This window comes from Phodopus roborovskii, unplaced genomic scaffold (genome assembly GCF_943737965.1).
Source record: "Phodopus roborovskii unplaced genomic scaffold, PHOROB, whole genome shotgun sequence".
NCBI classification, from domain to species: domain Eukaryota; kingdom Metazoa; phylum Chordata; class Mammalia; order Rodentia; family Cricetidae; genus Phodopus; species Phodopus roborovskii.
The window spans coordinates 10993645-11045793 of record NW_026126480.1 but is presented as its reverse complement, the minus strand read 5'-3'; the positions used below and the strand labels follow the sequence as shown (position 1 = coordinate 11045793).

The 52149-nt window shown below is 46.6% G+C and overlaps 1 protein-coding gene across 1 annotated transcript; it reads left to right on the top strand.

The window, feature by feature from the left end:
- The first annotated feature begins 24217 nt into the window (after nucleotides 1–24217).
- Nucleotides 24218–51885, top strand: Dgat2 (diacylglycerol O-acyltransferase 2). The gene is made up of 8 exons (XM_051192315.1): nucleotides 24218–24563; nucleotides 38525–38653; nucleotides 41244–41351; nucleotides 41696–41766; nucleotides 46980–47184; nucleotides 47672–47846; nucleotides 48452–48654; nucleotides 50788–51885. Exons 1-8 carry the CDS (start codon nucleotides 24443–24445, stop codon nucleotides 50940–50942), a joined length of 1167 nt encoding a protein of 388 aa, XP_051048272.1. The 5' UTR covers nucleotides 24218–24442; the 3' UTR covers nucleotides 50943–51885.
- The last annotated feature ends 264 nt before the right edge of the window (nucleotides 51886–52149 follow it).

The window sequence follows — 52149 nt, the reverse complement described above, 5'->3', positions numbered from 1 at the left end:
CTGTCATGCCTGGAGCCTTAGCTTTGATCTCCAGCACACACAGCCTAGCATGGAGGTTCATGCGTTTGCTCCCAGAGTTTGGAAAACAGCAGGAGGGTCAGAAGATCAAGGTCATCAAGGTAGCTACACGTGCCCCTGTCTCAAACAAGAGACTCAAGCCTCACTTCCACAGCCCATGCCCAAGGCTCTTTGAAAAGCTGAACCAGTTACTTACCCATCCTGTGACTTAGTTTCCTCATCTGTCAATGAAGGCCATCACAGGGGGGACCTCACTGGCTCTGGTGGTGAGGATTAAGCAGGAGACAGCACACAAAACACTTGGCAGGCCTCTGGCACACCATGAGCTTTAAGATCTGGTGGCTATTTTTGCTCTTGTTATGTACCGAAGTTATATAACCGACTGTTCTGTGGCCTAACTGACTGGACACAGCTCCCAGGCTTTGTGACGGTCAAAGGACATTGCATAAAGGACACACTAGTAGAAACCACTAGTAGAAACTCTTCTTAAAGGTTCTTCCCTCCCTGGTACTTCTGCCTAGCCTCTAATGCCTTTCCAGTTGGGTGCACATTTCACTGGGATGTGGTGGGCATGTCTTGGTATCTGCAGGGTCCATTGACTGGCATAGCCTGTCAGTTTCCTTCTATTTGCTGAGATGAGCAGAAGGCATGCAGCCTTCACCTTTCCCCTATTTCCCTGACAGCCCTCTCCAGACAGGGTCATGTTTCATTTTGTGTCTTCAAGTTAGAAATATATTTATTTTGATAAGACTCCTCTTTTTAATTTTTTATTATAGTTATTTATAATGTGTGGTGGTGGTGGTGATGGTGTGTGTGTGTGTGTGTGTGTGTGTGTGTGTGTGTGTCTAGGGTAGGGCTGCATGCCAAAGTATGCATGTGGAGATCAGAACACATCAATTGATCCCTTCAACCAGTGAGTTCTGAGGTTAACTCAGGGGCAAACTCCTTTACCCACTGAGCCATCTCACTTTTCGATCTTTAATTATGGCAAAAGATAGGTAACATAAATTTTATCATTGCCCAAGTACATCAATCGATCCATTACCACCATCCATCTCCAGAATGTTTGCCCTCTACAAAGCCCAGACCCCGCTGGTTTTCTGTCACACTGAGCAAATCTTCAGTTCTCTCCATCACCTTCCTTCCTCCCTCCTTTCCTCCCTCCCCCCTCTCTCCCTCCCTTTCTTCCTTCCTTCCTTTCTTTTTCAATATTTAATTTTATGTTTTGGAATGTTTTGCTTGTGTATATATATGTGCACCATGTGAGAACTGAAGGGGCATTGACTGCCCTGGCACTGGAATTGAAGACAGTTGTGAGCTGACTTGTTGGGGGTTAGACTCAAACTCAGGTCTTCTGGAAGAGCAGCTGGTACTCTTAACCACAGAAACCATCCTTCCCTGGTTTCTGTTTTCCTCATCCATGAGAGAATTGTTGTTTGTTTTGTTCCTGGTTTTTGAGATAAGATCTTACTATGTAACTCCAGCTGTCCAGTAACTCGCTATGTAGACCAGACTGGTCTTGAACTCAGAGATCCATTGCCTCCCTCTGTCTCTTGAGTGATGGATTCAAAAGCATGCACCACTAAGCCTGATTATTTGTTTTTTTTTTATTTGTTTGTTTTTGCTTTTGTATGTATGATCTTTTTATAAATATTTATTGAAACCAAATGAGGTTAATTCTAGCAGATCTCTGAGTTCAAAGCCAGCCTGATCTACATGGTGAGTTCCAGGACAGCTAGGCTACATAGTAAGATACATCTAGGAAAAACAAAACAAAATAAAAAACTGAAACAACTAACCAACCAACCAAACAAACAAAAAATTAACAAACTAAAAACAAACAAAAAAAGAAGGAATGATATTTGTTGATCATTGCAGGGGAGACTCATGGGTTATCACCAGCTATAAAGATTTAAGGTTTAATGAGCTTAAAAAATATAAAAGATAAATTGTGTCATTTATTCACTCAACAAACCTCCTCTACCTCCCTCCCCCAACGGGCTCATGGAACCAGATGGATCTCTGTGAGTTCGAGTCCAGCTGGTCCACAGAGATAGTTCCAGGACAGGTTCCAAAACAATACAGAGAAACCCTGTCAAAAAAAAAACAAAAACAAAAACAAAACAACAACAACAACAACAACAACAACAAAAAACCCCAAAGAACAGTATAGGATCCCATCTCCTCCCCTTCTGAAGTTTTTCTGACTAGTGTCAGAGTAAGGAACCCCCATCCCTACACCTCTCTGCTGACCTCTCTGCTGAGCTAGCTAGTTCCTACCCAAGGAAGGCACAGCTGCTAGGGAGATCTGGATACCATGTTCCCTAGGTGTTTGGGAAGGAGAATGCCTTGGGAGCTCAGATACTGGGGCCAGCCCAACTCTACTGAAGTTTTGTTGGTTTTGGGGGGTTGTTTTTTGGGGGAAGGGTTTCTCTGTATTGCTTGTATTGCTTTGGAGTCTGTCTTTGAACTAGTGCTGTAGACCAGGCTGGCCTACTTCCGGAGTGCTGGGATTAAAGGTGTGTGCCAAGTCGGGCATTGGTTGTTGTTTTTTGTTGTTGTTGTTGTTGTTTTTGTTTTTTTGTTTTTGTTTTTGTTTTTTGAGACAGGGTTTCTCTGTGGCTTTGGAAGCTGTCCTGGAACTAGCTCTTGTAGACCAGGCTGGCCTGGTCTTGAACTCAGATCTGCCTGCCTCTGCCTCCCGAATGCTGAGACTAAAGGTGTGTGCCACCACCGCCCGGCTGAGACAGGGTTTCTCTGTGTAGCCCAGGCTGTCCTGGAACTAGCTCTGTAAACCAAGCTGCCTTTGAACTCACAGAGATCCACCTGCCTCTGCCTCCCGAGTGCTAGGATCAAAGGCAATTACCACTGCCTGGCTTCCTTGTCAAACAGGAATTAGTAACACATTATCACATCCTTCACACACCCCTGTTCCAGCTAAACTACTAGATCATGAGTATGTTTCAGCTCTGACAATCGAGGTGCTCAGTGAACACAGAGGCTCTGGTTGCCACATTCTGTGGATAATAATTTGTGGGAGTTGTCCTTTACATAGGCATACCACCACCATCTCTGTAGCTGACTGTTCCAAAGCAGTCCTTGATGCCCCTCCCCCAGTTCCTTGACACAGATTTAAACAGCCCGATTGCTTGCTGGTTCACCTCCACAGTACAGACAGACAGTATGGTCCAGAGGCAGCTAAGGACTGACTGGGACAGAGGTCACAAAGCAAATAGACCCGCCTTCCTCTTCACCAGTGAGTCACTTCATTACCTGGCCCTACCAGATCCTCTCACCAAAACAAAGCAAAAGCCACAAGTAGTTAGTGCTGCAGGCCCTCCATCAAGAGGGATGGGATGGGATGCCTTTGCTACCATGACCAAGACAACAGGAGCAGCAATGGTTACTTGCCAAGTTTTGAGTTTTATGTGGTCCAATTTAATCTTCACACTATCTCTAGGAGGTTGGGTGACCCTGGACAGAAGAAATCACCAAGGCAGGGAAGGTGAAATAACTTGTCCGGGCTAGCCCACACTATAGGATTCGGAGATTGGATTCACACTGGGCACCCAATTTCCCAGGCAGCCTAACTCTGGAACCTGTTCTGAGTGCCTATTGTGGAGCTGCTCCACCCAGCCCAGGAGGTTGAGGGGGCACCCTCCAGGTCATGCTAGTGGGGTGTCTGCGCTCAGCTCCCTATCTCACAGCTCTGTAGTTAGGAGAGTCCTATTGGGGCACATCTTTTCCTCCCCTTTCCCATCTCTTCCATTTCCCCTTCCCTGTTTCCTTTTCTTTCATTATAGCACTAGGAATAGGAACTAGAACCCTGTACATGCTGGGCAACTGTTCTACCACTGAGATGTCGTCTCAGTCTTTTGATTTTTAAATTTTGAAACAGGATCTCACTAAGCACTCCAGGCTGGCTTGAACTCACTCTGTAGTACAGGCTAGCCTTGAATTTCAAGGGACATTAATCTTTCTCTGCAAAGTTTAGAGTTCTGCTTGGATGGAGCTCATGTGATAAATCCTCTGGGGCTTCCCATGTGAACACCAAGTGTCCTTTCAGCAGGGGTATATAGCAGAAGACAGCCTCATGCAAACTCAGAAGCAATCTAAAAATATGTTAACTTAGTGGCAGAATTTAGTGTTGTGGGGGTGGAGAGCCAGAGTTTGGACCTACAAACTCTGCTCCTACAAACTCTGCTCCTACAAACTCTGCTCCAGGACTCTAATAACTGCCAAGAGCTCACATGAAGATGCAAGGGGTGTTATGTTGTTTTGCATAGTCAGGAAGTCTACACCTTGCTCTGACCCACCATTTTGCAAATCCAAAGTCTCCTAGAATCTCTTAAGGAAACAACAGAAGATCATCCTGTTTTCCAAGCCAAGACTCTGTCTACTGCCTCAGTAGAAGAGCCTATGCAGCTCCCAGAACACAATTCCTTGGTAGTCCTAAGAGGCTGCTGTAGGAGTGATAGACACAGAAAGCCCTGTGCCTGGGGAGGACTACGAAATCATCTCCAGCCTACGATCTTCCCTGATACCAAGCAGAGGTGGGCCACCACCAGAGGGGAGTGAGAACCCCGCCACCGAAGACTAACTGAATTTAAGGCATGGGGAACACAGAGAAAGCTTATGAAAAAATAACTAACGGGGATGTTAGATAGAGTATCAGGGGCATGAGTTCCCATTTAATGAAAAACAAAATCCAATTGCTACAAGTAAAGAAACTGCCAAGTAACACAAATAATATCTACCTGGGAACTTTCTGTGATCCACACCCACCCCCTCACCCAAAGGCAAATGCCTTACTGTAGCCAATCTTCTTACTTGTTGCTAGCATTATTATCTTTGTTCAGCCTATCAAAGCTTGCTGCTCTGCTGTTCCACTGGGTCTTTCTGGGCCTCTTCCAATCTTAAGTGCTGCCCAGTTGAATCCTTTAATGATCATAGACTATGTTAAATTTAGTCTTTAAGAAAGTTCTGCTTTCATCTTCAACAAATGGCACAATTGGATGAGGGTGTGTAGAAGATTGCAGATAGACCCATGTCTGTTGCCATGAACAAAACTCAAGTCCAAATGGATCAAAGACCTCAACATCAAGCCAGCCACATTGAACCTCTTAGAAGAGAAAGTAGGAGGTACCCTTGAACAAACTGGTATAGGAGACCGCTTCCTGAAAATAACTCCAGGGGCACAGACACTGAGAGAAACAATTAATAAATGGGACCTCTTCTTCAAACTTAGAAGCTTCTGTAAGGCAAAGGACACAGTGGACAAGACCAAACGGCAGCCCACAGACTGGAAAAAGATTTTCACCAATCCTATATCCGACAAAGGGCTGATCTCCAAAATATACAAAGAACTCAAGAAACTAGTCGACAAAACACCAAATAACCCTATTAAAAAATGGGGCACAGAACTGAAGAAAGAATTCTCAATAGAGGAAATCAAAAAGGCTGAAAGACACTTAAGAAAATGCTCCACATCCTTAGCTATCAGGGAAATGCAAATCAAAACAACTTTGAGATACCATCTTACTCCTGCCAGAATGGCTAAAATTAGAAACACCAATGATGACTCATGTTGAAGATGTGGAGAAAGGGGAACACTCCTCCACTGCTGGTGGGAGTGCAAACTCATACAGCCATTTTGGAGATCAGTATGGCAGTTCCTCAGGAAAATGGGTATTAGTTTACCACAGGACCCGGCAATCCCCCTCTTAGGCATATACCCAAAGGATTCACATCCATGCAACAAAGACATCTGTTCAACTATGTTCATAGCAGCACTATTTGTAATAGCAAGAACCTGGAAGCAACCTAGATGCCCCTCAATTGAAGAATGGTTAATGAAGATGTGGCACATCTACACAATGGAATACTACTCTGCAGAAAAAAATAATGGTATCTTGAAATTCACAGGCAAGTGGATGGCACTTGAAGAAACCATCCTGAATGAGGTAACTCAGTCAAAAAAAGAGGAACACAGTATGTACTCACTCATATATGGATTTTAGACCTAGATCAAAGGATCACCAGCCTATAATTCACACCACCAGAGGAACTAGGATACAAAGTGTATTCTAAGAGATTCATATAAAGTCCCTCACAGAACTTGGAAGGAACAAGTCCCCCCAGAGCTCAGGGGAAGTGGGGGAGCAGCAAATGGAGAGAGAAGTAGGAGAAAACGAGGGGGAGGAAAGGAAACATGTGCGACCAGGAAGATTGAGCCTGGTTAGGAATAGAAGACAGGAGAGAGAGAGGGAGAGAGAGAGAGAGAGAGAGAACATAAAAGAGGGAGCCAATATTGGTTTGAAGATAACATTGAACACAAAGAAAGGTCTAGAGAACTACAAGACTGCTCCCAACTAACAATTTGAGCTTCCGTGGAAAGGCTATCATAAATGCCCTACCCGGAGAGTGAGATCAACAACTAACTTATCCATGGAGCCCTCAACTAATGCCTGTTAGAAACAGGATCAAACACCCATACATAAACACTGAGTCGAAGTAGAACCCAGATGCAGATGGAGAGGACAAGACCATGCAGCAGAAACACATACAGACAGCTTACCTGAACAAGGAGGAGCTAAGGGCCACTAGACTGATAGCTGGGAATCCAGCATGGGGCTGACTCAGGCCCCCCTGAATATGGGTCTCAGCCAGAAGGACTGAGCAGTCTAAGGAACCTCAGACAGTGGAGCCAAGATGTATCCCTGGTGCACAAAAGGACCTTGAGAACACATCCCCCATGGAGGGATAACTGCCTTAATCTAGAGACAGGAGAGAAGCCCTAGTCCCTATTTCACATGACCTGTCAGATCTACATGACCCCAACTGGATGGCATTCCCCTACATATGGAATTGGGGTGGGGGGATCAGAGGGGAGGGTGGTTAGAGTGCATGTGAGAGGGCAGAGAGGGTAAAAGGGAGGGTAGGGAGGGAGGGAGGGGAGAAGGGAGGGAGGGAAGGAAGGCGGGAGGAAGGGAGGAAGGGAGAAGGAACTAGAATCGACATGTAAAATAATAAATTAAATTAAAAAAAATGCTTTGACTCCAAAATTTAAATTCAAGGACAAGTTACTGGGGAAAAGGATTTCTATTTTTGTTTCCACAGAAAATGAAAAGATGTGGATTCCTTCCAGACTAATGTAGTTTGATCAAGCCAGACTGCCTGAAACAGAGTACGAGGTGATCCTACATTCAAAACAGCTGGACAAAGCAGCCTTACAGACTACAGCCAGGATTTCTGAATCTTCTTTGAATCCCCCATGACAGCGTCCCTTACCAGCAGGAAGTAGTTTGGAAAGAACAACACCCGAATTCCCAAATATTGTCTATAAATGTTTGTTTTCATTTAAATGGACTTTGTTATATAAAATAAATTTTAAAAAATTAAAAAAAAAAAGAAAGAAAGTTCTGCTTTCAAGACCGAGGTAGGTGAAGCTAGACCTGCCCAAGCTCCAGCTCCACCCACTTAACAGAGAACCCCCTGTGTGTTTCATGACTCTCTGTCACCGATCAAGAAGGCCACAGCAGTTTATCACTGAATTTGGCAAGATGTTGTCACCTATGACATTGTAGTTATGGAAAACAGTAGAGTGTGAGTCCTGAGCAAGACTGCATCAAAACTGTCAGTTCTTGTGCATGAAAGAACACCACTGGCCAATTCAAAAGACTATTACAGTGATTCATTTTTGACTGACAGCCTCATTGAGTTAATTGTGCTTAGAAAACTGGCCAAGCAGAACTTTGAGGATGTTTCCATAGATAAGTTGATGTGAGAACTTTGAAATATATTTCATTGACAGATGAATGTTTTTTATTTTTGATCCAGGGTTTTATATAGCCAAAGATGGTTTCCACTGAGTTTGATGGTTATAGGTATTTGCCAACATGCTCAGTTTATGTGGTGCTGGGGATCAAACCCAGGGCCCTGTGAGTGCTAGGTAAGCATCTACCAACCTAGCTACCTCCACAGTCCCAGTAGATCCAAATCTTGAATGGACTGTTAATAAATAGTAGAATAGTGGAAGGGAGGGCCTGGTCTGAGGAAGGGATTAACCTTTGGAAGATGCATCTCAGCCCTTTCCTGTTTTGTTCTTCCTAGCCATCATGAACTAAGCAAGCTTCCATAGCACATTCTTTCCACCATGATGATCTACCTCAACACAGGTCCACAGCTGTGGAGGAAGCTTGTTCTGGGCTGAGACTGAGTGAAAACAAATCAATCTAATTTTTAATACCATACTAAAGGACTGGTATGAAAATTATGATGAACTCTTACAATTCAATAATCAAAGGATACTCAATGGAATTAATTAACTAATTAAAAATGGCATAGGCTGAGCATGGTGTAACCCCAGAATTTAGGAGACAGGCAGATCTCTGTGAGGTTAAGGCCAGCCTGGTCTAAATAGTGAACCTCAGGCCAGCTAGAACACATAGTGAGATCCTGTCTCAGACAAATAACCCCCCCCAAAAAAAAGAAATGAAGGTTTTGAATAGACTTTTTTTCTAAAGAAGATGAACAAATAGCTAATAACTACAAAAAAAGAAAGAGAAAAAAGAAAAAGAGAGAGAGAGAGAAAGAAAGGAAGGAAGGAAGGAAGGAAGGAAGGAAGGAAGGAAGGAAGAAAACACCATGAGTCACCAGGGAAATACAAATCAAAAGCACAATTGGACAGCTACATGCCTCCAGTCAGAAAGTCAGAGGGTAAGTAATGTCAGAGATGTGGAAACATGGGGCTGCAGAGATGGCTTAGTGGTTAAGAGTGCTGAAGTGTATTCCCAGCACCTGGTGCCTTACAGCCGTCCATAATTCAAGTTCTAAGAGATCTTCTGGTCTCCATGGGCACCAGGCATGCATGTAGTGTATAGATATACATGCAAGCAAAAACTCATACACATAAAATAAAAATCAATACATCTTTATTTTAAAACAGGATGTGAAAACATTGCAACACTCAGCCAGTCTAGGGCTACAGGCCTGTCATCCCAATTACTTAGGAGGTTAAACCAAGAGGACTGGGAGGTCAAGGCCAGGCTGGCCAACTTTGTGAGACCCTGTTTCAAATTTAAAAGTAAAATGAGGGCCTGGGGTGTAGTTTGGTGGCAGAGTGCTTGTCTAGCATGTATGAAGCCTTAGGGTCAATGCTGGATCTTTTGGTGCAATGTGCAGTTAGCTGGACAGATTGGTGAGCTCTTCCCTAGTAGTGTTTCCTGCTAATGTAAACCCAGGCAAGGAAGAAGCCTTGTGAGTCTGGAAAGTTTTAGGGCCTTCCTGAGCCTTGTAAGTTGTCTTCTTTCTGAGTCTTAAGGAGCCTCCTTCCAGGCTGGACTGTTTCAACTGGAAGGAAGTTGCTACAAGATATATATGTATGTATGTATGTATGTATGTATGTATGTATGTATGTATATGTGTATATATATATATATATATATATATATATCAAGAAAAGTGAACCCATATTCACTTAAAATTTCATGCACAAATGTTCATAGAAGAATTTTCATGGTAACCCAGAGGTTGATGGATAGCTAAACAGATGCAGTACCCACAAAAACCAAATAACATGATCATGAAAAGAAGTACAGTGCCATACATGATTCAACATGGATGGACCATGAAGCTACATGAGAGAGGCACAAAAGATTATGTGACTTGACTGCCATGAAAATGTCCAGAACAAGAAAATATTGAGAGTAGGGAGTATTGAGCTTCCCATTTATAGCTGAGAGGAATGAGTGAGAATGATGGATTCTCTCTCTCTCTCTCTCTCTCTCTCTCTCTCTCTCTCTCTCTCTCCCCCTTCTCTCCCACTCCACTTAGCTCAAGTGATCAAAACCATTTATTGTACAATGGATGGAAAAGCACATTTACCACTGTAAGCATCAGGAGCAATGTGAGTGGCACTTACCTTTGCACTAACAATGCCGGATCTAACTCCAGAATTTAAAAATCCTCAAACAGGAACTCTTCTGCAATTTTCCCTTACCTTCATTTTCTGGCAAGGTCAGGTTTGAGGTTTCCTCCCTGTGATGAAATGTTCTAAACAGACTGTGATGATTGCATGATTCTATGACATACTAAAAACCCATTGAACTGTGTGATTTTTAACAGTGAAATGCATGATGCTGTCACAAAATGGGGTGTGTGTGGGAGAAGACCAAGACACTCCTTGAGGTCATCCTCAGCATAAGATAACAGCTGCCAACCACTGGAAAGGGTTGCAATGAGTAGGCAGGGTCACATTGATAGACTCAGCCCAGAGCTGACTGGGTGATTCGGGCCCCTGTGTCCTGTAGCAATGCCCATTTTCAGGCATAAATTCTGCTCACCTCAGTTTTATTTCCTGTTCTGTATGTGATGTTTGGCATTCCATCAAGAAGGGGTAGAGGAACCATTTCCACTGTCAAGAAATGAAGCACACAGCAAAACCAGATGGTCAGATGAGTAGAAATGAAGAGTTGTCAGAGCTGTAAGACAGAAACTTAATTCCGGTTAAATGTGAATGGTTCCAGTAGAAAACATAAATGTTCTGTATGAGCTTATGGGGAATTTACAGAGACATGAAATCTATTTATAAAAATGATTAAATGAAATACTAGAAGTAAATAATATATCAAAGAAGTAGTGGGTTGACCAGATGGCTTAGTCGGTGAAGGAGCTTGCTACCATGGGTAACAACCTGTGTTCAATTCCTGGGACCCACATGGTGATGAGACAGAGCCTACTTCTGAAGGCTTTCCCTTGGCCTCCACACAAGTGCCCCCACATATGCACATATAAGTTAATAAATAAATGTAAGAAAATGAAAATGTAAGAAAATGAAAAGGAAGAAGCATTTATTAGCAGATTGGAAATAGTTGAAGAAAGAAACTGAACATTCACAATAGCAATAGTCACGCCCAAAGATAAAGAAAAACAGGACCATGTACAAGGGAGAGAAAATGCACCTAGAGCTGTGGGACAATAGAAAACAATCCAAATATACATGCGGTGGGATCCTCAGGAAGGAAGGAGATAATGGCTGAAAAATTTCCAAATTCAACAAAAGACAACAAATTACAGACCCAGGAATTCTGGCAAAACCTCCAAAAGGATAAATACAAAATATTTACATGCTTAGATATATAGTCAAACTGCCAAAGACACAAATAAAAGTAAAGGCTAAAGGTAACCACAGAGGAAAAGTTATATACAAAAGAACAAAGACAGACTGGGTGGTGGTGGCACATGCTTTTAATCCCAGCACTGGAGGCAGAGGCAGGAGGATCTCTGTGAGTCTGAGGCCAGCCTGGGCTACAGAGCTACACAGAGAAACCCTGTCTTGGGCGAAAAAAGAAGAACAAAAGCAACACTGACTTAAGGTTCTTGCCAGATATTTGCAAGCCAGAGCACAGCAGAGTGACGTCTCCAATACGAGGAAGCAGTTATCCTACAATCCCACCCCAGTGAAAAGATCATTCCAAAAGGGTAGCTAAAAGGAGTTTGAGTCATGCATGGTGGCACATGACTTTAATCCTAGCATTCAGGAGGCAAAGGCAGAGGCAGAGGCAGAAGCATCTCTTTATGTTTGAGATCAGCCTGGTCCACATATCAAATCCAGGAAGGACAGGGCTACATAGGTCCAATCTCTAGCACTGAAAAAAAAAATGGGGCAGGGTGATGGTGGTGGTGGTGGTAAACTACTAAACCAAAAGTAATAATGGCATATTGTGGTGTTTATAATATCTGTAGAAGTATACATACAAGAACATAGTACAAAGGAGAGGAAGGAGGAAATAGAGATAACTTAATCTAAAACAGTGCCTTATTACTCACAGTAGACTAATAAACTTGAGCTGCATGGTGGAAACCCTAGCTAGCTTAACTCAATTCTATTGTCAGATGCAAACTAGGCAAGCTCTCCACCACGAGTTATATTCCCACTCCTTTTTTGCCTTTTTTCTTTTTCTTTTAATTTTGAGACAGGGTCTCACTAAGATACCCAAGCTAACCAAAACTCTCTCCGTAATCCACACAGGCTTTGAACTTGTGACATTTCAGACTTCACCCCCTGAGCAGCTGTAGTGCCAGGCTGGTCTTAACCACTTTAAAGAGGTATAACTAATAACTCAGGAGTGGAACAGAATGGCATAAGAGCAAAACACTAATCCAAAAGAGGCATGAAAAGAGGGAAAAGATTTTAAAAATTTATATCAGGAAATGATCCAACAGTAAGTAAAGTGGTGGATTTAGATCTGTCTTCTGGAAGTGATGCCAGCAGCAGAAGGCCTAGTTTAACAGGTAGAATTTTTTTTTTAAAGATCCAACTGTGTAGGCATTCCACTTTTAGTAGGTTCAAAGCAAAATGGAAAAAAAAGCTGTGTCACAAAAATATTACTCAAACACATGGCCACAAGAAAATTATGTGGTTAGGTTAATATCAGACAAAAGAAGTTTCAGAATGATAGCACTGGAAAAAAAAAAAAGGTGTAATGTGTAATGACAAAGAGCCAAATTATCAAGAAATCAAAACAATCCTAAATATACAGAACTTAATAACCAATCTTTAGGGCTGGAGAGATGGCTTAGCATTTAAGAGCACTGGCTGCTCTTCCAAAGGACCCGGGTTCAGGTCCCAGTGCCCACACGGTAGCTCACAATTGTCTGTAACTCCAGTTCCAGGCAATCTGGCACCCTCACAGAGACATACATTCAAGCCAAACTCCAGTGCACATAAAAATAAATAAATCTTGGTCTGGAGGAATGGCTCATCTGTTAAAGTCTAGGCTCACAACCAAAAATAAATAAAGCTTTAAAAAAGTAACCAATCTTTAAAATAAAGCAAAACCTGACAGAATTGAAAGAAAAAATACACAAACCTATATTTGTAGCTAAAGGCTTCAAATTTTCTCTTTTTTCTTGTTGATAGAACAGTTGTTGTGCGGGTGGAGGGAGATTTGGCAGGACAGATATATCAAGATTCTGCCTAAAAAAATAATCCTCAGCAACCTATTAAAAATTGAAGTCATATAAATTAAGTCTTATAACCAAAATGGAATTAAGCAAGTAGATGCAAGGCTGAATTTCCCTTCCCAAATGTTTGTAAACAACACATTTCTTAATAAACAAACTCAAAGAAGAAATTATAGAGTAACAATTTGAATATCTTCTATTGACTGAAAAGGTAAACATAACATATTAAAATTCATGGGATACAGTTAGAGCAGTTTGTTTCATGGGATACAGTTACAGCAGTTTGTAGAGAGGATTAAATGCTTACATTAATCCCAGTACTTGGGAGGCAGAAGCAGATGGATCTCTGGGAGTTTAAGGCCAGCTTGGTCTACATAGTGAATTTCAGGACAAAAAGCAAATGGTAGTCAAGGCAAGCAGAAAGTAGGCATTAAGATAAAACAAGTGGTAACTGAAATTGAAAACAGATTGAAAAAATAAGGCTGGTCTATGGGGCTGGTCTATGAGGCTGGTCAAGGAAAAAAAACGAGTAAAGACACAGACTATCAGTGTGAGGATTAAAAAATAATTATTGCTTTCCAATAGAATTAATCCATAAATCAAATTAAGGCTGTCACATTATGATTTGAGCTTATATACGAGATTTTCCATGCCAAGAAAAAAGAAGCAATCTAGAGGCAATACTGTGTAGTTATTCAGTGTGTGTAGTTATTAGTATCTAATGACATTTAAATTACTTCAGTTACATTGACAAACTAATAATTTAAGACACAAGAAAAAAAGATATAGAATACTGAGTATATGTTTTATCTTTCTACACTCAGTGAGGATATTTTCACATTGCTTATGCTCCTGTCTTTGTTCCAGTTGTCAATAGTCCAAACTGAAATTAATACTGGCTTTAGAAATGACAGCTACCTTCATTTGTGATGGGGTTACTTTGCATATGGTGAGAGCCATATTCAAATGAAGACCGATGTTTTCTTCCTGCTACCCATTCACTTGAAAGTCTCTTTCTTACCCTCCCGGGCAGTGGTGGCACACACCTTTAATTCCAGCACTCGGGAAGCAGAGGCAGGCAGATCTCTGTGAGTTCAAGGCCAGCCTGGTCTACAAAGTGAGTTCCAGGATAACCAGCTACACAGAGAAACCCAGTCTCAAAAAAACTAAAACAACAAAAATAAGTTATCTCACTCTTAGGTTAGAACAGTGGGATAACAAAAACTGACTGTACATTTCCCCTTAAAATCCTCTCTAGACTGGTTCCAAAAAGCATGATAATGATAGCACAATTCCTTAGGGTTGTTTCCCAGGTTGTTTAAAAGAGCTACAGTGAGTGGAGGGGGTTATGTGTGCCCTGTTTCTCTCTGCTCTTGATGTGGATGTGGCTAGCTCCTTGACGTCCCTGCTTTGACTTCCCTGCAGTGACAAACTGTCATCTACAATGGTAGCCAAATAAGCCATTCCTCTAAAAACAAAAACAACACCACAAGCACACACACACACAAAGACAGAAAAAGTTACCATGACAGTTCCTGCAGAGAGTAGAGGAATAGCAAGTGACTGTTATGAACTGCTGTACAGCAGTGTATTTGATATTTTAGACTCAATGTACTAGTGGAGGGCCTCAGAAGTAGCCAGGCCATTTCTTCCACAACGGCTCCTTGTATAATCGTGAGTTTGAGGCCATTTAAGAGGGATACAAAATGTCCATTGCTGTGGACAAGAAACTTCTGGTCCCAAGTGGGGTGAGGTTGACCTGGCAGAGAACAAACTGGGCTAGCTAACTGAGTTCAAATTCCCCTGAGTTTATCTTGGGTCTGAACCTATTTCTCAATATCAGGTACACAAGGAGTGATAACTGTAGTGGCAGATTTAATTCTGGGGATTGCCCAATGGCAGTGTTGTAAAAAATCCCCAAATCCTTCTCTCCACCCTCCTTTTATTCTCTAACCCTTTCCCATCCAGTCCCAGGTGAATAGAAACAAGCAGAGGCCTTAGCATTGGACTAATTAGGACTAAGAACGTCCAGCACCTCCTCCAACTAGTGGAGTTAGCATTGGACTAATCAGGACTAAGCAAGTCCAGCTCCTCCTCTAACTAGTGGAGTTAGCATTGGACTAATCAGGACTAAACAGGTCCAGCACCTCCTCTAACTAGTGGAGTTAGCATTGGACTAACCAGGACTAAGCAAGTTCAGCTCCTCCTCTAACTAGTGGAGTTAGCATTGGACTAACTGGGACTAAGCAAGTCAGGCTCCTCCTCTAGTCTCCTTTCTAAGCCTCGGTCCTTGCCTCTGCTCTAAGGTTGTTGTGAATTCAAACCTTCAAGCTGTTGCCATGGTCACAGAACAGGATGTGCACTTGGTGTGCTCAGCACAAGGTTAGATCTGAATTTATATGTCTCTGGCCTCTTCCCTAAAGAATTCTTCTCAGACAACTCTGTGCAGATTATACACCTTGCTTTCTACTTGACCTTGAACTTTAGAAGCTCCAGGAGGGCAGAGATGAGGTCTTTTTTTCTGCCCAGTTCACAAATAGAAGTCAGCAAAGAACATGGTAGTGAATGAGCAACTTTATATATATCTATGATCAGGTATTGGTAGCACACGTCTTTAGTCTCAGCACCCTGGAGGCAGAGGCAGGCGGATCTCTGTGAGCTTGGTCTACAGAAAGAGTTCCAGGACAGCCTGGGATACATAGAGAAGCCTGTCTTGAAAAACCAAAACTGAAAAAGAAAAATCATTGAATATACATCTATGGATGAGTGAGTAGCATGAGATGTTCTAAGTCCTATGAGATTTAAAACTGCGTGGTTCAAGTCCATTGAGTATAACATGACTGCTGAAGTAGAAGTGAACAACGAGATGGATAAGATTCATCCTTCATCCTTAAGTAACTCAACAAATGTTTGCTGATGACTACCTTCTGTCAGATCTTGGGCAGATTATTACATCCTGGTTTCCAGTGCTTCTGCAGCTGAATGACATTCCCCCCAAAATCACAGACTTCTGGGGAAGGTCTCTGGCACACCAGCAGGACATGTTTGTTTGTTTATTTATTATTACTTATTTATTAGTGCTGGGAATGAATCTTAGGGCATGCTAAACATGAGGCCTGTCACCAGCTTGCTGGGACAATGTATCACAGAGCAAGCCTACACTCCACTATGGTCTCTTCACCAGCACAGTTCAGAGAGTTGCTCTCACAGGGCACACTGCAAATCAGCAGCAGCAATTCCTGGGAACTTGTTAGAAAGACAAATTAAGAGCTCCCAACCCAGAGCCACACAACCAGAAACTCTAGGAGTGGGCCTAGCCACCTGGTGGAGTGTGTGGTATATGAATGTTTATGGAGGTGTGTGCATATTTTATGTGTATATGTGGAGGTCAGAAGTTGCTATCTTCAACTGCTCTCCACCTTATTATTATTGCTGTTGCTGTTATTTGACAAGGTCCCTCACTGAAACCCAAAGCTCACTAATGCGGTTAGATTGCTTGGCATTCAGTGTTGGATCTGGCTGGCTGGCCAGAGAGCTCCAGCAGTCCTCTTGTGTCTGCCTCCCCGGAGCTGGGATTACAAGCACACACCCTCCTATACCTGGCTTTCAATTGAAGAATCTCCCCAGCCCAATTTAAGGATGATTGTGATGCACCTTAAAGGTTGTTAAACAATACAGTGCAGTAGTAATTATGGGCATACACAGACTGGCTCAGGTTGCCCCTCCTCCACAACGTATCGATTGTCCATGCCTACCTTTTACTGGCATCTCTAACTTCCTCCATCTGTTTACATCATCCATGTGCAGAGGTGTTTCCCGGGATTGCAGGTTGTGAGTTGCTTTGTGAGTGGGGCAAGTCTTGCCTATTTCTCTGCAACTCGGGGCAGCTTAGAACTTACTAGAGGAGGCTTTGTTTGTGAAACAAGTCCTGGGACTGTTGTGGAGTTGTTTCCTCCTGACTATGGTGGCTGTGATGACATTAGCTCCTTCCAGGTCCCCCTCAGTGTTTTCCTTTGTGAGTAGTGGTCCTCTCCTGGGCTGAGGGGAGTATTTCTATGTTTCTGGTCTCCTTCAGTTATACTGGCTTCTTCAGACATTTCCCCCATTTCTACTACTGTCATGTTTGAGTGAAACCCTTTGAACATATTGCTGCATCTGCAGGCAGGAAGCTCTGTCCTGCTCACTCATTCTTCAACTATGATCCTTCTATGGGTGGCATTGTCAAGAATTGTGCACCAGGCCCTATGCTAGGCACTGTGTTCATCACTTCACTCCTTATATCAGCCCAAGGTGGGTGGGGTCACTGTATTCACTTCCAGTGAATGGAACATTCACTGGACGTGAACAGCATCATGAACATATGGCAAGGTCAGAGATTTTTTTGGGGGGGTGAGGACAACCCCAGTGAAGGGCTGGGTGTGTATAGATTAAAAGTGTTTTGACTAGAGAATACCCATAAAAAATAATCTGATGGCCCCTGAGTTCCTACTTGGTACTATGGGTCTGAGAGGGGTCTAGCGCTTTAGAAGCAAACCTTCTACCTTGTGTAGGCACATAGGCCTCACCATCTGCCTTCAGCATGCTCCTGGACCATGTTTTCAAATGGTGCTTCGCAGCTCCCTTGGAGACTCAGACAAGAGGGTTAAACATGTATTGGGGGTGACTATATGGAACCCTTGGGTCACACTTGCTAAGCTAGACCATCCCTGTTACCCATGTCACTTCTTGGGCTTCTGAATAAAGCTGCACTGAATAAAGCAAGGGCTTCAGTGGTAAAGAGCTTGGGTAGCCAGGCCTAGAGTGATATCCCAGCACTTGAGAGGCTCAAGGAGGAATAGCAGTGTGGGCTTGAGACAGCCTAAGCTACATTGTGAGACCCTGTCTCAAAAAAACCAAAACAAGTCAGGTATGGTGGCTGATGCCTGTGATCCCAGAACATGGGAGGGTGAGGCAGAAGGATTACTGGGAATCAAGGGCAGTCTGAGTACAGACAAGCAACACCTGGGTCTCAACAGTAGCATGCTGTATCTGCTGCTTCCCTAGCTCTAAGCTCTGGAAGAGTTCACTAGAAGGTCTCAGAAAAGGTGGGCCAGCTAGAAGGGCAGATGAAAAATGCATCCACCATGACTTCTCTGTAGTTATATGTGAAAGTCTTCTACCCCCTCCACTGTGGGGAAAGGCCTTGGGTGAGTTGAGTAAGACCATTGCAGACAGAATGATGCAAGGGGGCTCTCTGTACACATTGCAACAGAAGATTCTAAAATGGGCCTGGGGCTACTTTGATGCTGTTTCCTGAGGGGATCAGCTCAACACTACTCTGCTGTCAGTCAGACCTGCCCCACACAAGACAGGACCACAGGCCATGACTGAACTCCCTAAGGAAGTGTGTGCTCTTGACTCCGGTTTGAAATCCAGAACCCAGGCTCCCTCACTTAGCCCTTCCCTTCCTCTTCCCTCTACCAATATCACCGAGTTTTGGAGATCTCCAGTCTTGGCATATCTCAAGCGGCCTTCTTGGTCCTTAAACTACCTCATTTTGTTCCAGTCATCATTACTCACTCCTGCAACCCCTCATTCCTACCACCGATATCACCCAAGTCTCTTTGGTGCACTGACCACTTCTGCCTCTGGCAGGATCTTCATGGGGTAAGATAAATATGTAGGTATTGGATGTTACAGGCCTGATGAAGGACAGAAGCTAGAATCTGATTGGGCACAGTAGGGACAGGGTCTCCCTAAGGCCATGTGCCGCCCACCTGCCATTCTTTCTCAGCCCTGGTCTCACCCTTTGTCTATTCTGCACTTTCCATGGTGCTCAGCATGGCTGACACCAAGGAGCTTGCATCACTCTCTGGGTGGAAAGAAACCCTGAAATTAGCCTTGGGGGGAGGAAGGGAAGGGCAGACAACAACCTTGCCAGGTTACCATGAGTCGTTTTTGCCCTTAGCACCTATTGGGCGGCCTTCTCCTCTCAGCACCCACTCTGTAAGGCTTTCTCCTTTTGGTTCTTCTGTCCATGGGCCTTAAATGTTAATAGTTTTGGAGAAAGTCTCCCATATTCATGCCCACATCTTTGAAAACAGTCTTTGTATTAAACTTTCCTCAAATTACCCAATTTGAGTAGGCCGTTCCCTGCAGGGAATCTAATTTAAGGCAGAGGTGATCAGGAAGGATGCCATAAAGGTGATGGTTAAAGGTGTTCTTGTTAGTGATCTTTCAGAGCACTCCTCACCTCTGCTAAAGCCCTCCACGGCTCCTCATTGCTCTGAGAACAAAGTCCACCTTCTATAGCCTGGGAATTGATACTTTGCCCTCTCCAGCCCTCAATGAACAAGTGACAAGTAAGAATGTCTACTAGAAGGACAGTGGGGGGCTTAGAAGGGAGGAAGGAAACTCAGGAGGGTGCAGCCCTGCCATATTGCAGCTCCAGTTGGCAAACTCCTGCGTAGAGGAGATGGGTGAGCTCAGAGCCAGTGAGCCATGCCAGGCTGCCTTCCCCTTGCCCAAACCTCTGCCCTCCTTCTCTCTGCAAGTGAGGTTAGGCTGTCCTGAGTTGAACCTCAATGGCCCCAGCCATGGGTATGAAACTGACTTAAATCCTACCCAATCTCTGACATCCATCATCTCCCCAAGATTTATTTAGTCTTTTCAACTACAAAATAGGAATAACCAACTGGGCAGAGGTGGTGCATGCCTTTAATCCCAGCACTTAGGAGGCAGAGACAGGCAGATCTCTGTGAGTTCAAGGCCAGCCTGGTCTACTGAGCAAGTCCAAGACAGTCTCCAAAGTTACAGAGAAACTCTTGTCTCAAAAAAAAAAAAAAAAAAAAAAAACCCAAAACAACCCCCACATACAAATAAAAAAAGTCAACCTCACAGGTTGTGGGGGATACTTCAAGGGGGTGGTAGATAATGAACCCTTTCACCCAATATTTCTGTGTTCAAGGTGGGTCCTCTTCCAGGTAGCTGGGCTAGGAGAGCAGGGAAGGCATTGGGTTGCAGGCTAGAGAGGCCAGAGTGTGAATTCTAGCTTTCTTACAGGCTGAGCATCCCTTGTCTGAAATGCTAGGAACCAGAAGCATTTCCGATTTTTAATTAGGGAGGTTCCACCTGTGTCCATTTATGGTGCAGTTCTGGTAGTTTCTCTTTACCTCTCTGCACCTCAATTACACAGCAGAGTGGTATCAGTCTGGCAGTGGTTGTGAGCATGGAAAGGATCCCATCAGCTGGGGCCTAGCACAGGACAGGGTGCTTGGCAAATGTTTTCTTTCTCTCTGTACCTGCCGGAGGGCTTGTGAACCCCCACTTATTCTCCTCTTGTATGTGATGGAGGGGGTAAGATCCCCATCCAGGCTGTACACAACACAAAGGCATGTACACAGTTCCTAATAGCAACCTGCGGGACAGTAATGGTGCTCACTTTTGATCCCAGCATATGGGAGGCAGAGACAGGCAAATCTCTGTGAGTTCAAGGCCAGCCTGATCTACAGATAGAGTTCCAGGGCTGCTACACAAAGAAACCAATCAACAAAACCAGACTCATCTCATATCCAGCAGCAACATGGCCGGCCTCCTTTTTTTATTTATCATCCCCTGACTACTGCACATCTATTGGTCAATCCACTATTCATTGAGCTGCTTGGCTAAGTCAGAGCCACAATGGGCACAGACCAAGGGCTTCTGAGTTTGAGTAGATTCCAAGCTCAGTGGAGACAGGCAGTGGTAGCCAGGAGGGAAGCTGACCTTGGCCTGGCCTTCATGCTTTCCTGCACCACAGCCTGGCCATTCTTTGACCAGTAGTCTCATCTCTTTGTTGAGTCTCCACAAAGGCAGGGACAAGGTCTGGTTCTGTATGTTCCAATCAGTACCTGGCCCAGGGAAGGTGCACAGAAAAATGCTGATGTCCATGAACTTAGGATCTGAATGTTTCCAATGGACCTTGTTTACCCAAAGCCTCACCATTCAGTATCATTAAGATAACAATATCTTACTCTCATTGCATAATGGTAACACCCTTTCCATATTATTTTAGTTGATCCATAAGTACTTAAGTACAGTCAATAAGATAGGAATTGACACCCCTTTCTTTCTGTCTTCTCCTCTCCTCTCCACCCTATTTCTTTTTTGAGACAGGGTCTCATGTAGCTCGGGCTAGCTTCCAACTCACTATGTAGTCAAGGATAACCTTGAACTTCTGAAGGAGGCTTCCTCCCTACCTGCAAAGTGCTTGGATTGTAACAGGTGTGCACACCATGCCTGGCTTCCTACTTCCACTTTGTGATGAACAGTTAACTAGTGACTTACCCAAGGATACTTGACAAACTGATAGAGGAGAGACTACATGATAGAGGAGAGACTACACCTCAGGTCTAGAGCCTTCCAGCTTAATCTCTGCCCATTAGACACTATTGGAAGTGAGTGAATGAGCCATGGTCCCAGCACAAGGCCTCCTCCGCCATACAGTGACTTGATGTCTTCATGCCAACATGAGATTGTGTGTGTGTGTGAAGGTTCTAAACCTAGAGCCTTATGTGTGCTAGACAACCATCAGGAAGGACGCTTGCCTCCAGTGATCCAAATATATTCCTGCTCTTTCCTCACAGTTGTCACCTATCATACATCTTTCTCCTGAGTCTCCCAAGGACATGGCAAGCCACTAGCCTCCCTCCATTCCCTAGAAGGACCCGGCTCTACCACTGAGGATCCTCACATGATGACCCCTCTGCCCTGGGATATTTTCCTTCTACTTCTAGTTACTCAGTTCTCAGGGTTTGGTAGCATTTTCTCAATGAGATTTGTGCCCCACCCACCATGTCTTTGAAGAAGTTAAACAATTGCAAGTGTTTCTAGGTTTCACTAATGGCATTTGTCACATGCCCTGGAACTGAGACTCCTATCCTGCTTCCCTCTTTGGTAGAATTCACCTTTCTTTTCCATTCTTCCGTAGGCTGATTTTTCCTGTCCCAGCAGCCATTTCCCAAATAACCAACACTGAGATTTTTAATACTACTTATAGTTGCTTGGCCAATAGGTTAGGCTTGTTACTAACTTACATTTTAAATTAACCTTTATTAGCATGGCTTAAAACCTTCCTTCTTTAATTAGACAAAAGGAGGGAAATGCTATGGAATAATTATTTTGTACACTGTGAAGATTTGTCACTGTGATTGGTTTAATAAACAAGCTGACTGGCCAATAGCTGAATAGGATAAAGCTAGGTGGTAAAGCTAAACAGAATTCTGGGAGGAGCCCGGCGTTGGTGGCACACACTTTTAGTCCCAGTACTCAGGAGGCAGAGATAGGCAGATCTCTGTGAGTCTGAGACCAGCCTGGTCTACAGAGTTAGTTCCAGGACAGGCTTGAAAGCCACAGAGAAATTCTGTCTTGAACCCCCTCCCCCAAAGTAAGAGGGGGGGGGTTGCTGGGAGGAACAAGAGCAGAGTCAGGATTCTCCAGCCAAACACAGAGAGCAGATGAATGTCCCATGCTAATAAAGGTACTGCCATGTGGCCAAGTGTAAATGAGGAATATATGTTCATTTAAAACTCAGGAGCTAGTTAGTAATAAGCCTGAGCTATTGACCAAGCATTTATAATTAATATAAGCCTCAAAATGGTTATTTGGAAGCAATTGTCTGGACAGGAAAACTCTGTCAACATTCTTCCCCAACACCCTGTGCCCCAGGCCTTATGTATGCAAACCCAAGATTGAGCCCCACTTCACCTGGCCCTCCTATGCTTTTTTTTTCTGTAGGGTATTCTTTTACCACTGCCTTTCTTTGAGGTTCATCCTCTCCCTCCCAGCTCCCTCCTGTCTGTTTCTTATACTGTCTCAAGGGTTCCTAGATTCACCTTACTGCTATCTTTTCCTTTATTAAGGTTCTCCCAAGAACCCATTCCCATCCCAGTGTCTCAAGAGATGACACTCAGGGATCTTTTAAGACCAAGCTGTAGCCTATGCTACCATGTCACAGTAGCCTCATCTCCTACAGTTGCCTGGACTACAATGCTTACTCCAAACATGCTGACTGTTGAGATGTTATGCCTGTTCTTCTGCTTGCTTTCACACCCTCATCCTGCAAAACTCTACTCAGACATGGGCAATGGAAAGAGTTCCCAGCCTTAAGTGCCAGTATTGAGCTAAGTGCCTTTCATACCTCACCTCATTAGTTCTCAAAGCATCTCGTTTGCTCCTATTTTGCAGACTTGAAAATTGAAGTTGAAAACCGAGCATGGTAATGTTTGCCTTTAATCCCAGCACTCCAGAGGCAGAGACAGGTGGATCTTTGAGTTCAATGCTAGCCTGGTCTCCAGGACTGCCAGGGCTACATAGAGAAACCCTGTCTCAAAAAACAAAACAAAACAAACAAACAAAAAAACACCCCAAACCAAAATAACAAAAACAAAACAAAACAACAATAACAAATGAACAACCCCTGCCCTAAATTGAGGAAAAGAAGGCTGGTATTGGATTTGAAGTAAAGTGCATGTTCCATAGTATTGCCTCTGTCCCTGGTGTTTTGAGGCAGGGTCTAGGCTGGCTTCAAACTCTTGATCCTCCTGCCTCAACACATATATCAAGTAGTAGACTCCATGTCTTCAGGTACACACACACACACACACACACACACACACACACACACACCATTACACACACACACACACACCATTACACACACACACACACACACACACACACACACCATTAACTGCTATGATTTCAAGTGGTAGACTTCATCGTTCCGGGTTCTTCCTGATAAAAGGAAATGCAGGGGTATTTGGGGTGATTGTGAAGCCCAGCTGTAACCTAACTAATCCCAACACTAATGACCCCAGGCTAAGCCTGCCCATCTGCAGCCAAAGGAAAGCGTAGCCAAGGAAGAACACAAGCATCCGCACGCTCCATATCGTCCCACACGTGCCTTAATTTCCCGGCCCACGTTCCAGCTGATCGACTGTACTAATGTCTGCAAGGAATGGACAGAAGGAAGACAAGGAGGCCGCTGGAACAACCAGGGTTTTTTTCGTGCACTAGGACTCTACCTTCCTTTCTCACACTTGCTTCACTCTGTTCCACACCGGTCAGGCTTTGGCGCTGTTCTTTCTGGGCTTGGCACATAGCTTAGCCGGGAATCTCACCCCCGCGAGGATATGGTACGCCCCAGGGCGGAGCCTTCCGCCCCGCCCTAACGTCACGGCCCGCCCCCGTTGTGAGGTTATAAAGTGCGCGCGCGGCGGCGCTCGGCGCCGTGGCCGCGCTTCCCTGGCTTTTCGGCTCACCTGGGTTGGCGGCGGCTGCCTGCCTCCGGCTCGTGCGGTTTCCGCCACGGCCAGGGCGCTGTTCCCCGGCTCCCTGAGCTCAGCGCGAAGCCCTGGCCCCGGCGGCCGGGGCATGGGCCAGGGTCGCGGCGTGAGGCGGCTTTCTGCACGGCCGTGACGTGCACCGCGCCGGCTTCAGCATGAAGACCCTCATCGCCGCCTACTCCGGAGTCCTGCGGGGTGAGCGTCGGGCCGAAGCTGCCCGCAGCGAGAACAAGAATGGAGGATCTGCCCTGTCACGCGAGGGGTCTGGGCGATGGGGTGAGTGTCAGTCACCCCGGGGTCTTTCATACTGGGGGTATCCACAGCAAAGACGACTTTCAGGATAGGAGTCTGCCTAAGACATGTCGCGCTGTACTGGATGACTAGCCACTTCAGGTTGGCGTCCCAGACAACTACTTCCAGTTTTTAAAAAGGTCTCACCTTGTAGCCCAGGATGGCTTCCAACAAGAAATCCTTCTGCCTCAGCATCCCAAAATGCTGGGATTGCAGGTGTGTGCCACCACGACTGGCTTCTCTTTGGCGGAATCCGACTCTGCATCCTGCCATTTCTGTCTGGGATGAGTTTGAGCCAGGGAGCCTGGTATTCTAGTAAAGCCTAGGTTCATTCTCCATCCTGGTACTCAACCAATGTTGCAACATGTGTTACATCACTTCCCATCCCCCAGCTGATGAGGGCGACACCACCCACTCTCCCCAGTTATTAGTGATATTTCACTCTTCAGCCCCCCAGTACTGTTCTTTCTCACAAGGTGGAGCAGGACTTGGCTGGGAGAAACTGGATGGGGCAGGGTGCAAGGGTTTTGCAATCCCCTGAAACAGCCACTGGATGGAGAACATGCCTGCCTGGAACAGGTGTGTCCCAACTGTCCTCTGCCCCAGCTTATGTGTGCCAAGCCAGGCTGGGAAGCCCACTCAAAAGCAACCCTGAGTCTGACATACTTAGAAGTGTCAGGCTTTTAAATTTTTTTTTTTTTTTTTTTTTTTTTTTTTTTTGAGACAGCTTCTCAGTGTGTAGCTCCGGCTATCCTGGAACTCACTTTGTGAACAAGGCTGGAATTCCACTGGGTCCCCCTTCAAGGGAGAACTGAGGCTGTCAGTGAACCAGGGGCAGAATTAAAACCACACCACAGCTTTTCCCATACAAAACAAAGTATCCCACACTGCTTAGCTGTAGTTGGAGAAAATGAGGAAGAGCATGCTAACTCAAGGTGTCTTTAGCAGGGCAATGGTGGGGAACTCTGGAGGTAAAGGCAGTTGGATCTATTGAGCTGGAGACCAGCCTGGGAGTTCCAGTTCATAGGAACTTGGAATTATGGGAATCTTGAAAAGTAGAGGTAATCAGAAAGAAAATAAGATAAATCAGCTATTTGATGGTTACTCTTCCCCCCTCCCCCAGGCAGGGTTTCTCTGTGTAACGACCCTAGCTGTCCTGGGACTTGCTCTGTAGACCAGGCTGGCCTTGAACTCACAGAGATCCACCTGCCTCTTTGTGTGCCACCACTGCCCAGGTTATTTCTATTAGTACATATTATATAAAGTCAAGAGCATGCAATAGATAGAGTCTAAATCCAGTTTTGTCTTACTCTTTAGTCAGGAATATTTCTTGCCATTTGTCAAAGTCATTTCTTGAACGCTGGTGGCTGCAAGGTAACCCATGCTGGACTCCATCACAGTTTATCCAGTGACATAAGCATTAGTCCTAGTTTACTGTTGGCTGCGATTATCTGCTCCAGGAGAAGTACTGAACTGTTTCTGTCATAGGGACAAGCAGTTTGAGCTGCCCCACATAACAACCTACAGTATTTTCTTCACTGTGCTTTTTGATGGGGGAAGGAAGTAACTTGCCTTCATTCATGCTTTTAAATTGTTTTCATTGCAAGGTAATGGGATGGGTTTGCTGTCTACTGTGGCCCCTTTGGAGATTTCCTTCCTGGGCTCTCTGTCTTCTAGGGGTAGGAAACCTGTTCAATACATTTTCTGACAGTTTTTTAAAAAACTGTCCATCAGATGATTTTGAGCAGGTCTTTACTGTCAAAGCAGAAGAATTTGTCCATGTTGTCGTTGGACCTTGAAAATACAATGGAAAAAAAAAGTGGGTGTAATTACCTCATAGACTAACAAAGACTAATATGAAATGCAAACTAGTCAGTGTAGCTCTCTGAGATCTACTTTGGTGAAAGACTAGGTGGAGTAGGGGAGGGTGCTCAAGCAAATTTTATGTTATCTTGACATCTCTAAGAGGCCTCTTGTGCCTCCTTGGTCCTTGGAGACACTCCCTAATGGCCTAGTTTGCCTCTGAAGATCAGTTCCCACTGAACACCCAGTAGTGACAGTGTTCAAGGAAGGAAGGAAGAGAGCAAGGATTCTGTGAACGGAAGCTCCATGATGGGTGAGAAACTACATAGATAACTTGGTGACTTTTGTTTTGGTGGAAGCTTGTTGTGCCTTGTTGGAAGAGAAGGAGTCTTTGCTATTTTTCCCTATTTTTTTTCCCCTTTGGCTTTTCAAGACAGGGTTTCTCTGCACATTGCTGGCTGTCCTGGAACTCACTCCATAGACCAGGCTGGCCCAAATGTGGAGGTCCCCCTGCCTGTCCCCTGAGTGCTGGGATGAAAGGTGTGTGTACCACCACTCTTGGCTTGTGGTGGTATTCTTTAATCTCTGAAAGACTGGCTTGGACTGTGGCTTGGGAGCTTTAGCTAAATCCATGTATATCCTTTGCCCTTGAATGGGGAGATTTTCATGGTAGAGCCCTTGAATGCTTCTGGCTATCCTTGGGGTTTAGTCCAGGACCCAGAGTCAGTAATGCAGTACAGTTCTAAGCTGGTACATTGTGTGGCCCTGAAGCCTGGGACATGGGTGGAGTCATACTCATCACAGTCCAGGTTTTAATAGAAGAATCCCAACAATTGTTGATGACTGCATAGCCTGGATGTTGGAGATGGAGCTCCCCATCCCTAGGAATATGCTAGATGGAGTTAAATTGTTGGGGGTTAACTCTGGAACTGAAGGCTGGCACTTATCCAACACAGTCAAGTGATCACAGAATGAAAACCTCGCTCCTGTCTCTACTTCCTCAGTTCTGTGTAGCTTTCCCCCTAGCTGCAGAGACTACATACAGCTCATCTAAGCTTGTGAAGGAGAGCCAAGTGTAATGCTTTATTAGCAGGTGACTCAATGGCAAATGTGGAAATTCTGCCCCACCTTAACCCTCCCCCTCCTAAATTCAGCAGCAAGTACTTGAGTTATAAAACAACAGTTACCCATTGGTGCTGGATCTGGCCCAGCCTTCATAGTACAGATGAGAAACTGTGGTCCCCCAGAAGAACTAGTAGTCCAGGGGTGTGACAGACACGCTAGAGCTCTGATTTATCTCCATCTGTGCCTATGAGCCTCCTTAAGCCAGAGAGGTGTGGGGACAGCAACACTGAGAGCTGACCAGCATGTGTGCCATGCAGTTGCCAAATGAGTGCTGATTGTTTCCTAACCCATGATAGTGTTTTCCTCAATCTTTTTTGAGAAAGTTTCTCTAATCTTGGTGGATAGGGTTACCAATAGCCCACAGAACTTTGTGTGGCTAGATGAATTGTTTACCCCATCACCACCACCAATTACTTCAAACCTCAGATGCTATGAGGCTGCCTGAACACCTTCCACCTCTTCATAGGCTCCTGGGCTCCATGCCATGTGCTGGTGGTCTTTCTGACCCTCCATCATTGTCCACAATTCAGCTCTTTCTCAGGGTCTCTGCACTTGCTTACCCTTCTCAGATCTTGGCATGGCGCCCAGATTGTCAGCCCATCCTCTAGTCCCCAGATCTTTTACTTTTGTAGTCCTTAACATTATCTAGCTGTCGCATGTACTTACAGTTTGGGTAATTGTCAGCCCTTGGGACCAGGGGCCTCATTTGTCCTCCTCAGTGTTCTGTTCCTAGCATGTAACACTGTGCTGGCAGGTAGTAGGAACCCTGTAGGTTGAGTGAATGAATCATTATTGGGACTTCCTAGGTCCTCTTGGCAGCTTCAATGTAATTCCTTAGCTTTCCCTAGGCTGGATGTGCTGAGTGTCCTAGAGACACTAACAGTCTGTTTAAGAGCTTGCCTTGGGAGCTGAGTGCCAAGTGTTGAGAGCCAGGTGATCCATGATCCCCATATGGTTTCAGACTATAGAAGGCCGAAGCCACCATTCCTGCCGTATTTTTTTCTCTGGGACATGATAGGTTCACTGCCTCTGGCGATTACATTTTCCTATTTTGAAATAGAGTCAAAGCCAGTTGTAGTGAGACACACCTTTAATCCCAGCACTCAGGCAAAGGCAGGCAGATCTCCGAGTTCCAGGATAGCCAAGGCTACACAGAAAAACCATCTCAAGCAAACAAAAACAACAGAAATTTCAGACATCTCAGAATTAGCATTTGAGGCTTTGAGTTAAGGTGAGTGGAAAGTGTTTTGTGAGTGAGCCCTTTTTTTTTTCTAAGTCATACAGGAAGTCCTAACACTGCTGACAGTGCTGTCCTTAGCAGTCATGTTATGGTCTGAGTTGTAACTCTAGGGTGTTGGGAACCTGGGAATCCTAAGTGGCCTACTTCCTTGGCTTCATCAAAGATCTTACTTCATGAAAACGGAGTGTGTGAAGATTTGTTCTTGGAGCGGCCTCTCCAGGGTGTGTGCTCACAGTTTGGTGGCTGAGCACTTATGTGTCAGCCAGCATGCCTGACTTTGAGGAAGCAAAGCCAGAAGGATGTACACACATTGAGATGTGCAGAGGGAGCTGAACAGTGACCAGGAGGAAAGGAATAACTGGGTCTGGAAGATGAGGAACTAAATTGCCTTGGACTAAGGGAAGGCTTCCCAGGCAAGGTAATCCTCAATGACTTGTGAAGGATAAAATGGCATTAGCAAGGCAGTTAAGAACATGGAAGTAGAGTTGGTGAAATGGCCCAACATTTGCCTTTACACCTGATCAATGCCGATCACCAGTGGTGGAAGGAAAGGATTCCCAAAAGTTGTCGTTGGACCTACACACACACACACACACACACACACACACACACACACACACACACACACACACACTTTTTAGAAGATATCCTAGGCATAGCATAAAGAGACACAAGTTTGAGTGGAAATGTAGTCTGACTGTGGGCCTTTGAAGGGCCAGCCTAGGCTGAGGTCCCAGTGTAGTCCTCAGTAAGGACAAATGAGACAGAGAATGTTGTGTCCTGGACTGTAGGGTTTAATCTGCATCTGCCTTAGAAGACTCAAGACTTCCAGGAGCGGAGCCTGGGGTAGGCAGTTTCTTGGCCTTTGCCCTCTGTTATGGAGCTACTGTTGGCTTCTGTGGGAGTTTGGGACTGGGAGGCAGGCCTAGGTGTGTGTAGTCCTTACTCTACCACTGAAGGTCTGTGTAGCCTCAGCAAGCCACTGCCTCTTGCTGATTCTTAGTCCCTTCATGTGAAATGGACATGGTATTTTTCCTACCATGGTGCTGAACCTGGAGACCCTTGTGCCAACCCACAGGAGCAGGAAGCATGAGGGCCTATTCTCATTAGAGCAGTTTGTAATTCTGAGCCAGCGCAGGAACTTGCTCTGCATCCGCTTCCAGTGCTGCCTCAGATCCTCAGTGCAGTGAGGAGGCCTCGCTAGGTGGGTGCCTTTGGTTCCTACCAGATCAACTGGAGACTGTTGCCAGACCTGTCCTGCCTCTCTTCCTCATTCTTACCCATAGTGTCATCCCAGAAAATGGGGCTTCATTCTCCTTGGGGCCCAGGGAAGTGCCCCAGAGGAACTTACCTCCCCATGGATTGTCATAAGGGCCTATTTTGGGGACTCCTTGGTGACGCATAAGCAAGCTGGTGGTGTTGCCATAGCAGCCCCTCCTACTCCAGTATTCTTGAATGTGCTGGGCCAGAAAGTGGGGGTGGAGAAAGTGGGCCACTCAGGTCTTCAAGCACTCATGTCACAGTCCTGGTTGGGTGTTGAGAACCTGGCATCCTAAAAGACCTACTTTTTTTGTCTTTACCTTCCAAGACTCCACTGTATTTAACGAAAAATAAATATGTTAAGCCCCAGACCTCTGGAATGATCCTTGTAGAGGATCCCTTAGAGGGATCATTTGTAGATTAAAAGCCATTAGTGAATTCTAGCAGAGTACAGAAGGTCTACGTTGACAAGACCTCAGACCTCATCTGTTCTTCATTTACCCCTTAATTTAGTACTGTGGAAACAGACCTTCAGAGCAGGAAGGGGCCCAGAAAATCTATGGAGACTTGGGAGGCTGGGCTCTCTGCAGAAGGCTCCCGAAGTACAGGTCTTGGTAGCATGAACAGGTACTTCTCTACTAGCACAGCATAGCTGGGGCTTGGATCTCCAGTAGTTTGTCCTCCCTTTTGGGCCAGATGTCACTATGGGCACTGTTTTAGGAACACAATTTCCGTAACAGCCCTTAAAGGAGATAGATCATTTTTCTGGGAAAGAACTCACCAGTGTGTTGGGACCAGGTAAATGACTAGCTTCCTGCCCTGTCTGAGTTGTTGGACGGAATGGGGGATTGGCTGACTCTGGTGTTAAGGGTAGAGGTCAGCATTTCATGGCCTTCTAGTCTTCCTGCTTGTCTCTCTGTTCTTTCAGATTCAACCTCTGCTGCAGCTTGACTAGACCTTTGCACATATGTCGTCAAATGTATGGCCCTTCTCCCTTTGTAGATGCCATTTGCAGGGCCTCATGCCTTCCTCTTATTAGACTCATTGGGTATCCCCTGCTCAGAATAGATTGGTGACATCCCTCTATGCCAGCCAGGACTTTTTAGGTTCCTTGTGTATATAATTCATAGCCTTGTTATATCTGAGGTGTTTGTCCAAGAACTAATAGCCTCTGGCAGATACCTGAGAAGCAGAAGGGAGGTAGATACTGGAAGCATCCTTCTTGGTTCAGGGTACTACAATTTTTCTGGAACCTTCTGTGTTGTCCCTGGCTTTGGCCCATCCTTTCACTTCAGCAGAGACCTTTCCTGATTTCCTCTGGTACTCCCTTTGACCCATTGGCACAGGCCCTTTTTACTATAGTGTCTCCAAGCATTCGGCACACATGAATAGACCACACATCTGCTCTTTGTATAGCTCCATTCTGGGCATAGGAACCCAGAGTGAGACATAGCTCCCACAAGTGGATACACATCTCCCACAGTGAAAAGGGCTGTGACAATAGTAGTGAGAGGCAACCTGTCGGGCATGGCCAGTCCATCCTGAATTGGGTACGGGAAGACTTCCCAGGGGGGAAGGTGGATAGACTAGTTGACCAGGAGTCAGTGCCTGACAGGGTTCCCCTGTATGTGCTGAATAACTAACCAGACTTGGAAGGAAGAGAATGATATTTGGTAGCACTGTGGGCTGGGTCAAGAGAGTCCCTGGCAAAGCATGTGAGGCAGTGGTCAGTAATACTCTGTGCACATGGATTGACAGTGCCCAGCACTGGAGTGGGGCTCTAGTAACAGCAGACATGACCTTTCAGTTAGTTCCACCATTCCTGGTCCTGTCACACGGATGAAAGTACCTGCCTGAGGAAGCCCAGAAGACAGCAGAGTTGCATCACTTGGCCCTTGAGTATCTTGATCCTCCCAGGGTTATGCTACTTGGCCCTTGAGTATCTTGATCCTCCCAGGGTTATGCTGAGGGTCAGTACATCCACCCATCATAGCCATGCAGCTTGTTCCCAGCCCTTTGGAGTAACTTGAGGGTAGCTTTTTCACTCATCAAACCAAGGCAAAGCTTCAGTCTACATGGCCCAAATATAGCATCCTTGGAGGCTGGGAATGTATGTGAGCAGGGAACCCCAGAGGTCCTTCATGCCTCTGCTGTGTAGCTCTTTCCAGACCTAATAACTGGGCTAGGTCTGATTGAACTTCCCACAAGTTACTGGGTTTCTCACAGGGACCCATAACTAAGGAGGACACTGGGTCTCAAGAAGGGTGGCAGTTTGCAAGAAGCATTAGATCCAGGGTTTGTATTGCTTTAAGAAAGCGGAAGGACACTGAAGCCCACTTGATAATTAACTGCCACTCACACAGATCCTTGCTTTTTATGGGATTCTCACCTAAACATTATCTCACTTAATTTCCTCAGCAGTCTGACAAGGTAGGTATTAGCCCTATTGCAGCAGGTGAGGAAACCGAGGCTTGTGTAGGCAGTGACTCATCCAAGCCACACTTCCTGTGTGTGTGTTGGAGGCCAGTTTTTCTGATTTCTGTTCTTTGGACTTATTCTGGTGCAGCCCCTCCACAGATACTTGTTTGGAGGTGGTAGAGAAGCCATGTAGGTTGTCCAGAGGCATGATGTCCCTTCTGCTCTGTGTACCACATTCTTCCCAATACATGCTCGCCCCTCCCTTCCACAGGCTGGGGACTCTCTGCCCCTGACTCTGACTCACTGCCCCAAATTCTTTTCCTTTAGCTCTTGTCTCCACCTGGTAACACATTCTCTCCAGCAGCATCCAAGCTTCCATGCAGGTGGAACATGAGTTCCTGCAATCTCCCAGTCCCACTAACACCCTTCCTGGCAGCACCTTCTAAGTAAGAGCTTGTGTTTCATGTCTTACTGCCATGCCACTTTGACCAGTCCTCTTTTTCCAACTTCTCTTTGGGATATTCTGGTACGCCTTCACCCTGCTTTATGGGGACCCCTCTTTGCTTTGATAGTTCCACCACCTACAGTCTCTAGTCACCTTCCTACCTTCCTTCCGAGAACCTTAGAGAGCCTCCCTGCACAGCATGCTCTGTGCCTTTTCTCCTAATGCATAACCTTGTCACACCTAATGTACACCTTGTGAAAAGCTGTCTACTCACTGTGTATACCCTTTCCACCTGAGGAGGTGAAAGCAGCTTCAGTCTCAACTAACTGGCCACATGCCCCTTGGATCGAACTTAGTTCATCAGGCTTGGTAGTAGTTCCACCTTTGTCTACCACACTCCCATACATTTTCCCAATCTTTTCCAAAGCCCCCTGAGGTTCTTATGCTCAGGGAGGTTTAATCATCACCCCAGGTCACAGACCCAGATAGAACAGAGCTGGCCCTTTCCCCAGAACTGAGGACTTAGATTCAGACTCTGACCTTCTTAGGCAAGGGTGAGAGAAAGCCAGGAAACAGTTTTCATCAGCCCTGGTGGCCTCCTTGGTCACCGATATTAGATATTGAAAGGAGAGGTTCTCACAAAGTCCTCAGCACTCCCATTCTTGGGCCCTGAGATGGTAGCTGTTGGGTCCATTGTGATCAGCAGCTCTTATGACCTCACAGCAGAAGCTTGACTATAGGAGCATTTGGGTGGGGTTCACTCTTGCACAGCCAGTCTGTGCAGAACTATCATGTGACAATGGGACTTGGTGTAGACAGAGCAGGCAGCCCTTCTCATCCAGGTGTTATCTGGAGTTTGGGTGTAGACTACTACCAAGTTTAGTTGGGGACCAGCCCTCTGTAACATGGCATTGTTCATGTGGTGAAGGGACTTGGAGTCCAAATCCCTGCCTTGAGTAACCAGTGAGGTTTCATCATGGTTTAGTTTCCTCCATGCCTTGTCTGTACTCCTAAGGAGTGCTGTGAGACAGTGGCATGACATAGAATAGTAAGAAATCTGTCCTGGGCCTCTTTGGCATTCCCTTCCACCTGTCCTCCAGACATGCAGTAAAAAATGAGCTGTGTGCAAGGATCAGTGCCCAGATCAGCCTCCTGGGGAGTCTTTGCTTCATAGGACTAGTCTATTTGTTCTATGCTATGCCTTATCTCTGTGAAAAATGATGTCTGCAAGTGAAAAACAACCTGTTCTGTTCCCTTCATATGTCAGGGAACTTATGCTTATAGAAGGCAGGAGAGACTACAGTATTTTCATAGCAGGGCTGGCCTGGCTGAAAGCAGCCCACTGCAACTTGGGCATCTAGCCTTCTCTGGGGCTGGCATTGTGGGTTTTGTCCAGCCATGCAGCAAACCTCTATAGCCCCCCCCCCCCAACCCTGTGTGAGGTTCTACACACAGAGATGAATCAGGTCTAGTCTTGGTACTCACAATTCACTGTCAGAGTGGGTTGCCAAGTAACTGACTATACATGGGATTCAGTGGGACTGGTGCTGTATGAGAGAGAGGAGAGTGGGTGAGCCCAGGGACGCTTGAGGGATGAGGAAGCTGCACTTGGCTGGATGCTAAGACTCTGCCACCCTCCCAGGAGTCAAAACAGGCTGGAAATGGAGGCGGTGGCATTTGATTGTAGCTTCTGCACCAGCTGGACTTCTGCCAACCAAGCTGGAGTAGAGCAAGTGTTGACAACCAGGTAGCAAAGGCTGATTATGCCCTGGGGATTTATGCAAGGGAACCCTCACTTCCTGCTTCCCCAGGTGACTGCCCCAGGGCTGCTGCAAGCTGCTGAACTTTAGGGCCCAGATTCTGGCCAGGAGGTAGACATTAGTGACCACGAACTTGATCTAACTCATTCCATTTTAAAGATAGGGAAACTGAGCCCCAGAGGAGTAAAGTCACTTGGCCAAGTTTGACACAGGAATTGGTGGCACAGCTGGGACTAGAACCTGAAGGTCTGCTGCCTCTACCTGCTCTTTAAGCCTGCTCTTGCTCTGGCAGCCATGGCCTGTTATTCAGCACTCAAGAGGCTGCAGCAGGAGAATTGCAAGTTTGAGGCCATCCTGGGCTATATGAGACTCAACAACTCCAAAGCTAATCAATAAGAAATAAAACACAATCAAAAAGAAAATGAGGCTATTTTGGTCTACCCTCTGAATGACAGCAGAGAGAAGGGAGAAGGGACTTGAGATCAGCAGCCTAGATTTGAGGCAAGCACTTTCACACTGATTGAGAGAGAAGCCTTGGAGCAACATCAGAATGGGATTGATAGACACCCACAAAATCTGAGCCTGGGCCAGTGGTATGGAGGGTCAAACATTCAGGGGCTCCTTGGGCCTCATTCAGGGGCTCCTCTGCCCCACATGGAAGGAACCCAATGGGCTTGAATGGGTAGAGTATGGACTTCATCTTCCTTTCTCAGCAAGTCTTGCTTGAGTCTTGCTTTCTCTAATACAAGCCAGGCCCTAGGGACCCAGATGTGGGTCAGAACTGACCTGCCTTCAGGCACATCTGGTCTCATGTGACAATCAATATTAACTGTGTAGTTTGTATGGGGGGGGGTGTCAGATAGAAAAGCTCCCTGAGGTAGCAAGAAAGTGGCTGGTGGTTCCAGGCTTGGGTGGTCCCCAGGGGATAAAAGATTGTATCTCTGCTGTAGCCCTCTCCATCTGGGGACTGTCAAAGCAGGGCCTCTGAGGAGCAATTGCTGTCTCCTAGGCCCCTTGGGGCTCCACTGGAGTGTGGACTTGGGACAGGCCAGCTGGGCGTTGATGTGGGAGTGGACTTGAGGAATGTGGTATTGCAGCCTTTCCCCAGCCTTTCCAGGGATCTGCACTTCCTTGCAGAAATGAGGTCTTCCCTGGACTGCATTCCCATTGGGCTGGCAGGGCAGGCCTTAGGTGGTTGGCCCAGTGAGGCAGGATGAATATGGATATGGGGAATGTCCCAGACCCTTGGTTTTGTCTAAATAGTGGGCTAAGGATTGGAAGAAAATGGGGTGTTACTCTGTAACCCTATCTACCTTTAAGTAAGTTAATAAGATTAGGGGGATTTGGGTTATTTTAGAGAAAAAAAATGTTAGGGGTGGGGTGTATGACCAGTAGGGAGTTTTGACATGCCTCCCCAAAGACTTCACCAGCCATAGTTGGCTGTGCTGACTGAAATGCAAGGCCTGTGAGGGTAGGATGAAGGGGTTCAGGCTTGGACCTCATTTCCCAGCAGGCTCCAGGTGCCTTCCTGTGTCCTAGATGCCTTTCCTTAAACACTGGTCCAAACTCTAGCCTGAGGGTCTGCGTCCAGTAGTGCTGGGGCAGGTAGTATCTGCAGTTATTTCCTGACTAGACAAAGGCTTTACCCTGCTCCCTTATTCTAAGTGAGACTTAGATACTTCTAGTTGTTTCTCAGATTTATCACCTAGGAGTATTGACAACTGCAGAATTGGCTCAGTGGACCCTGACATTTGTAACTGCTCATAGGCAATATGATGGGGTGTTCCCCAGACCATGCTTTAGCTAAGACAGTGTCACAGCACCTTTTGTCTTCCTGCCAATATGCCAATAGTAGCCTGCTCAATGGACACCTATGCTTAACCCTTGTGGCCATTGTTGCTTACAGTAATGTAGCCAAAGAGTCTAGGCTATATCTTAGAGGCTCAGTGGTGACAAATCCATTTGTCTAGGCTGGTGGACATATATACCCCTTGAACTCCCTGTGCCCCATGGTTAGTCCTCTGCATTCATTGGCTGCTATGTCAAAAGGAAGTTCTCTGAGCAGAGGCAGGAATCCTGGGTTCTATTTTCTTTCTGTTTTTTTGTTTGTTTGTTTTGTTTTGTTTTTTTGAGGCAGGGTTTCTCTGTGTAACAGCCTTGGCTGTTCTGGAAGTCACTTTTAGACCAGGCTGACCTCTAACTCACAGAGATCTGCCTCCTGAGTGTCACCACCGTCCGGCTGGAATCCTGGGTTCTTATTCTGGTAACCTTGCTAATGCTATAATGCAAGATCCCTCTAGGGTTCAAGATGAAATCTAAGGAGCAAGTCTGGTGGAGGAAAAAGGGCCTAAGATAGTAGGAGAGTTACAGAAGGGGCGAAGGAGCAATGTGCCAACCCTGTGGAATGGCTGTGGGATCCAGCCTTGTTTTCATGCCTTTGTCCCACCATTCCTGTAGAGCATTGGGTGTTATTGAGTGCTCAGTGTGTGATGATTGATTCCTGTGTACGCTCTTCCTTGGGGTCACATAGTAAGTGGAACCGAGAGTTTGCCTCTGCAGTCCAGGCCCTCTCCTGCTGGTTTATTAGACCAGAGAGGTGAAAGGACTGGTATGTTCACCTTCAAGTCTGGCATTTCCTCCTCATGCCTAAAATTGAGCTGAGAGGAGGTATATTCCTTTCTGAACTAGGCTGTGACCTCACTGCTACCAATTTTCATAGAAAGCAAAGGCTCAAATGTGACCCCCCTATACCCCTATCCCAGCTTGTAAGCCAGGTGAGTGGTCAGGAGACCCTCAAGGACAGGACTGAGTGAGTCGTGTCCTGGGCCCCGAGCAGTGGGTGGTAGGAAGGAATGTTTGAGTGGCACACAATAGGCCCTCAGTGAAGATGTGCTGAACAAAGGGACACTCTTGGGCTCAGCAGAGTGGGGTGTGAAGTGGCCTTGCTTTTAGTCTAGAGCTGAAATGAGTGGTCTTGGGCTCTCAGATGTGTTCTTTTCTAGTGCCATTTCTCTTGTAGCCACCAGGCTTCATGGACACACTGCCTGTCAGCTATGGAGTCCTGGGGTCAGCCTGAGGACACAACTGCAGTGTCAACTAATAGCACATTTTGTCCTGATTCTCAGTCTTGGCACTTGCGTAGAAGCAAACATAGGTACAGCCCTAGATCAGGTGCCTCCCTGTATCCTGTGTAACTTTCCTTAAACACTGTTCTAACCACTAGCTTGGGGTTCTATCTGCAGTGTTGGGGTGCATAACCCCCCCCCACTTTAGGGGAAGTAAGATGTCACCCTGGGTCCTCCCTAAGCCCCACGCTTTGGGGACTGCATCAAGATGAATGTAAATCTCTCTTCAGCTGGTCATGGTGTAAGCCTGGATGTTGAAGTGGGAATGATGGAATTAGCTCCATGGAAAGAGGTGTCAAGGATAAAAGGAAAATGGCAGGGACTGGGATGTTCAAAGTACACTTGGACAAAAATCAAAACAAAATATTGCAAATTGGATGTTGAACTTCTGTCCTTGGCCTCATAGATACAGATAGCACAGATTAAATATTTGTACTAGTTCAGATAAAGGAAGATATGCATTTGGACATTGGGGATGGAAGAGAACTGGCCTCCTTGTGACCCAAATCCAGGACTAGCTCTTAGGTTCCCCACTACCATGCAGAAATGATGATGATACAGGGAAGTCACAGTTGTTATGGTCTTTTAAGCTGTAAAGCAGCCATTAGGAAGACATTTGGTGGCAGAGTGAGGATTCAGTTATTTGTGATTCTGTGGCCCACATTCACTGTCTAGGAAGGTATCCGTGGGAGGTGGGTTGTACTAGGGTGTCTGAGGCTGGAGGGCAAGCTTATATATAATACCTTATAGACTGACATCTTCTCCTGCAGGCACTGGCTCCAGCATCCTGTCAGCCCTCCAAGACATCTTCTCTGTCACCTGGCTCAACAGGTCCAAGGTGGAAAAGCAGCTACAGGTCATCTCAGTACTACAGTGGGTCCTGTCCTTCCTGGTGCTAGGTAAGCACAGCTAGGCTAGAGGTGATCCTCTTGCCATTTACTCCCATCTTTGGGGTCCATGGTCAAGTATTCTACCATTAGGGATTATTTAGTATGGCTTTCATTTTACAGATGAACTTGCCCAAAGTTACTTGAATTTGGGTCTATAGGATGCCCAAAGCCTATATACCCTTCTAACTGCCCCTTGCCTACTAGCAAAGAACATGTGTGTTGCATTGTCTTAGTATGCATTGTCAGGTTTGAGATCTACTCCAAATAAGCTCTGACTTTGCATAGGCTTCTTGAGCTCTGGCATGTGAAGATGCTGCTGCTTGCCTCCTCACATGGGGATTGAAGATAAGGATTGAAAGCCGCTATACAGATTTTGGTGGTGGTCCCCATCACAGGAATGCTGTTAATGAAGAGTGTCCCCTTTGCTGAATGTATGCCCCAGCTGCTCCCCTGCCTTTTTGTTGCCTGTGATGGCTTTGGGATGCTGTTTCTTCAGGCCTGGCTAGATGCTTCATTGGCTGCCAGCTGGAATCTAGGGGAAGGGCAGACAGATACAGCTGTCCTGGGACTGGCTCTTCATGCCCAGGCCTTATATCTCAGTACAGGTTAGTTTCTGAGCGAAAATAAGAGAGGCCAAGACAAGAATGCAGTGATCCCAGCTCTCAGTCCTCTGTCTAGTCTGCTTTGCCTATTGTCTCTATTTGCACTAGAAGCTAGCACTTACCTTGCTTGCCTTAGTGGGTCAGTGCTTGACTGTGGGGCACTGAGTAAATTGTGCAATCCCATATAACATGTGATAGGGACCGGGCCAAAGCTGTAGGTTAATGATCTGTGAGGCCCAACCACAGCCCAGAAACTGGACCAGCATGTCTTTCCAACATACTGGTGTAGGTGGGAGCTAGACCTGGACAGGTGATGAGCCCTGCTTAAGCTACTGATAATTACTACATGGCAGTCTCAGCCACTCCCTTCCACTGTGTCCCAAACCTGGTGGCAGAGGCTTGCCATGTATTGCAAAGGCTGCTGTGGATACCCTCCATGTTTCTCTTAAACAGTTTTTTGTTTTTCTAATGTGCCATGTAGTCCTCTAGAATTGGTGAAAGCTGTGGGCCTTCTTCATGCTTTTAATTGTATCATATAAAGTACATTGGGTTTTAAAGGAACTAATAATGCTGGACTATAATTATGTAACCTTTGAAACCCAATGGGACACTTAGTAATGTGTGCCTTTTTATCATGTTGTTTAGCTAGAAAGTAGCAGCAGATGTAACACTCTTAAATAATGAAGTGTCCTCGAGATTGCTGTGACTGCTATAATGCGGTATGAAAACGCCTTCCCATCTATTGGTATTGGTTCAGCAGGCTCTGCTTAAAACTCCTGCCAAATTTCCATGTGAATCTAATAGAAAACTTAGATGTCACTTTGCTCCCCCATACAAGTCCATAGACACTTGACTGTGTTCCAGATCATGTGTTAAATTCCAACACCATGTCATTTTATCTTCCCAGCCCTCTGTAAGAAAGTAGAAGTGTGGGTATGGGTAGTGGCTAGTACATAACAGGGCCAACTCACCGAGTCTGCTTGGTCCTGTCCCTGCTCTCCACAGCCCTGCTGTGTCTCCTACTGAAGAGCACTCGCACATTTCCTGTACCACCAGCCAGAGCTCTGCAGTGTTAGTTGCTTGTGGCTATTATGTACAGGTAGTATGTACAGGGATGTCCTTCCTCTTGCTTGGACACCTGTGGAGGCTAGGACTGGAGCAGACTTACTCTTTCCAGTGGATGCAGCATTGTGGATGGAAAGGCCTATGAAGCAGAGTCTCTGTCCCCTCCACAGTTGTGTTGAATGCCAGGGGGAAACGATGTGCCTGTAGCAGTGTGGAGAATTCAGATTGTGTGGTGGGGTAGTTTGATACTGAGGAACACTGTGGAGGGAACAAAGATCTGAGTAGGGATGAAAGACTGGCTAAAAGTTGGAAAGGGAAGCCCTGGTGAGGGCACCTAGGGGTGGGACATGATTCTGGCTCTCCTTCCCTCTGGGTCCAGGCCATTCAGCCTTGTGGTCAGCCATCAGGCCCCAGGGACAGTGACCACAGATAGAAGGTGTTCTGAGAGAGTCCTTCCAAGGGTTTGAAGAGAGGGGCCGCTAGTGGGCTCTGGCTCTGCCCTGGGGCTGCCTGGGGACAGCCCTCCTGTGACGGTTTATCCCACCCCCACCCCTGCTGGGACAGCCTGAGAACCTTAGCTCTCCTCTGTCCTTCTGGGTAAGCTTGGGCACATCACTCCTGTCAAGTTCTCATCTAAAATAGAAAAGTCACCTTGCTTTAATGACTCAAAGGGGTCACGTAAGAAGAGGCATTAAGAATGGCTGCACAGGAAGCTGAAGTCTCCCCATATTGCCCATCCAGCTCAAGCCCAGGTGCCCCTAGCACTAGGACCCACCTGTGCCCATTGGCCCTGCTCCTCCTCCCTGAGCCACCCACTTGGGACATTGTGCCTAGGTTAGTGCTGTGGGGAGTGCTTCGTCCTTTCCAGGAGGGAGGCTGTGGCATAGCCAGGGGCCTGGGAGCCTGCCTGACCTGTTGTTCTGTCTCCGCAGGAGTGGCCTGTAGTGTCATCCTCATGTACACCTTTTGCACTGACTGCTGGCTGATAGCTGTGCTCTATTTCACCTGGCTGGCTTTTGACTGGAACACGCCCAAGAAAGGTAAGGGTATGGGCCCCCCACCTGTGTTCCCCCATGCCCTAGGAAGCTCCCTCTGCTGGGCAGCAACTCCTCCTGGTGCTGCCCCTCTATGGAACACCTCCTTTGTGAAAGACCTGGGCTGGGCTGTGTATGGTGTGGGGTGGGTGATGTAAAGCTCCCTCTGTCTTCATAGGGATGGCCAGGGGAAATTATGTGGGAGGGGGCACACTGGTCAGGTGCAGAAATGCGGTGTGGGCTGATAGACACCTCCCTGGGGGTTCACGCTGGCTGTGTCTCGCCTATATTGTTCAATTGTCCCTCACACTAACTACTCCTTCCCAATACTGTGTTTTGTTTCCTGGAAGGTGGCAGGAGATCACAGTGGGTGCGAAACTGGGCTGTGTGGCGCTATTTTCGAGACTACTTTCCCATCCAGGTAAAGACATGGGTGTGTTGTCTTGGGGGGGGCAGGAGTAGATGGAAGTATGAACAGTGACAGTGTTGAGTTGAGCTGTCTGGGCTCTCCCCACACCGAGCATCTGTCCATGCTCTATTGGCTCCAACTTTGTCATATAGACCAGGTAAAGTGAAATCAAGAGTTTTAAAGGAAGCACTACTATTTCCAGCCACAAGGGAAGCAGAGTCGCTGTAGTTGGACATGGCAGTGAGAGAAACACAATAATCACTGGCTTCTTGTTTAATTCTTCGAGGGAAGCAAGACTTGTTTATCAGGATTGGTTTCTACCTAAAAGATGATTCTACACCAAGGGTCTGTGTGATGTAAACATAGTTAAAACAAAAACAAACCTGGCATTGCCGTATGTTTTATGGTGGTGCATCCCACACAGAAGTGAGGATTGAGGATATAACTTAAAAGGAGGTGACCCAAGAAGTGATGTACTTAGAGGGTGGGATGCCTAGAAGGTGTGGTGCCAGGGGAGGCAGGGGAAACTGAGGATAAGCCTGAGACTGAGAAACAGCTGATGGGGAGAAAGAGATTATCCATCACCTTCCATATTGCTCTCAGGAAGAGGAATCTGGGGGATTGGAGAGTAGAGAGCTTGGTGAGGCCAGTCAGAAGCTGAGCTCCTCCACTGTGGCATGCTACTGCTCAAGTCAGCAGAGCAGAGCCCACTGGGGTACTGGTGCTCCAACTGGGAGAATGGAGGCCAGTGTGATCCAGGGTAGGACTGTCTTCCTGGACTCAGAAGACCCCTCTGTGCCCTTGGCTGTTAAGGGCACTCACTTTGGTTTTCTCTTCTGGCATGGACCTGAGTTCCCAGCAGCAATAATGTTGGTATCTTCTTGGCTCTTGCTGGTCCTGCCTGATCTGCAGGCTGGTGGTAAGGCGGAATAACTAACCTAGCTGTGATACATTAAAGGACTGTGAGTGGGCTTGAAGGTTTCCCCACAGGGGATAGACCTGTGTACCCAGGAAAGCACTCAGTACCCAGCCCTAGCACACCCCTGCTGCTGAGGGCCACCCAGCAGAAGGCAGGGTGCCTAAAGGAGGAAGTGTGTGTGTGAAAGTGTCCTGTGCATGAGGCAGGGTGGTGTGCTTTTGTTGTTGTGAGTCAGTCATGGAGACATCCAGATGAGCTGCACAGGGAAGGTGGTCAGGTAGCCCTGCATTCCTTCACTGCACTGTTTGGTGGGAGTGGCCCCAGGCTGCTCACAAGCTCTGCCTGCTGCTGGCATTCCCAGAGTTGTCTTGTCCTCTGCAGTTAGGTGTCCCTCCTCAGAGGGCCAAAGCCTTGCTCAGAGTGTCCAGCAAGACCATGGCATCAGTGCCAGCCCTTCTGACATACAAGCCAAGGTCATGCATGATTCCTAACTGCTGTTGGAACCAGGGTTTGAGATCTTGCTCTGCCATTCCATTTACTGACCTTCTGTTTTGGGGGCCTGTCTAATGCTGGGCTTTTTGCTTGGCCGTGGGTGATGGAGGAGTCAGCCTTGGGCTTACAGTCTAATGAATCTTACTGTATTCTCACTCTCTGTATAGCTTTATCAGCTTTACCAAGTATGATTTGCTTCAACTGCAAATGGGAGATGCTGCTCGGTCTGCTTTGCTCTGTCTTCTCTGCCCCCAGTGTTGGTGTCTTCTGCCACTGTGGTCTCATTCCAGGAAGCCTCCTGCAGGCTGGTAGCTAGCTCTCCTCCTCCAGCAAGTGACCTGATGGTGGTTGGTCAGACCTGAGCATTCAGGTGTTCTACTCCAGCTGATCTCTACCCTTTCAAAAGACCCAAATGATGTGATGGACTGGAGAGAGGACGGCTCAGTGGTTAAGACGACTGGCTGCTCTTCCAGAGAACCTGTTTTTAAATCCTAGCACCTACATGGCAGCTCATAACTAACTCCAGTTCCAGAGGATCCAGTGCCTTCTTCTAGCCTCTGAGAGCACTGAATATACATGGATGCATAGACATACATATGGGTAAAAAAAACAGCCATGCATATAAAATAAAAATAAATACATCCAGGTGGCACATACCTTTAATGTTTAAGGCTAACCTGGTCTTCATAGCAAAGTTCTAGGCTAGCCAGGGTTACATAGTGAGACTCTGCTTCAAATAAATGAATGAATAAATCTTAAAAAAAAAAAAAAAAAAAAAAAAGACCCAACTGAGCCCTGTATTCTCTGTTTGTTCTGCTGGGTGAGCACAGGGCAGGTGGCATGAGTTGCCCTATGAGGTTCCTGAGCCTCATCCTGAGTGACAGGCTCTACCCTTTGCCCTTTGTTGCTTTACGTCAGAGCTGTGTGTGACCTGCCTGTTCCACCCCTTTTTCCTGAGCAGCCATGGGTTATACAATAGAGATCTCCAGCTAGACCCATTACCCACCCTCTCCATTTCTCTTACTGGAGCTCCCTTTTCCAAAGTTACCTAACTGGCCCAGAGGGCATCTCTTTTGGCAGTGATAGGGCTACCTCCCTCAGCAGCTACTGGACTACAGCCTCCTTCCTATAACAGAAGTGGCCCATGTCCGGGGCTCCTCTCCCTGAAGGGATAAAAAGACCTTCGGAGACTAGGAAAGGCTCTTGTCATTTCACAGATGTGTAGACTGGGGGCCAGAAAGGAGGGACTGCCCCAAGTTCACAAGACACTGTTGCTGTGCCCTGCTGTAAGCCTAGGCAAGTTGCTGCAATTCTCTGGGACTGACTGGGTACCTTTCCCTGCATGGGGCTAGGGATAGAATAAGCCTGTCCTAGGAGCAAGATGGGAGTGACCTGCCAGGAATCTGCCCAGGCTTACACTTACCAGCCAGCCTGGCCTGAACGCCACCCAGCAGGCATGTCAACAGAACAGTGAGCAGCACTGACCTTCGCCCTCCCTACAAAGTGGACATTCTGTCCAGTTGGGAAGAGTAGTGACATAAAAACAGATCAAAGCTGTATCAAATATCTCTATTCTTCTTGGTACTGCATAGGGGCTATTAACCTGTACAATGCCCCAAGGATGTAATGAACCATGTATTCCAAGATAAGAGCCTTAGAGGGAGGGAATTATTTAAAGAGCCAGTTAGGTTCCCAGGAGATGACATCACTAGCACAGTGTCCAGGGAAGAGTGACACTGAAGTGTCCTTGTGCTTATGTGGAATTGGTTCTCTCTGACTTTCCTAGGGGAAGTAATGACTCCTCCTTTTCTAGACTTGTTTAGCGTGCCATCTTCAGGGCACTCCAATCTCACTGTGCTTTGGCCCCCAGTTCCAGTTGCCCCAGCTCCTCCCTCGGTGCCTGCCTTGGTGTGGACACTGGTATGGTGCTCGATTGACTAAGCGCTAGCCAGGTGGGCAGACCTACCTCCTGTCTCAGGGTGACCCTCCTGCACAGTTCATGTGCCCTGATCCTTTGGGGTCCCCTCACTCTCCACCCCAGCCCTGGCTGAGCACACTGCCATTCCTGGTTATTTGGTGGACAGCTGGGAGTTGTTTTCCAGATAGCATTAGCCTGCTTTACAAAGGCAAAGTGAGGAAAGAGTACAAGTGTCCCACCCACCGGGCATGACACAAGGGAGGCTTGCTCATATTTACACATGCTACAGCCACAGAGCTGAGAGCAGCACAGGTGCCCTGTCCCATCCCTCCCACGCCTCCACCATTGTTCTTCCCCAAATTGAGCTTCCTTGGCTCAGCTTCAAGGCTCCCATGTCTGGAGTAAAGGAAAATTGGGTCTAGCCTGCACCAGTGCAGGAGTGGGCACGGTCGAGCACTGTTGGGATGGTGTGAATGCCCCTCTCCAAGGCAGGGCAGCCTCAAACATGTTCAGACTCTTCAACTCAGGAACTGTGTTTCTGAAACGTTGCAAATATGGATAGACAGGTTTTTTAATTAATGCATTATCCTAGGAGGTAAAGTTTGGATACATTTAAAATGTCTGCCAGTTAGAATTTAAGTGGGTGTTGTCATAGTGGCGTGGCAGGGGGTAGGGAAGTGCAGCTTTGAGGAGACCCTCACTTGAGGGCTCTGATAAGCTAGGCAGGGTGTTTCCTAGAAGACAGTACTAATGCTACAGCCTCTTTTAAAGAAAGGCCTGTTTCCATTGTAGTAGGAAAAGAACCAAGTGGTTTATTTCAATGGCATGAAAAATAAATGCAGACCTTTTTTTTTAGTTTTTAAGAATTCTGGCTGGGCAGTGGTGGCACACACCTTTAATTCCAGCACTGGGGAGCCAGAGACAGGCAGGTCTCTGAGTTCAAGGCCAGCTTGATCTACAGAAAGAGTTCCAGGACAGCAAAGACTACATAGAAACCCTGTCTCCAAAAAAAAGAGGGTGGAGGATATTCTGAATATTTTTCTGATCAATGTGTTCCTGGCAATGCTGTCTCAGTATCTCAGGCTTGGTTTCCCTCTTTGTTTGGGGTTTTACAGGTACTTAGCCTCAGGGCAGGTGGTGGGTCCTTGGGAAGCCAGGTATCAACTGTAGCACCCCAGGACAGGACAGCTTTGTTGACAGTACATAGTTCATATCATCAGATGCCATAGCCACACAGCCAGCCACCTCCCACAGGGCTGCCTGGCATGAGGGCTGATGTTTGTCTTTTCCTGCCCTGCCTGCCTGCCTGCCTCAGAACCTGAGCTTAGTGTGGTTGTTTGTCACAGGAACTTTATATTGGTCCACACTGGGGTGTAAGAGGTGGGAGTGGGCTGTGTGGGCCTATTCTGTCCCTGGGCACTTGCAACAGCCTAAGCTGTTGAAGAGCCTGCAGTATGCAGGGAGCAGACGGAAATTCTTGAAGCCATTGCTCTACTTGCCAAACTCAGAATCCAAACTGTACCCAGTGAAGGCAGAATGTCCCTCTTTAGGTCTGAGTATTCCAGCTTGGGTGTGAGTTTTAGGGAAGTCACTGTGGTAAAGAGCCTAGAAACAGGAAGGCAGGCAGGAGGCTGGTTAAGCATGAAGTAGTAGGTTTAGCCTGTGTTTGGCTGGGAAATAAGAAAAGCACCCAACCAGGGACTCTCGGCCCAGTTGCTGCCAGCCACTGGCACTGTGCTTCCAATAGTGAGAGTCTGAGGACAGGTTTGGAAAGTCACTGCAGTCTTTGGGCTCCTAAGCATAACAGGGCATGAAACATCAGGTCCCTGTCCACCCCCCCTCCCCACTTGTTGGGTGTCCTCCTTCCAGCCAGTTCTAACACAAGTTTGCTTATAGCTGGTGAAGACACACAACCTGCTGACCACCAGGAACTATATCTTTGGATACCATCCCCATGGCATCATGGGCCTGGGTGCCTTCTGTAACTTCAGCACAGAGGCTACCGAAGTTAGCAAAAAGTTCCCAGGCATAAGGCCCTACTTGGCGACATTGGCTGGTAACTTCCGGATGCCTGTGCTTCGGGAGTACTTGATGTCTGGAGGTGAGAATCCACTTCAGATACTTGTGCTGGGCTCCACTGTCAAGGCTTGAGCCTCCCCATTGAACATAGCAATACAGGGAAGTGAAGTACCGTTCCTATGAGGTACTGGTCCAGTGTAGGTAGAGAGCGCCTGCAGCAGGTGTGAAGGGTCAGGAGAGTGGTCCTAGGCTTCATCATGACTGACACCTTCTCAAGGGAGTCTTCTTTCACCCTTCTAGATACCAGCTGTTGTGCTGCCTAATGTCTATGTCCTCCTACCCATGGTCACCATCAGCGTGACTTTCATATCATCCCCCCCCCATTTTACAGATAAGTAAACTGAGGAATCAGTAAAAAATGAATTGCTTAGGAAGGTGTGATCATATATCTTTTAAGAGGGTAACAGGTCTGGAATCCACCTATAGATATTTTCATTTTATCCTTGATTATATATAAGGATAGGGAATGCATCCATGAGCAATGCTGATTGTGTGTCCCCTCACCTCAGGCATCTGCCCTGTCAACCGAGACACCATAGACTACTTGCTTTCAAAGAATGGGAGTGGCAATGCAATCATCATTGTGGTGGGAGGTGCAGCTGAGTCCCTAAGTTCCATGCCTGGCAAGAACGCAGTCACCCTGCGGAACCGCAAAGGCTTTGTGAAACTGGCCCTGCGCCATGGGTAAGTGCCTACACACATCTCCAGTATTTTCCTCTGCCCAGAACAATGGGTCTCTGAAGGTGGGGCCCAGAACCTAGGAAGGCAGTGAAAAGCGCCCACACTGCATGACTTGGCTTGTCCAAGGGTAGGAGGTGGTGCAAAGATGTGTGTGACTTGTTGTCCCTGGGCACTTGCAAGTAACTGAGAGGCCAGGCTTATATGTAGAGCATATGAGAATGTTTATCAAAGATATGAGACTCAGTGGCAGAGCAAATACTTGGTTAGTGCAAAACCCTGGGTTTAATCCCAGCACACGTACACACACAGGACCAAAGGGAGCAAGAGACCAGGAAGGAGATGGCTTCACTTGAAGCACCAGGGAAGGCTTGCTTATTGGAGAGGCTCCTAAACAGTCTGCTGTCAAGTCAGGCCAGACCAATGATAGGAGGGACAGGGATGGATAGTCTGCTGAGGCTGTGACATGAGGTGAATCAGGCTGAGGGGGAGTTGAATTGTGCTGGACAGGCAAACAGCAGAGCCAGGCCCTGCTGGACAAGGTCCTCTGTGGTGACAGAAGGAACGGAACCCAGTGATTGGGGTCTGGCTAATCTGGGCCTCTCTTGCAGAGCTGATCTGGTTCCCACTTATTCCTTTGGAGAGAATGAGGTATACAAGCAGGTGATCTTTGAGGAGGGTTCCTGGGGCCGATGGGTCCAGAAGAAGTTCCAGAAGTATATTGGTTTTGCCCCATGCATCTTCCATGGCCGAGGCCTCTTCTCCTCTGACACCTGGGGGCTGGTGCCCTACTCCAAGCCTATCACTACTGTTGGTGAGTTCTAAGCCTGCATGCTTGAAGGCCATCCTGAGCATAGCAGGATCCTGAGCAAGTCACCTGGCTCAGATGAGAACCTCGTCGCAAGACCTTGAGTTGGGTACTGGAGGGAGTGATGAGGGTGGAGCCATTGCTATGAGCCAGGGCACCATGGCGGTGATAAATACAAACCTGTTAGGAAAAGGTTGCAGCAGTGGATGTGCGGCTGTAACAAGGGTGCTGTAGGGATTACGTTGCTCCTCTACTCTTCATAGTGGGCCCATTCAGGAGACAGCTCTTACACTGCTGGTTGATGGGAAGGAAGGCTCAGCAGAAAGGGGGGAGGAAAAGCCAGGTATGGTCATGCATAACTTTAATCCTAGTGTGGAAGGCAGAGACAGAATTGCTGAACTTTGAGGCTAGTCGGTCTACACAGAAAATTCCAGGCCAGCTAGGGCTACATAGTGAGACCCTGTCTTAAAATAAAATAAAAACTGCTCAACAAAAATTATAGAAGCAGGGTTTGTTTGTTTGTTTTTTGAGACAGGGTTTCTCTGTATTGTTTTGGACCCTGTCTTGGAACTAGCTCTGTAGACCAGGCTGTCCTTGAACTCAGAGATCCACCTGCCTCTGCCTCCTCAGTGCTGGGATTAAAGGCATGAGCCACCAACGCTGGGCCTAGAGTGTAGACCTGTAGGAACTAAGGAAAAAAAAAAACAACCAAAAAACTGTAGTGTTGTATGTTTGTATGTGGGACAAGTTAGAACATTTAGAAAATCACCTATCAGAGTTTGAGCATGTATGTGTGTATGTGGGCACATGTTTAAGGTCACAAGCCACAGCCCTGAGTATCTTAGATAGGCATTGGCCTGTGTTCCATGCAGGGCAGCACTTCTCCCAGGGGTGGCTGAAGGGACTGAGCTTGATCCAGTGCCTCTTCAATTGCAGGATGGAAAGCTGCTGCAGGACAGTTGGAAGGGGAGCTCTGAGCACTGTTCGTTCGTTCGTTCATTCATTCATTCATTCATTCATTCATTCATTCATTCATTCATTCTAGTGTTGCTTGTGTGTATATGATTTCAGTGCTGACCTCTTGGTGCTGATTACCAGGAAGGGGACTTATCCCTGGGGAAGACTTAATTCTTCCTCTCAGCAGTCATTAGTTGTCTGTATTTATTTGCCTGGGAGTGCCACCTCCACGTTCCCCTTCCATGTTTATATGCCTTACTGGTTTTGTCATTGTTCAGGCAGCCATGTTGTTGAAGTATCATGGTTGTAGCTTTCATGTCATTTTTAGGAGACACAGTCTCTCAGCAGAATTCATGGTCCTCTGGTTCTTGCAGTCTTTCTGTCTCCTGGATGTCCCCTGAGACTTAGGTGTAGGGGTTGTGTTGTAGACCTGAGCACCCCAGGTCCACATTTCAACCAGTTGTGCTTTCTGTAATCATCTTTACCTGCTTTGAAAAGAAGAGTTTTCTGTTTTTTATTTTGTTTATTTTTGTTTTGATGAAGGATGAGAACTACATTTATCTACAAATTTAAGTGATCCCTGGGACTGCTAGATAGAGGGGAAAATAAAAAGTTAGAATGGGCCAAATGCAGGAGGCCAGTGTAGAGGTTGGTTCTCTGGACTAAAAGTGGCAATGGAAACTGTGTATACACACATCTGGGAGAGCTCATAACAGTGCTGGTGGGACTGTGGCATGGGCTGGCCTTGAACATGAAGCAAAGCACAGATGTTCTTCCCTCTCCACACCCTTACCAGCTGCTCAAGCATGTTCTGTTCTTAGCAGAATCTGTAGAAAAGATGTATGAGACACGCCAGATGGAAGATGAAGAAAACAGAGACTTCTAGAGGCAAAGAGTTAGTCCTGAATAAAGCATAAAGCAAAAGCAAAGCTTTTTCAGTGTGAGGTTCTGCACTCACACTGAAGCCTGTAGCAGAGTGTGGAGCTGGGTCTCCCTCACTCAGAGGCCACAGTCTTGGGTGGATCTTTCCCACAATGCCAGGCTGCAGTATTGCCATCTGGACAAAAGGACAGTCCCAAACACACATGGTCAGCACACAGCACAGGGTTATATCACATTGGGCACCCAGGAATGGGATACTCAATGACATTGACTGACCAGAGCTTCTGTCCTTCTCTGCAGTGGGTGAGCCTATCACCATCCCCAAGCTGGAGCACCCAACCCAAAAGGACATCGACCTGTACCACGCCATGTACATGGAGGCCCTGGTGAAGCTCTTTGACAATCACAAGACCAAATTCGGCCTTCCAGAGACAGAGGTGTTGGAGGTGAACTGACCCAGCCCGTGAGGGCCGGCTCCTGGAAGGAACGGCTGCAAATCCTTTTCTACCAAGTTCTCAAGTGCATTTTGTCCTGTAAATTTGGAAGCGTCATGGGTGTCCGTGGGTTATTTAAAAGAAATTATAATTTGTTAAACCATTGCAATGTTAGGTCTTTTTTAAGAAGGGACAAGTCAGTATTTTAAGCTCTCACTTCTAGTGTGTCCTGCTCAAGGTGGTAGCTGACATTTCTGGTTTCTGACAAGATGGTTTCTTTATCCACCCCTTTTAGGGTTCCCCAAACAACAGACACCTGGCCCTGGTTAACTGGGGAAGGACAGCCGTTATGACTCAGCCACTTAGATAATCCTCTTTGCTCCATGGATTCTCAAGAGGCAGAGGCCACGTTTAACAAACATCTCCATTCCCACCACCCCACATGCGACTACCGGTCTGGTCTTTCTTGCCAAGGGGAGATTGCAGAGGTCAGAGCTGGCCCCATTTAGGGAAGGTGGTAGATAGCATCTGGAATGCACAGCTTGAGTCTCCTCTCTGCTCCTCACCCCACCCCTTTTCTCCAATCTGAGCCTACACTGGCCTCCTGTATACTGTGCTAGGGACAAGGATGTCCCACAGGTACCGTCTTGAGTTGGCTGGCTGCTGTTGGCTGGTTTTAGTTAGCACAGCTCAGCCTTGGTTTGGAGTGTGTTCTGCCAGTCACCTGAGCTCTCCTGAGCCACACCACAAGTCTGGTGTGAGGAAGGGTCTCTCTTCTGTGCAGCACACTGGGTCCAGGACAGGAGGCCCACTTACCCAAGCCTCACATGTGTGCCTTCCTTAGGCATTGGGCTGGGGAAGAAAGCCAACACCTCCTGTGTATTCTGTTTTCTCTCCATGAGATTGTTGTGCCATGTCACACTTTTGTATATTCTTAGACTAATAAATGGAAACATGAACTGCCTGTGAGTTGTTGCTTAATGTTGTGCTTCTACACTAGTATTCTATTGTACAGGGCAGACTACAGTCCCCACTGCACTCTCTTCAGATTCCATTAGCCTTGGGCCTTTACTGGCTGGGTAACAACTGGCTTCAAAATTGAGTGGCTTCAGGGCTGGAGAGTGATCAGTGGTTAAGAGCACTGGGTGCTTAGGACCTTGGTTCAATGTCTAATACCCACATGGAGACTTGCTTACAACTGTCTGTAACTCCTGACCTCAGGGATTTG

Excerpts from the sequence above, each read along its gene's own strand:
- Dgat2 (XM_051192315.1), top strand. The coding sequence starts at position 24,443 with ATGAAGACCCTCATCGCCGCCTACTCCGGAGTCCTGCGGGGTGAGCGT. Across the intron at positions 24,564-38,524 it reads CGAGGGGTCTGGGCGATGGG|GCACTGGCTCCAGCATCCTG; the intron begins GTGAGTGTCAGT and ends CTTCTCCTGCAG. Across the intron at positions 47,847-48,451 it reads AAACTGGCCCTGCGCCATGG|AGCTGATCTGGTTCCCACTT; the intron begins GTAAGTGCCTAC and ends CCTCTCTTGCAG.